The sequence below is a fragment of the Chiroxiphia lanceolata genome, chromosome 1 (assembly GCF_009829145.1).
Source record: "Chiroxiphia lanceolata isolate bChiLan1 chromosome 1, bChiLan1.pri, whole genome shotgun sequence".
Taxonomy (NCBI): Eukaryota; Metazoa; Chordata; class Aves; order Passeriformes; family Pipridae; genus Chiroxiphia; species Chiroxiphia lanceolata.
The window spans coordinates 7366633-7438721 of record NC_045637.1 but is presented as its reverse complement, the minus strand read 5'-3'; positions in this window follow the sequence as shown (position 1 = coordinate 7438721).

Genomic DNA, 72089 nt, shown 5'->3' with positions numbered 1-72089 from the left:
GCAGGTTGCAGACAAATTCAGACTGAGCTACCAAGAGGCAACCATGACTCATTCTCTTCCTTATAAAAAGGTGTGGAGGAGAAAGAGACAGAAACTACGTCTTTGTGAAACAATCTAGATTGACTTTTTGGGTATTCAAGTAGTTCCTGTGGGCTTTTCTGTCTAATCAGATGGAAGATGTTTTCATGCTGAGATCTTCCCTTCTCTCAGAAGACCTAGAGAGAAGCTCCCTTCCCATGCTTACATCTCCAGATACTGCTTTTCTAGGTGATCACATATGCACCATCAAATAGTGATTGCTGGTAGTGTGCACCAACCATACACTCCTACAGATGTTGTGACCTTGACACCAAAAGAAGATGTTGGCTTACCATGTTCTTAATCTGATTGCAAACTATCCTGGTTTCAGTGGCCTGGCAGGAAATTTGCAGCAATACCTAGAATTTCAGTTCAAAATTAGAAAGATCCTGCAAATAATTCAATTTTCGTGGAATGCTTAGTTCTGTATTTAAAGTTCAATTACATCAAATGAGGAGAAATTTTTCCTTCATTAAAAACAGAACAAAATTTTTGGTTTATAGTTCAACCAGCTATTAATATTAAAACATTATTAAAGCAACCCTGTGCTCCACAGACATACAATTAAATGTCCCCAGAATGTAATATCAAGGAGAGCAAGTATTATTGATTAATTTCATTATACAGGTTACAGTATTCACTTTGGAGAATCACTCAATACTAGTTATCAAAATATATGCAGAGGACAGGTAAAGGTTACGAAACTCTCTGGAGAACACAGCTAACAAAGTGAACTCTCAGTTATGAGTTCTGTGCATGACTTAGTATTTCTAATAATGTAAATATGTGCATATTAGAAGCCCTGTTGATCATCAAGAGCTACATTTCAAGTCAGAAATAACAGAGGCAGTAAGACAAAACCAGAAAATAATAGCCCATTAATCTGGGGAGCAGAACTGAACTGCAAAGCTTGGTGTCCATTTGAAAGTCACTGGTAGAACAGAGTTTTATTCTACCCTTGTAGTAGCTACGGAGTGGAGGAGAAGAAAAAAGTAACATCTTTCTCACATGTCTGAGATTGGTACTGCAACAGGTACCACTACAAGCCCACATATTTACTATTTAACTGTATTATTATTTTTCCCAGTGTCCTTAACATCTTACACATATATGTTTTTTTTCACCAATGTACAGTAACTTCCACTACAAGCAATTCACTGGTTGTAAGGCAAATATAAAGATTATCTCTCTGAAACAAAGATGGTCTAAAACCACAGGCCATTTAATTAATCCTTCTCTGCTTCTGTTTTTCCTCTTACCAGCTTTCCTTTTCATTACAAACATTTATCTGGAATGGCTGCTTACCTCATCTTGTTCCAGCTGATCTTCCCACTACAATTGCAAACTCTAATGCCTTATAACAATACAAATGAATAATAGCTCTTACACACCAACTAAGAATTTAATATTAACTTCCATATTGGTAAAACTCCTCCTTTAACAACAAACTAATAAACAAACAAACAAAAAACATCCCTCCCCCAAAAATTTTAACATTGGTACTTAATTTTTAAAGTTTCATATTTATGAAACTGCACAGAGAAATGAGACTATCTGGAAACTTTTTTATACATAATAAAACCTTTTTTTACATGACAACTTTAGTCTATAGTATAGCAATTCCACTGAATTTACATGGACATTTGCAGTTGTTTGAGGTAACTGGGACAGTGAGGGAGGTGGACTGTGTCACCCACGTGATGAACGTGGTGGATATTCAAGTTTCCTCTTACCAGATGAAATGAGAATCCCCTTTTTCCCTCATGTGAATGTGATCAGCCAGCCACTGCAACTGTGGGCTGTTACACTTGTCCAATCACACCGACTTGCATTGCCCGTGGAGAATTAGAATTCCTTTATTTATTGCTAAAGAGGAAAGGTAAGGAAACACGGCCCATGAAATGGAAATGAGCACACTGAGCTCTGTCGCTGTGGTGACCACCTGTGTCTGGCAGGCTTGCAGGTTCATTTAGCTGGTGGAAACACATGATGCCCTGGATTACAGGAGGGGAGAAGATGGAAACTTAAGCCTGCCTGAATCCTGTAAAATTACTTTTCTTCATGATGTGACAGCTTTGTCATTTTTACAGTGACTTACAGGTGATAACAAACACCCTCTACGGGGAGGCTGGTCTAACTCTCCTATTGATTTTTCCCGGTCCTGTGTGCTTGTTTAAAAAGAAAAATGTTGCTCAAAACTGAGTGTGATAATCTTAAATATGTTATTTACTTTTTGAAAGGTGAGCTGGATTATGATTAATATGGTAAATAGCTCTAACCTAATAGAGTCAATGTTTCTTTATATCTCACAGTGGTCCAGTCCTGGTGCAGAGAAGAAAGTAACAGTCAAGCCTGAATTAAGCACTCTCAGCTTCCATGTTTGTGCAAGGGATTTTGATTCATTTACTTATATCTATAGGTAGGCCCCCATTCAATCACAGGAGCTAATGCCATCCAGCTGCATAGATGGGGATGAAAAACTCAGCTGTCTGCCAGGTACAACCTCCTTTCTGATTTCTCCTGCCCCTTTCTGGGGTCAGTCTTATCACTGACTCCCTCAAACACCCTTCCCTTTTGGTGATCAGATGGGAAACATAGTTCGTGTTTTCATCTGAGTGTATCAGACACACTTTTTGCAGTCCAGCACTGGAAAACCATGAAGTTCCTCTGTTGTTTTCACTGAAGGCTGTGACAAGCAGGGACCTCATGACACCAGCCTAGCCCAGGAGGAAGGGTACAGGTGAACCATTGCCACCCTATACCAATCTCTGAACCTCTCTCCTCTTCATTCCTTCTTCTTTCCCTTTTTAACCAAAGTCACACCCCACCAGCGCACCAAGACCCTCAGCAACTCCCTCAGGAGTCACCTTAGGACACTGGATACCCATCAAATAGCTCTTACCTCCCTCCACTGACAGTGGGGGATCATTCATCGTGAGCCTGCAGAAGATGCAGCTTCTCCTTGGTGGATGAGGCAAGATCGCAACCTGTCTGTCCTGCCCTTCTTTGCTGGCTCTCAGAAGGGTCTCCAAGGCCCCCATGAGCCATGAACCTGTTGGAGGTTGGAGGTTTGTGTGGTGTCTTCCCTGTAGAATTTACAAGAACAGAAGTTCTTCTTGTTATTGATCAGCAACAGCTCAATACAAAAGTGTTTTAGGCAGCAGAGCTTTACTGGAACCACAGTTGCTTCTGGTGCTGCTGACTCCCAAAGACAGAGCACTGCTCATTACACTCTTCCTGAGCTCATCTTCCTTTCTCCTAAGATCACAGTGTACATTTGTCATGTTGTACAGGAGCCTACAAACACCAGGGCTTGCTTTGATTTTCCTCTTGGCATCCCAGCTGGGCAGTGATATGTCGTCTTGTCATGCTGAACTACCACTTTGTTTTGATATTTTTTTACAGAGTGACACAATATTTCCCAACATGTTACCTGAAATTGGAGCTGGGCCTAAATGGGTGCAAAAAAACATTGTTAAAAATTTCTTGTTAAAATGGAAAAGTAAATGAAAATAAAAAATTACATTGAATAAACCATTATATGTTAGTTCTCATAAGGGAATTTATCTACAATGTGGTTTGATTTTAAGTTACAATTTTAAACTAGTGGTAACTTTTTACACTGTCAAAATATAAAGAGTTACCTACTAAAGTTAATTTAATAAACCATCTGCCCAGAATGGTAACATTTCTACCATGTTCAGTATAGGATTGGAAAGAGAACTCGGTCAATCTAAAAGACCATTCAGTATTATTTTTTCTTACTGATGCTAGGAGGAAATTCTGGAGTGTTTTGTGAATTCGTACCAGAAATATTTGACTCTTCAGTCAGAACTCATTCTGAGGAAGGAAGCAAGCACAATTAAGTTAGTAAGACACCAGTGACACTGTGATGAAGTCATGAAGAATAATGAAAATCCAAAATAACTCATGATTACTGGTCAACCTTCCAGACAACTGTGATTAAAAACATCAGTTGCAGTGGTTTTTTCTGTTTGTTTGTTATCTCACTTTTTTGCTTTAAAAGGAATAAAATATACATCAAAAAGGTACCAATAAAAAAAATGGAACTGAGGAATATTTTAAGTAATTGAGTATTCGTTTAGTAAGTGTTTCTATGGACGGAGAATCCGTACCATCCCCCTTCCATATGGATTATCTGGTGCTTAAATTATAGTTGAGGTTCACCATTCCTTGGGGACGACATTAACTTGGGTCTTTCTTTATGTATTTCAACAAAACATGAAGAAATTTGGCAGTTTAAATTTAGCTTCCTTCCACCAATCTGAGGAGTAGAGGAATTTCATCCACTTCCCTATTCTGTCTTTTCTTGCCCCAGTGAGTCTCCCATCTTGCAAGCATTTACCTTTTGACCTATCTGCTCTTTTATCTCACACATCTTCAAAGAAAAAAAGGAAAAAGGAAAATAAAATATAAACAAAGCTGAAAAAGCCCTATTTGCCTTTTCAACTTCTTCCCCTTGTCCCCCTCCTCCTCTTGTTAACATCACTGCCTACAATTATTGTCTTAAATGATTTGCTACAGATAATCTCACTGTTCTATTGGGTTTTCAGTTCCTAAACAATGTTCAAATTTAAGTCTTCCTCTTTCCCACATTAAAGGCTTTTGCAGACATTCTGACATTCCTGCCCAGGTTTTGATCAGCTCTTGTTTTCATGAGCAAGATACGTTGCTGTCACCACATCATGTACAAGCTGGCCCTCCTCATCTCGGTGTAAGTCACTGCTGTCAGGAGTGATCTCCCAGGCTGCTGCTTTGACCACATCATTCCACTGTGACGTCTTTCTGCACTTCCCTGAGGATTCTCTTTTCTTATTACAAGAAAGCCAAAACAAAGCACCTATTTGCCTTAACTGAACCAACTGAACTGAACTGAACTGTCTACCCAGCCTCATTCAATCAATATCACAATGTCAGCTCCTGCCTCTGCTCCACCCACGATCTGCCAGCTTCCACTACTTACCCTCTCCTTTTCTGCCATGTATTTCCCATAATAAATTGCAAAATTCATGACCTCATTCTCCTAAAATACCCTTAAAATCTATCCTCATCATGAACCCTACAAAAAACTTAACATTATGCAGACATTCCCTCTGCAACCTGAACTTTTACCTTTGTTTTCTTGGTTTTCCTACCTTTACCCAGATGTTCAGTGTCAGCTCCACTGGGAGCAGTTTTGGGATAGAGCCTACATTTGCCACCTTGTTGGAAAGCCTACATTTGCCACCTTGTTGAAATTCTCAGAGTGTGAGAATTTTTTTTCCTCAAGTGTCCCAAGTGTAACCTGATATGGTTTTGCAGTTTATATTTTAAAATATTTTGTTGTATTGTTTTAATCTCAGAACACTTCGTTTTAAACTTGATAGACTATAAAAACCCACAGTGGCCCCAAAGACTGTTCTAGATGTCTAACAGAGAAGCCCCACATGTGTGTTTCTCTTGGACTCTTCTTGAAGCTCAGTGGTGCTTTCCCTACCATGGCTCCTACCGTTGTGAGAAACTGCCCTGTCAAAACTCACAAGTCTTTTTCTTTTGATCTTCATTGTCTCCGTTATCAGATCCCATTCAGCCAGTGCCTTTTCTTCTTATCCCTTCCTTGTTTGCCTGAGTGACTCATCTGTTGTATCCCTTCTGGCATTTAACTTTGGAGTTGTCTGGGCAGGGACTCTGTTGTTGTGATTTAGCTTTATAGCATTTGGTCCTAAGGGACTCAGATCCCCAGTGATGATCTTTCAGCATTCCTGCTTTCCCAGTGATTCTCTCTCATATAACAGGCAGCTCAGGAAGTACCTGAAAATGTATTAAACATGCAGCAAAATGACATATTCCAAAAGAACCCGATTTAAGACTAAATCTTTGTTTTTATTGTATAAATTTTTGTTGAACAGGTCAAGTTAAGGACAAAGCGTCAGCCTAAATTTACCATCTTTGGTTATCTTATGTCACAGTATTCATCTTTTTTTTATGCCGCCTACCTAGACATGTAACAAATAAAGATAATTTCATTCTTCTTAGAAGAATTTTTACTGCTTTATTTTTAAGAATGACCTTATTGCTAATGAAGAGACAGATAGAGAGGCAGTTCAGGAGCCTGGAATACTTTGTTCCGGAGTTTATCAAGCATGGTGTGTCTGTCATTGATAGTGGACAAGCCAATGCAAAAGGAACAAAGCAACTGCTCCTGATGATTTCTTCAGAGAGATATGTCTGAGGGTACATGAACTTCTGTACCTGCTTGGTAATTACTGAGAGAATTGATGAGGAGCAATTGGTAAGGAAGGATAAGGCATGAAACTTTTCATTTGTGATACAAATGCAGATAGGGAAAGCATTGGGATAGAAGATATGGGTGCATGATGTTCAGCTTTGTGTTCTTGATACTGAGAGGCTTGGACACAGGCATGGAGTTTTGCTTCAAGGAAAGGGAGTGAGAGTGCAGAATATGGAGGGTTAATTCATCTTACATGTGTAAATTGTCCAGAACAGAGCTCAGAATGAACCTACAGCTATGGCAGTACCCAGACAAGTCAGTTCTGAGAAACCCTTGTTTATGTGCAATCTTCTTACAGACCATGCCACAAGCTGACTGGTGAGTTTAAGATGGTTTGTCCCCCTCCATGTGCTGGCTTCACCGTGATTCTTGTCTCTACCTTGCACAAGAGATAATGCTGTTACACAAGAATTTAGGAAACAACTACTAATCCACCCCTGTACCAGGAAGATGGCATTACAATAATTTCAGAAAGGTAAACAAGAAGAGGGATAGCTGTCACTGGGGAATTTTAAGGCAATTTGTCATGAAAGCTGAGTCTCATTCCTGCAGGAGGTGGTTCTGCAGAAGTGCCACAAGACTTCAAATAAGACTGTGCCAGCTGAAATATTTAACACTAAGCAGCTTTTGAAATAAAAAGAACTAAGGAAAAAGGTATACTGAAAGAAACACCATGAAGACACACAAAAAAGATAGCTATTTTTATAAATCCTTAGGGGTATGTGAAACAGGAAATTTCATATAATGGGATTTTTCAGTGTCAAAACCAAAATGGAACGAAATAACTATGCACTGTCCAAAATTACCTCTTCCATCTTGGGTTTTATTGTCTTTGAAAGCCTTTTCTAAATAACAATTTTGAGATCATAGTGTTTCCTCCCTCTAAATCAGAGTTACATACAAAAGTTTGTTCTGCAATTGTTCCCTTCAGCCCCAGCACTGTATCTGTGTATCCTCTAATAACTGTGTCATCGTGCAGTAGCTGAAGTACATTGAAATGAAAGTAAGACAAAGGGTTGGTTAGAGAAATTTGCATCAAGATTTTCCGTGTCCCCCAGGTCATCATCTGTGTGCTTGGTGACAAGTGCAATGATTGCACCAGAAATGCATCACTTGCTATTTGGTGCCTGAAACGTTGGCAGGGAATTTTCCTCTTTGTCTTTAAGGATTAGTCAGAATAGTGGAATTTCTAGAAAAGGATGAATCTTCATAAGACGAAGTAAGGGGTTGTTTCCCATGTTATTACTTTTATGAGTGGAAAATAGAAGTAATAATAATAATTTTTGCACAATAAAACTATAGTCAATTATACAAGATGTGGCTCCTTTATAAAAAGGTTCATATGAACCCTCTACAAAAACAAAACAAAACCAAATCCCACTCCAAACAAAACAGAAGAAAAAACCAATGTATTTTGAAATAATTATTCTGGAGTCAAGTGACATAACCTGCTGAACTGATGCCTGAAGATGTCAGTTTAGTATGAAAAGTGACACAGTCCATAAAAAGAAGTGTCACAATCAAATTTTTCTGCTCTGTAGATAGGCACATTCAAATTTGTTCAACAAGATACAGTACAGGAGGTCCTGCAAAGCAGAACTTCTTTGCAATTTCCATGGATTGATGATTTAAAAAGCTATCTAGTTTTCCAACTAGATATGTAATCAGAATAGAAATGCACTGGAATTTTTTTTATTCATGCTACACTGGATTTATCTCACCATAAAGACACTTTGCAACGCCCTTTTCTCAGGATCAGTGCTGAAATGTCATTCTAGATAATGCTTTGCCTAAGAAAGGGCATATGCTATGAAACGTGAAGTTGGCTCTCCTACCAGTTAAAAGAATAAGCCTTCACGGAGGATAAAATAATAAAGGATACAAAACTACACATTTTTGTCTTTTGTCTGTAGCGGCTTTTGCTGCGTGGGTGTGAAGGAGGGGTGGGAAAAGCTGTTTTAAATTAATTAATTAAACATAAAGGAAATGGACATGCTGGCTGCAGCTGTGAGTCAAGGATGTCATGTATGGGATCGCCTACCAACCTCAGTTCCTACCCATAGTGCATTTTGAGAACTATTGCCTTATAATGCCTAAGATCATAGAATCATAGAATGGTTTAGGTTGGAAGGGACCTTAAAAATTTCTTAGTTCCAGGCCCCCTGCCATAGGTAAGGACGCCTTCCACTAGAACAGGTTGCTTAAAGATGGTAAATTGTAATTGCTGCTACTGATTGGAGAAAGATTGTAGCAGCAAATTTTGCTAAAATAACAACAATGATAATATTCCTTTTTTTTGGCCTTATCTTACCCTTACCTGCTTACCTGTCTTACTTGCATCTATTATTTAAGTGAAGGATTGATATCAACAAATATAACAAAAGTACTGCAAATTCGTATCTGGACAGTCCTACATCAGTTTAAAATCAAACTTATTTCACATTAAGGCAGGTAGGGATAGAACCTAGTGAGATGCTAAAGCTGCTGTTTTGCAGTACACAGACAGCTCAATGTAAGTACACACAAATTCAGGACTGTCAGATTATAGGTGTAGCGAGAGACAATCGTGCCTGTCAGGTAAGGTTTGCTGCCCTTTTAGCTAAGATGTGTAACTCACTCTGCGAAACCTCTTAGACTGTTACAAGGCAGGATAAACAAACAAAAAAACAATCAATCAAACAAATCAATCACTTCCCCACCCCCTTTCCTGGTTTAGTCCAAACCTCTTTTCCCCCAGAGGGTGGTCGGTCACTGGAAGAGGCTCCCCAGGGAAGTGGTCACAGCACCAAGCCTGGCAGAGTTCAAAAAGAGTTTGGACAATGCTCTCAGACAACTGGTGTGACTCTTGCGGTGTACTGTGCAGGGCCAGGAGCTGGACTCAATAATCCTGATGGATATCTTCCAACTCAGCATATTCCTTGATTCTGTGATTCTAAGAGATATTGCATAGCAATGGATGTCCCATGTTTTGAATTGAGGAATCTGGGTAGGGAAATCGGTCACCTAAGGTCTGATATTTTGAAATTTTGTTTTACTGCTTCTCAGAGGAGAAATCACTGTTAAAAACCCCTGACTGTGGAACTGTGGAAACCCTTGAGAACCTGGGAGCATAGTGGTCTGCTAGCCATCAGACAGGGAGTTTTGGATCTTGAGGATCCTTGAAGCAGCTCTGTGCTCCGATCTGATCTTGCCCTGTCTAGCAGGTGAGCTGTCAAGAAACGGGGAATAATCAGAAACTTTGGTAACCTGGTGGACAAGCAAGTGGGCTGAAAGGTTTGAATTAGACAACCTGATAGGGTACATATAAGAAGCCTAGAAAACTAACCATCGCCTCAGAATTGCACAATTCTGGCTAATTCCCAGATTCTGATAAGAAAGAAAACTTCAGCCTAGACTGAACTCTAGTCTAGACTTCTACAGAAAGAAAAACTAAAAAAAAAAAAAAAAAAAAAGGAATTACTCTCTTTTTGTCCAGACATTGCCAAAGAAATAATATTAAGTACCACTATTGCTCAGACTGGTGTCCTTGGCCTTAATGGAATAAAGAATTCATTGGCTTTAATGGAATTAAGTTCAGACTCATCTTCAGTTTTCCAATTTCTATTTACTGATGTATCACCCACAGGAATTGCTAAAATGTTGCTAAGAGGTAGATTAGCAGAAGGGAAATGGAGACACAAAAGATGAGATCCCATATGGGTGAGCTTGACTCACCAGAATACATAATCAAGTGTTTATCTGCATTTGCTGGCTACAGAGCTGTTCCTAAGTCTTTAAGATGTTCACCTAGGTCCTGATTAATCAAGGCAATCAATGAAAATTAATCAATTAATCTATCAGATTTTTATCAATGGTGATATTAATAGAAAAGAGGAATTGAAGGCACAAGCCATACCAACATGATTCTAATTTGTCCATAGATATGTTTTAAACATCCTGTCCCTGAGAAGATGCAAGAAATATCACCACTTCTTATTATATACAAACTCTGGAAAGAGGGCTTTTGTCCTTCGCCCAAGATATAATTATGGCTCTTTATTGACCATGAAGTTTTACAGCCTTTGTACCTTTTCCCCCTTGCTTTTGCATGCAGATTACAGCAAACCTCAAGGGCGTGTTGTCAGATCAAATGCAGGCAGTAGAATTTCTTTTCCTTTAATTATAGGACAATATTTACGTATGCAATAACATAATAGAAGATAACAGTGCTCAATTCTGCACACCTGATTTTGAAGAAAAAAGGGATGCCAGCACAAGTTGGTACTCTTTACAGTTTTATGGACACTGTCTGCAGGTGGCCCCACCTCTGCTGGTAACTACATTCAACTTTGATGATTGTCCACATTCTCCATGTATAAGATTAATTAATTATCCCACAGAAGGTTCCTGTTTTCTTTAATTTGGTAATGCGTCCATCTGTCAATGCAGACTTTCTCTGAAATCCTCTGCATCTGTGAACTGTCCATTTTCATATAACCTTTTTTAACTGTGCTTCATCCATCACCTTGTATTTTACTTCAGATACACATCAAGATCTATATCTTCCTTTTCTTCCCTTTTTTACTTCTCTTTTTTTTTTCTTTTTGTTTGATACTTTTAATCACTTATGTATTCCTTAGGTTTCCAAGATTTCTCAGAATCCCTAGATATTCAAATTGCTCAACCATTGTAAAAGAATATGTTTGTATGTACATAATTATGTAACACTTCTATAATTACTTACAAATATTATATATCTAATTACAACAATGTTGTTGGTATTTATCAAACTTGTTTAATGTAATTTTCTCATATCTCTTTGGGCTTCAAATTGGCATGAGTCAAAGTGATCTCCTTATCCCTTTCTTTTATCTGGAGAAAAGGTCTCTGGTAGAATTTGCTGCCTTGCTTTACCTCCCCCTGCACAGGGAGAGGCTGAGGAGAATGAGGGTCTGTTGATGGAGCCTCTGCACAGTGGTATCCGGGCTTCCATCTGCTCAAGGTTGTTGCTAAGGAACGTCTGCTGCAAACAACAGCAGTGCCTTCCCCCACCTGCTCCCACACCGGCTCCAAAGGCTTTGCTCTCTCTCCTTGACTCCACAGACTGGGAAGCACCAGATGCTGCAGGATTGTGTGGAAGATTTTCTCTCACTTACACCCCCTCCCCAAGCACTCCTTAAACTCTTCAGAACTGAAGCACCTGCTGGCACCCCAGAGCCAGCCTTCCATCCTGTTCCCTCCCCACCATGGTAACATCAGTCGTTACAGGGATTTTTCCTTGGGCTCACTTCCTCGCCTACTTTTCCATGAGGTGGTGAACCACATCAGGCCTTCAGACCCAAATGGTTTGAGCATGGATTTACAGTGAAAGAGTAAGAATTCATGTAACAAGTTCCCTCCCCTGTGCAAATGCATGAACTATTCCCTTACAAGAGCTGTGACTTGGATCTCATAATTCATGTATGCTTGGAGGGAAATGAAAAAGCGTGTGTCAGACTATCCTCATACTTTAATAATTACTCTGTTTGAATTAATTATACCCCTTTTCGTATTTTTTGAAAGGTCTGTGGCTGATGGTGTGAGATCTGATTTTATAAGAACAGAAGAGCTGACCACTCATGTGATTATGAAATGATATACAGTTGAGCAAAGATTCTTTATCTCTACTGAGAGCTAAGAAAAAGTTCATAGGCAGAGCACCCTACTATGAATAATCTTCTTATATCTAATGCCAGCCAGCCATGCAGACTTAAAGATAAGTGCAGATGAACTAAGACAGGCTGAAGTTATTAAATGTAATGGAAATGGACTTTAAACTTGGCAAATCAAAATTTTGCATTAATTTTTTTCTTCAATACACTTAAATTGCCACCATAGCAGTTCCATCTTCCTCATCAAATCAGTTAAGTGGGAAGTGAAGTGATACAAGTTCTGATCTATCAAGGAATCACAGCCTCCGAGAAGAAACAATTGAAATATGGAAATAGCTGTTGCAAAGGCAGACCTTGTTCCAGGGGGAAGTGGAGGCTTTTATTCTTTAGAAATTCTTCTGAAAGGAGGGTTGTATCTCCAGTGAATACAGTGTTACCCACCATATTCTGATATTTCTTTCCATTTTGGATCCTCCAGGCCATTTTATTCCCCACTTTGGGCAGTGCAAAAAGTGACCTGGGGCCTCCATCAGCTGGGAGAGGAAGAGGTTTGAAGGAAACATGATCTATATTGGAGCTGTTGTGAGAAAATTCCCAGAGGTGATGATGTTTAATGCAGCCCATTTTATGGGTGGTACTGCTGGCTTGGAGGGAATGGGAAGCCTGGGGAGCTACCTCTGAGGTATTCTGGGAAAGCTATGGCACAGCATGGACTCTGTCTGCAAAGACTGTGGCTGGAGAGCCTGCCAGGTCTCTAGTTGCTCCGCTGGCCAGGGCTAGGAAGGCTGCAGCCCTCTTCTGGAGTTGGTCTTTGAAGGCAAGATCTTGTCCAGAGACTCACAGCTCCTGAGCAGCACAACGTGGAGTGTGGGGAAATGAGATATCTGTGGTTAGGATGGATAATTCCCTCCTGATCTCATACCTATATATAACTATGAAAATATTTTTTTTTTTGTACCTCAGCAGTGACAAAAGAAACCAAATCAAACCAAACCACACAAGACACAATGTGTTTCCATCCAAGCATGAACCAATAATGTGCGAATTGCAACACTTCAAAATCAAATTGTCATGGGAGATACTACACTGGAGTCATCAAAAAGGTTGTAGTTTTTTTTCTTTCATTTTCATTTAATTTTCATTAGTTTTTAATAATACCTCTGTTAAAAATCACCCCTATAAGCATAGCAGTGCAAATTTAAATTATTGTTGAAATCAGCAAAATTATCTGAAAGCTTTGACCTTCTGTAAAAATGCTTCTCTATTTAAAATCAATTTGGTCTCATCTGTGCTGTCCAGAGTCATGATTCCATGAACAATAAAGTGTGTGAATAGCTTGCCTCTGGTTACTGTCCTCATGAGTCAGATGTCCTTATATATTAGCAGGTTTGGGGGCTATAAACACTGTGATTCTTCTCTTAATTGAATCAATGGGAGTTCTGCTAGTAATTTCCATGGGAATTGGTTTTTCTAAGGAAATGTTTCATATTTTTAGGGCATCTCCAAGTTTGCATGAGGACTCTTTTCATCTTGGCTAAAAGTTGAGCCCAACTTTACACTAGACAGTTTAAACAAGTCACCTCTTGTTAAAATATCAGTCTAGGTGGATGGTGAGGATTATTTGAGCATTCCAGCTCACACCCAAACCAAACTAGGGCTGTGACTTTTGTCTCTAGTTGTTCTGATCCCTCTTCCACTGTTGCAGAGATACAAAACAAAGTAATTCCGTATTAAGGCTGCCAACTCCTTATTCCCTATCCCTTACTAAATCCCCCTAATATTCATACTAAGGAACTGATTATAGGGTGTGCTGATGGTTGGTGGCTTTTCCCCCCTTTTTTTACCATCTGTCTGCTGTGAATACATCTGAAATCTCTGGCTTCCACCAGCTAAAATGTCCTCAGCAACCCAATTTTTTTTCTCTTCTAATTATCCTTTTAATTTGCTTCTGCTCAGCTCTCACACCTACTCTCCCCTAACCAGATTGTTTATATATTTCCAAAGAGCTTCTGAAAATTGCTTATTCTGCTCTTTTCACCCTTTCCCTGCTCCTCGTTCCAGAAATTGCTCTCTTGTCCCCTCCCTTGCTGTGATCATGCAGGAGTGAATGTGGATCACAACATTCCCAACTGCTTCTGACAAATTACCCCATGGAGAAATAATCTGTGATATTAAGAATATTTTCCTGTTACTCAGACCTTTCTGTTCTGCATTAGCAAGAGGGACAGACTTCAGTGATTACAAAGAGGTTTGGTACAAACCAATAATACTTTATTTCTGGAGAGCGATACTTCATCCAGTGATGTCACCAAGATACACAAGCAGCTACTAAATGAGATTTGACTCAAAACATGCCTGTTCAGTAATATTTGAGTGTCTGGAAAAGTGCAGCCGGGAAATGAATCACAGGGCAGATCCTGGGAACAGTATATCAGTGAAAGATTTAGGGATTAAACAGCCAATCTTCTTCCCAGCCTAGGGGCTTGACCTGGGCATGGATGCAGAGAATTAGCAAAAGGTCTAAGTGGGAATGAGGTATCTAGCTCCAAAATTGCATTCCCACAACTTGTTTTTGGCGTCATTCAAGACTGGTGACATTTATCCACATGTCCTGGGTCTTCAAATTTCCTCGACCTCAGCACACCCTGCTCTGAGCCCCCACCTCTTGTCTAAATGTAATCACTGGAACAGGAACAAGGCAACACGAGGCCGATGACTCCTGAGGAGCTCAGTACAGTGTTCAGATCTTACCTAACATACAGTGACAGAACTGGGTTCCTCAAGAAGCTGTTGCTGGTGGTTTTATATAATAACCAACTTCATAAACACATTTGTAGATATCTATAAAAAACCTTTGTTGTCATGTCTGCATATGAGTTTCTGTGCATTTCATGTAACGTACATAAAACACAATACATGTGAGGTATTCATAACAAATTCTATATTAAAAATACACTTTCAATTGTATAAAAAGAACCACATTTATATAATAATATATGCTTTATGTAATATTGTTGTGGTTTAACCCAGTTGGCAACTAGTCACCACACAGCCTCTTGCTGCAGTCCTCACCCCTCCCTGTGGGAAGGAAGAGAGCATCAGAAGAGTAAAAGTGAGAAAAATGGTGGGTTGAGATAAGGACACATTAATAAGTAAAGCAAAAGCCACTCACAAGAGCAAAGCAAAACAAAGAATTCATTCACCACTTCCCTTGTTCAGGAGGGTGTTCAGCCATCTCCAGGAAAGCAGCTCTCTGTCACTCATAACAGTTACTTGGGAAGACAAAAACCATCACTCCAAATTATATAGTCATAAGAACACTGAGTCCAACCATTAACCCAGCATTACCAAGTCCATCAGTAGAGCATGTCCCCAAGTATCACATGTCTTTTAAATACCTCCAGGGATGGTGATTCCACCACTTTCCTGGCATTTCAAGAACAATGACAAGTATCTTGGCAATGAGATCAGTCAGGTCTCAGCACCCTAATTTGTGTATCTTGTGATCCCATGGTCTTGAACACTTTCAGTTGACTTAAGTAATCCCTACCCATGTCTTCCTCTGGAGAGGTCAGTGCTGCTTTTCCATACATACAGTCTGCAAGTGGGATCAGGAGGCCAGAGAACAGACATTTTGAGGAAATGTCGTGGAGTAGAAATGGAACTTTGCCTTTCAAGTCCATCCACCTCACATCCACGTACTTCATTTTAACAAGTATTCAAATTATTTCAGTTCAGAGATATTTCATAGAATCGTAGAATCATTAAGGTTGAAAAAGACCCCTAAGATCATCAAGTCCAACCATCAACCAAACAGCACCACCACATTCACCACTAAACTATGTCAAGTGCCATATCCATATGTTTTTTGAACACTTGCCTGGACAGCATGTTCTGATGCTTGACAACCCTTTCCACAAACAAATAGTTCTTAATATCTAATCCAAATCTCCCATGAGGCCATTTCTTCTCATCTTGTTGCTTGTTACCTGGTAGAAGAGTCTGGCACCCTCCTCACTACAGTCTTCTTTCAGGATTGACATTGAATCGTGTCTATATAAGCTGCTGCAGTGGCTTGTGGGAAGAGTAGTCCAGAGCTTTCCTCTCTTCCTCAGGCTTGTGTCTTCATCTGTATTTCCTTTTCCTCGAGGCACCATGGTTTCCTTGACAGCTAAATTGTCCCCAGGATTCATATGTCACTTTTTTTTGAGCAGGAAGTTTTACTGTTTGAAAATCAAAACAGCTTTGGTTTAGTTTTTCTAAAAAAAAAAGATAAATTCAAAACCAAACAAAACCCCCCCAAAAATACGCAGAAAGGACATAACTTTTCCAAACAGTTTTCTTTCATCAAACCCCAAACAAATTAATAGAAGCAGAGCAAATCTCAGTGGTGATATTTCCACTGTCCATTATGTCCAAGCTCAAGGATTTTCTATGAGGTTAGATTTGCTCCTGTGAAAATGGAACAGTGCAACAGAGGCCTTGGTTAACCAACAAAGGCCACAGGAATTCTTGCAATGGACAGGGTGACAGACTGGCCTAAGCCAAGGAATGGAGGAAAAGAAGAAAGCCCCCAGACCTGAATCTCTTTCATAAACAATGAAAGGCAGCTGAGGGAGAGAGGTGGGCAAGATGCCAACTCAATAGTGATGCAGATTTTATTATAGTGCAGCTGCTGACCCTGAATCCTCCTGCCAGCCAGGGATGCTGTAGTATTGAGTACACAGTTAGGTTTTCAGTGGAGCAAGGACCCTGACTGCACAGCTGATCAAATGAACCATCAATCAAGTGACTCACATTGTGTACTTAAACCTCCTGCTCAAAGTCAGGTTATAATTCATATAGCTGAACACCTCCCAGAGCAGCTGCCTTACACTTAAGGCAAGAACTGCAAAAGGTAGTAAAGCAGCTGAAAAATTAAATCACCAGTTACTAATAATAAACATCAGAGCTCCTCCTGAGCTCCTCCAAATGGGCATCTTATAAAACCATAGAAAAGAGAGGATTACCTTTATAGCAATGCAAGGAGGAACATTAAAAGATTACTGGAGTAGGAAATTGCTAACCATGCAGAGTGGGCAGTGAACATGGCTTTAAAGGGACAGGACTAGTCAGGTGTGAAAGACAGGCATTGTTTCCTTGTGTGATTCTGCACCAACTAAATGCACTGGGTCTGTCTGGATTCAAGATGGAGCTTGATTTAGTTGCCTACAAACAGGTTTCTAGTGCCACCTGAGATGGCTTGAGGTGTCTGAATAACTGCACTAGGAAGTCTGAAATGAGACTGTCAATTCACAGATTGACAGTCTTCAATACCAGATGCTAAAAGCCAGACTGGGAGACTATAGGATATCTCAAATGGCACTGTCATGGTCAGACACAGTAATATCTATAGTACAGATTGCTCAGGTTAGCTCAGGTGATTCCTTCCCCTTTCTATAGTAGTCTGTGACTAGCAGAGAGGAAACCTTTAATACAACACTACTCTTGTGCATAGATCATTTGCTGCTACGTTACTTTAAGCAAATTTAGTCTAATGGAATAGGGAAGGAAATTACAGTAGTGTTGCAATTTGGATTCTGGAGAGTGATTCATGTCTGGGGCACAGACTTTGCATGTAAGTCACTGCAGTGTTTCTGTGTTCACCTCCTGTGCACAAAATGGGCATAACTGCATTTTCTCTACTTTATGAAAGTGACCTGAAGTAGGATGTGTTAAACAGAGGAGGAGCTCTGATGCCCAAATAGAAGGTATTGCCATAGAGATGGGACTGATGCACAGTAATAGCATGGTTATTGTCAGGTCTGCTGTGTAAGGGTCTTAAATGGAATACAGCTATTATGAATAATCATATAACTAATATTCAGACAGCTCTCTAATGGTGTATTCATCAGGAACAAGGAAATAATGGCTTACTGGAAACAGCCTTTTATTTTATTAGAAGACAAAGGCCCTAAACGGTTTCTCCAGAGATCTCTGTTTTCCAAGTTGCAAATCTTGTTTTGCTGAAGCTGATGTGCTAAAGCACCTCAAAAAACATGAACAGACTGCTCTAGGGCATCTGAAAAGGTAGCAGAAGCTATTTCTTAGCCGCTCTTTAGAGGGGCATCCTGATGTAGATTGGGCTAGTGGAAGAAAGCAGAAGACTTTGGTTTTGTGTCCCTAAGAATGTGCATAAAGGCAGAATTAGATATCAGGATGCTGATTTTAATTGTTATATATATATATATATATATTTTAACTCAAATTTACAGAAGTTGTTCATCTGCTGGCAGTTTTGCCAGCACAGTACAGAACTGAAGTGTCAGAGTGTAAGTCGGACCTCATAAAATGGTTCTAACTGCTCCCTCCTAGGAGCATATGACTTTGTGACTTTCTAAACCTGAAGCTGCTCTGGAAGATGATCAAACAGATCTTCCTTCCTCATAGGACTCCTCTGTAGAAGATGTACATCTACAGAAGATGTAGAGGGGAAGACTTAGGATTGGGTCCATCCTTAAGATCCCATGTCATAAAATCATAGAATCATTTAGATTGGAAAAGACCTTTAAGATAATTGAGTCCAACCATTATCCCAGCACTGCCAAGCCCACCACTAAACTGCATTCCTCAGTGACACATCTACACATCTTTCAGATATCTCCAGGGACGGTGACCCCACCACTGCCCTGGGCACTCTGTTCCTAAGCTTGACAACCCTTCTGGGTGAAGAAATTTTTCCTTATATCCAATATAACCATTCCCTTGCACAGCTTGAGGCTGTTTCCTCTCACCTTTGGAACATGAAGGATGTTTGGAAAATCCTTTTTTTGGTTCTCTGTTCAGTCACAGATTTTCTTTATGTTTCATGAGAACAGCAGACCATTAGAACCAGGAGCTGGAAGACACTGCACTTCACAGATGGCTTTTACCTTGTCTGGCCAGAGACCCTACTACTGTGCAACGCCCCAGAACTTCCTGTGTGATCTCAGTGATATCCTTTTCAGCTATTCTGCAATACCTGATGCCTGTATTCTTATGGTAGCACTGGGGAAATGCATAAATAAATACATAGTAAAGAGAGAAAAGAAAGTTGCTTTCTTGGAGACTTTTACTCAAGGGAAAACAAGACGAAGATTTTGGTGGCTCAGGTAGCATCATATTCTGCTTCTATACAAGAGAGGTGTAATATATCAGGACTGCATATCTATTTAAAATTATGACAGCTATCGCTTCCAAAATTAAGTTGGCTTTTAAGTATTGGGGGTCATATCAAATCCCATCACTATGTCAACACTGGATGGCCAACTGTCATGAAATATTGAAAGCTGGTAAAAAAAGAGAACTTATCAAAATTGGCAGTCAGTAAAATTGATGGAGAAAAGAAAATGCATGTTAGTAAAGGCTTTATGATAGTTTAAGACAAAGAAAAAGAGAAATTTTTTTCCACTTATTCTGGTCTCAGTTCCTAAGCTTAATGCATATTTTAACATGTAATTTTGACTTATTGGGTTTTTAATAGTTTGTACAATAGATTCGGCACAAACCAGCTATTCAGTGTATTGTTGTAAAGACAGGTGGGAGTCCAAAATTGCTTTTAGAACATGTTTTTCTGGTATGGAGAAGCATTTTTAATGTGCTATCTGTATTTATTGTGCTTTTATTGTCTGAAGTTTTATTAAGAAAAAAGTTGGGAAAGTGAAAAACAAAATGCAAATTTTCTCTCTATTAAATGGGTTTGTTGTTGATGTTTGGTTCTCTAGGCCAGGATCTTTTCTTTTGCTTCTGTGAGTAGATCAAAAAAACTCAATGGAGAAGCACAGATGTAAAGTTAGTGCAAATCCTTTCTGTCCATTGTTTTGTGCTGATCCTACCTCTCACCACCGTTTCTTATAAGAACCCCAAGAACGTAAAGTAAAATCTAAAAGCTGTACAGCAATAATTATATTTCGCTTTTGCATACTGCTTTCTTTAAGGTTCTCTCTGCTACAGTCTCCATTTAATGACAGGATAGATCTTATAGAGAGACAAAAGGATTTTTTTAGACATGTCTAGAAGATCTGAGAGTAAAATTTCTATGGAAAGTGCACTGATCATTCATCTCTTGCTATTAAGAATAGCAGGTCATTTTTGAAAAGGATTTTGTCTCCCAAATGTCAGTGCTAAGAAGCCCTTCAGCCCTTCCTTTCCTTCATAGGAAAAGCTTTTTTGGCTATCAAAATTAGGTAGCAGCATTCCTAGAAGGATGCAATTCAAAATTCAAGGCAGGTGAAATGTGGACAGCTACATCTCTACTAACAAACTGGCTGTGGGGAGAGGTTGCACATTGCAGATTATGTGGCTAAACTCCCTTCTCCAAAGCAAAGTCTGCATCCAAACTGCTACTTGGGTTGCACTGTTGCCTGGGCCAGCCTGACCTTTGTCTATGAAAGGGGAGGACAGTATGCAGAGAAATAAAAGTATGTGTTACAAATCATGCTAAGGCCCCAGTCCAATGCTGTTCTGGTCCTTTTTATTTCATTAATGAGGATATAGCCCAAGAGACAGATTGGGAATTAAAAGCACAAATGGGGGTAAGATGATTCAAATTTCATCTACTCTACCAAAATGTCAAGAAACCTACTGAGCACTGACCAGGCATCTCATGCATAAATAGTGAAAAACTAGGAACTATTTTCAGCTAATGGAGAACTTTCACTTTCATTCCCAGCAAAAGACCCTGTGGGAAGATGAGGATATATTGGGTAAAGAAGAAAAGTTTAGTACTTGTAGTCTGAAGCCTCTCCACCATGAGGAATGCTGCAGCGTGTAAGAAGAACAGGGCAATGCCAGGCTTAGAGCAAATATAGATCCTCTGGTCCAGCTATGTTGTAGTAATCTAGGCATCCCAGATCAAAGGCAGACCTGCTGTAAATCCTTGGAAGTAGCAAAAGTCTGTTACTCACACAGCAAAAATTAGAGAAGACAGAATAATAGAGTCAGAGAATGGTTTGAGTTAGAAAGGACCTTAAAGATCATCTAGTTCCAACCCCTTGCCATGGACAGGGACAATTCTCACTGACCAGGTTACTCAGAGCCCCATTCAATGTGTCCTTGAACACATATAGGAATGAGGAGTCCACAGCCTCTCTGGGAAACATGCTCAGAGGAATAAAATAATGTATTCAAAATCTAATCCCAAGTCACTAGCAGAATAAGGAAAATAATTCTGAGCTCCTGCTTCCAGATGATCATGTTGCTTGCTAGCTTTATGCATAGCAATAGCATGCTGTTAGATGGAGATCAAATCTCAGTGTGAAACAAAAGCTTCTGAAAGTACCATTTTTCTTTTGTTGTCCAGGCAGGGGCCAAGCTGCTACAACTTGGAAAGGAAAAGCTTAAAATAATCCCCAAATCACATTTTCAGAAATCTCCATACTTCCACCTGTGCCAGAGAGATTACAGATATGTCTCCTAGAGAAACTGAAATTTGGCTTATGGTTAACCTATCAGCCTATTGCAGTTATAGGTCAGTTTTACTCATCTTTTTTAGTACCTATGTTGTGCTGGCTTACATCTAAGTTGAAACAACTTCACTTAGCTCTTAACTCTTTTGGATAGTCTAAGAAATATGTGTTTCTTTTTCTCTAAGCCTTATCCCACCTGCCTGTGTAACTACAGATTTTCTGTGTATGTGCTGTCTTAGTTTTCAAAAAGCATTGTCTTTTGCTCTGATGATGAAGCCATCAGGGAAGGTGAGCTCACAGATAGCCTCAGGTGGGATATTCTTGAGTCTTCGTGTATACAGACCTAAAAAAATCTTTTCAAACTCAATCTACTTTCCTGTCAGTTGCAGCATTCCCCCCTACCCCTAGCTCTCAACCTCAGTGTCCGAATTTCTCCCTCACTGATTGCATCAGTCTTTTTTCCTTCTGTTGTTATTGTTGCTGTCGTTGTTACCCTTGTTATTTGGGAAAGTGTTCTGCAGCTCAGTTAAGCATCCTGAAGCCAAAGAAAAATGTGTTAGAAAGTCACAACAACGGGGAGGGATTCAGTGGGGACATGTGCTGACAATCCTGTTGGGTCAGCAGCCCATGGCATTGACAGCCTGATAGTCCCAAGACTTAGAAAATTGCAATACTGGAAAGCTGACAACTGCTGCTGCCAGAAATTGGAGGGTCACTTGTGACAGCAAATAGCTCCTGATCAGTTAAGGTAAAAAGCTGAGCCTGGAAGGTTGTGGATACCTTTACCTGCTTCTCTGTAAGATGCAAATTGAAAATGATCAGACCACAGATGGGCTGGCCTGCTTTTTTTTTCTGAGCCCACATCTGCAGTGCTGTACCCAGCACTGGATTCCCCTTTGCAAGAAAGGCATTGCCAAATGCAGGGACATCATCAAAGTACCACCAAGGGGACTGAGCCTGAGGCACTTACCCAGTAAGCAGAGGCTGAGGGAGCCCAGAGAGGCTGTGAAATCTCACCTTGGTCAGTTAAAAAATCAGGTGAATGAGGTGTTGTGCAACCTCATTTTAGCCTACCTCTCTTTGAGCAAGGTTTTGAATGACGGGGCCTCCAGAGTTCATTTCCGACAGTAATTATCCTATGGTTCTGTCCATCAGGAGGAATTGTTATTCCAGAGTTCTGATAAAAACTCTGGCCACTGATGTGTTTTATACTTTTATGCAAAGTTAAAAAAACAAAAAAGAGTTGAGAAGAGTTAGTGGTTAAAGCTACTGATCAGTTAGTGGAAACCATTAACAAACAAATGTTCTATGGACAACAAAAGAGACAAAAATTTGCCAAGCTTAAGCAAAAATACAACGTTATTAATTCTTTTGAAAGAATATAAGACTTTCAGAGGGCTCAAATTATCAAATGTCGATGAAGAAATAAGTTCATTGAAAACTTTTCAAAATCATTATAGTGGTGGGGTTTTTTTATTTCTTTGAAGTTTAAAATGTGAACTCTGACTTAGAATTCAGGTATTCAGTCTTCAGAGAGAAACTTTTTCAGTTCCATTTTTTCCATCTGCCTCTAATATATAATGGCTGAAACAACCTGTGATACTATGAAATAAAAGAAAAATTTCTTTAAGTCACATTCTGTGACAACAGAGCGTTTGCAGGGATCTCTGGAGCAGGCAGCACCGAAACCTCTTAGGGTCGTACTGTGTGAACTGGTAGAGCAAGAACACACCCAGTGGAGCCATGCCCTTCCCTACTGCCAAAAAGTAAAGTTGTCTCTTTGTTCCAGTATTGATTGCAGCCATTTGTTATATTCTGAATCTCCAACCTTAGAGTGAAATTTGTCAGGTTTATCCTCTGCCAGAAAGTCACCTTCAAAGCCAGTTCATCTATTTTTTTGTACAAAATACATATTAGGTTAGAAACCTGCATCCCTTTTAACCATCCTCTCTTCCTTCCACCATCATTTATTTCTATCCAAATGTTTTTATTTAATCTGCATGTGTGGCCAATTGAATAACTCTTAGATTGAAGTTGGACTCTTTTTGTTTACATTTTATTGTCCTTCCTCCATTAAGTTAAGGACAACCTGATTCTATTTATGCTGCCTCTGAGCTTTTCCTTTCCAGTTCTTGCTGAAATACACTTCTGATCCCTGCATGGCAATTGGGGTAGTTTAGATTCCAGAACAGATTGCTCCCAGCAGAGTCCTAAAAAAACCTCAGGGTCCAGCTATTAGTAACATCCATCACTTTTTCGTGAGGTGGCATATGCAGGACCTCAGCTAATCCATGGGACAGATTACTTTGTAATGGCTGGACACAGACTGCAGATGGGTCTGCCTTTAATAACAGATGCAAATAGGATCACTTTTGCAGTTTGCAATAAAATGTCTATTACAGAACACTACAGCACCTACTTTTTTGGTATGGTTGGCATGACCGTGTCCCCTTCCTGTGCAGGGACATCAGGGTCTCTTTAAGACTGCCTCTGGATGTGCTCTAAAATCCCACACCAGCTGTTCCATCTGGAGAGACAGGTCAAAAAGACATGCAGTTAGATAAGTAGCATCTCAGGACTTTAGAGGGCAAGTCCAACTTGAGAAACAGTCATTGGACTGAGAATGCTTCACAAAAGTCTCCTGCCTTTGCAGTCTTCAAGATAACTTTGGAGTCAGACCAAGTACTCACCCCAATAGCCAGTCAAATCCTGACAGTGACCTGGTACCAGAACTGCATACAAAAAAAAAGAGAGCAAAAGTCTTTCCACGTGGGATTCAGCAAGCCATTAAAAAGAAGAAGGACCTGCCTTCCTCAGGGTGCACTAGCTGATCTGATGAAAAGCTGCATGAAGCATGAACTGAGAATGCAGGAGCTGTCTTGCTGGTTTTTCTTACTTTGGATGGTGAACTATATTATCTTTAAAGTCCCTTCCAACCCAAACCATCCCATGATTCTACAAACAAAGAATGCCCAGCTGCAGGCCCAGCTGTCTGTAAGAGTAGCTCATCTCTGTTTGCTCATCTTGGGCATCTGGGGTGTGTGTGTGTGTACAGGTCTGTAGAGAAAGGCAGAAGGAGAACAGCTGAAATGCTGGTAGAAATTAGAGAGGTGGTGTATAAGGGGTATTAGCTACACTGACACTGGGATCTAAAGCAAGGTCAGACCAAAAGGTCAGTACTGTTTCTGAAGATGTTAAGTAGCTTCTGGCACAAGTGGCTGCTCCTGCAGATGCTTCTTGTCTCCTATCTTTGCTGAAAAGAGAAACGATGCAGTAAAGAACAATTCTTTCCTGCAGTAAGAGAAATAGCTCTACTAAAGAAAATAGGGACATGCTGCCATTCAGATTGCCTAATGATATAAGATAATGTTTAAATTCAGATCAGTGATCCTTGGTCTGAATCAGGCAGAAAAAAGGCAGAAAAAAGTGAGCAGCCAAATCATTTACATACCAGTCAGTGAAGCAGATCTAACAGAGAGTTTTGAAGCTGGTTTTAACCATCTCTACTGTGAGTTGCCACCTTCCAACAGTGAGGCTTGACCGGTGGTTTGCTGACTCTGAAGGAGCAGCACTGTGTCCCCATCCACTGATCCAAAGCTCTTACCCTGATGTAGTGAAATGAGGATGGGACCAACACTTTTTTTTGGTGAACTGTTTTATGTAAAGTGCTTATCCCTGCATACTTCTGGAACATCTGAAGTCACTGTGGTTACTCCCTTTACTATACAATTTTGTGATAAAGTATTAAGTTATACAAAACATCGTAAAAAAAAACCACTGCAGACTGGACTCTTGCTGAGGGGTTATAGTGCAGAGCCATGACCTTCCCTTACTTGGAATCACTGCAGACCATCCCATGAGGCAGTCTGATTTTCGACTTTACTTTGAAGGATTTCTTGGAAGCACAGGCTTTTCGTTTTTGTTCTGCTTGTATGTTATTAACCAAAAAAATCCATGGAGGAAATCAATGTGAATTAAGAATGTTAACTCCCAGTTATTATAAAGGGAATGAAGACAATACAGTGAGCTGGGTAGCTTAATTGTATATCTTTCAGAGTGTTTGAAAAATATGGGTTTACTTGCTATACTTATTGCCTTTATTATCCAGTACAATTTGTAGTCAGAAATATATGAGTCAATTAAGATTTTGAAGAAAAGTTTTCTTTTCTTTTCCAAATGAAAGTATCATATATCATGCGATATCAACTCCAGTGTTAGACTTGCAGAAATTTACTGCGCCATGTCCCTGCAGTGAAAATTTGCAGATAGATTAATGTTCCTTTAGCTGGCATTAAATCAATTTCATACATATGCTCGTATTTTCACCAGTGACATTCTGCAATAGCTGATGTTTTGTAGGAGCTGTAAAGAAAAAAATCAGCAGATTTTGTTCAAGCTTCATATATATATATATGTAGGCTTCATATATATATATGTATATATATGTATATACAGGTGCAGAAGATACTTCATGCTTCACTTGCTATAAAAAGTCTTGAGTTTTCAAAGTTGGCCAACTTGTTTCATGTTTTTCATGGCATATACACTGCTTATTATCTGTACACCTTCATATAGTTGAGAAACATCTAGAGTTACATATATCTAATCTGATAGAATTGACATTTTCTTTTTTCCCCCAGTTTATTGAAAATGTTCTTGTTATGAAACTTACACTTCAGCAATTGACATATGGGGATAAAACTGTCACATCTTCCTACCTAATGCTAACCACGCTGTAGATGATTTAATCCTGGCTAGTTCTCATGAAGACAACAGCACCCTCCATGACAAGACATGCAAACAGCCCAAGGAGATTCTGCATGTCTGTGGGAGTTTGCCTCATGACCAGGGCATAGCAATCTCCTGGGCAGGACTCCAAAAAGGTAATTTTTTTCTTGAGTGCTCCTTCTGAAGAAAGGACATTGAGGAGAGCAGGATGCAGCTTACTCGGGGCGTTGTTGTGGAGCAACCACTGCAGCCCTGGGGACAAAAACAGTCTCAATCATCCAGGGCTTAAGGAGTGGACTGTGCAGCAGTGACATCCCTGTGTCATCACCATGATATCACTGGTAAACAAGCCACTGGAATTTTCTCTTCCCTGTTACCTTGCGGCAGGTAAAAGCATACCAGCTGCTTTGGTCATCAACTGCTATAACTGCCCCTCTTGTGTTGAACTGGTGTCTCACCTGCTGCTTCATATGACTCCAGGGAATACAAATTTTCAGGGAAAAGAACATTTCTGTGTGGGAATTTCACCTAGAGGGTCTGATCTGAAAAATAAAACCTCATTTTATCTCACAGTAGTAAGGGAGGAATAAGTTTAATGGGTGGAGAAACTGCTGCAAGTGAAAGGAGAACCAAGCCCAAGATTTGTAAGTAGCTTTACTGTAAATTTGCAATTGAGGAATTTACTGGGATTTAAGGATTTACAGGCATTCAAGTACAGGTATATTCTGTGCTGAGACACACTAGCATGCAGAGATAATGTTGCAAAGACAGATTAAATATATGGATATCTCTAGATATGCCCAGGGAAAAATTATTCCTTTACCAGCATTACTGAGGTGTACTGAGGGACCTGTGAGGGACTGCGAGGTGGAGTGGCAGTCAATGAAAAGTGCTGATCCTGAAAGCCACCCTCAAGGTGCAAGTGAGCTGATCTAGCCCTTTTTTTGTGTGATCTCTATTCTGTAGTATCTCATCACCTCATAGGCATCACCAGCTCTCAGTGAGATAGGAAACACTCGTATTTTACAGAGAAGGGAACAGAAATATAGGGAAGACTACCAGAAAAAACCTTGATTGGCATTAATATCCAGGGCTCCAGGTGATTAGCCACAGCCTTGAGGTGTTTTGACTTTGCTTATATATCTAAATTTTATGGCAGAAGAACTCTAACTCAGGCAAGCAGCTCTTCCTGCACAGGGAAAATTGCTGTGTAAGTTTTCCTTAGGATGCTGCTCAATGCTGATTAGTTACCTGTGATGTTTTTGTGTTATTAAGGTCATGCATAAAGTCTGTCACTAACCTGGGTAACAAACTGGAGCTGCCTGAATGCCTGTTTTGCGTGTGAATTTCTATCTTTCTATGTATTTTTAGCTATGTTGTTTTTTCTCAGATCAAACTGTGTTCCTAAGTGGCATCCAGAAACAGCACCATCCTCCAGTTTTCTTTAAAGGAGGGATTCAGTTTAATCCTCTATAAGGTTTTATATGTCTTTCGTCATTATTTCTTAGCCCTTTGTCCTGTTATCATGAATACTTTTTGGCAGCACAATATAGAGATGACATCTAAATAGTGGAAAGAGAAAAGGTTTGGGTTTTTTTCTGACATGGGAGGCAGCAAAATTATAAATTGATATAAATTAATGGGTCACAAAGAAACCAACTCATTAAGCATTTATTATTGCAAGTTGCTTGAATGGCTCACTCTCAGCTTTGGTAAGCTGTGCTGAGTTTAAAGAGAGGCCTTTTACATGTGTTTTCATTATGGAAAATCAAAAGGACTACCAAAAGAGGCATCATGAGTGCAGTTCCTTTTTAATACACATATCATGGAGGGTTTTTTCCCCCTTTCCCTGATTATTATATAGTTTTCAATGCAGGGCAAACTATGCACTAGACGCATCAAAAATGAGAAGCTGACTTCAAAAATCCTCAGATATATGACAGGCTTGGAAGAGAGATGATTGTTAAATATCTTCCAGCCTTGTGCATGTAACAGTCAGTGCATTGGTTCATACACCTCCACCTGCTCCATTTTTCTTAGGAACAATGTCACAGTTTTCACATAGGTGACTGTCTCTCTAAACCTAGAGATAAGCTGCACTAAATTTTTTTTTTTCCTAAACTTCTGATTTGGAATATGTGCAATGTGTTATATCTGTTGATTCTTTAACTCTGTTGTGCTTTGATTTTTCTTAATATAAGTTATAGGATATATATGGTATAGGAAAATAAAGTTTGAGCATTATAGTAGTTTTAGGCTTTTGTCTTGAAGTGTTCAATTTTTTATTTTCTGTGCTACTCCTTGGGTTTTTTTTCTTTATATATCCACATACATGCATACCCATACACATGCCTCTCTACCATCTCGATTGCCTACCCTGATTTTTTTAAAACTACTTTAAAAAATTTCTGACTATTCTCTGTGTCATATGTAATTTAATACATTATTTATAACCACAGTAAAATGAACAATCACACAGTGATTCTGTGTGCATGGTTTGAAGCAATTTTCATAAATAAGAATTTAATAAAAAACAGGTTTCATTTTTTACACTCTAATTAAAAATTAAGAGGAAACAATATAAAAGAAGAGCAATAAAAATAGAACAAGATCTTCTCTAAATTGCATAAACTAACCTGATTGGATTCACTGGATTTACTTTAATTTAAAAAGTGTGTAAGGGAGGAAAGCAGAGCTCGGAATAACTGTTTCTGAAGTGGTGAGCTGCTGCAATAACAGGGCAGCAATTAAAGACTGCCTCTAGCGTGCTTTTTGAAGGAGCTCATATGCCTTTGCTCACTCTCTCAGAGTGTTACCTGCCATTAAACACAAAACTTCAGGTTTATCAAAACAGCCAACAGATCAGCAGAGAGCAGGGAAACATTTGCCACTCTGGAATTACCACAGCTCAGACGACCAATAATGGTGGGTTGTGGTGCCTTGGCCATGGTGGCCACTCATCCTTTGCTGCATCATTGAGGTCCTTGTTAGATACTTCCCTACCTCTGCCCTGCACTGTTGTGTGACCTGTATCGGGGGCTGGGACAATGTGATCCATCAAGGATTCATTCTCACCCTCAGGAGACAATTGTGTCTGAAGTGCCATGGTGCACACTTGCTATCAAAGCTCAAATTCTAGTTCTTGCTGAGGGGGACTTCTCATAAGCATTGTGGAATATGCACAAGGAACTGGAATAATATATTGGAGTGGGGAAATCCTTATCCCCACTATGGGAAAGGCTCTGAAAACGGCCACCGAACTATTCTCAGCTTTTCCTCTTCAGTTGCTCTTGCCTTGTGCTGTGTCCAGCTCTGGGTCCCAACGCAAGAAATCTCTTGGATCAAGTCCAGAGGAGGCCATGACGATGATCAGAGGGGTGGAGCACCTCTCCTTTGAAGACAGGCTGAGAGAGTTGGGGTTGTTGAGCCTGGAGGAGAGAAGGCTCTGGGTAGAACTTATAGCACCTTCCAATACCTAAAGTGGGCAACAAGAGAGATGGAGAGGGACTTTGGACAAGGGCAGGGAGAGATAGGACTAGAGCAATGGCTTTAAGCTAAAGCAAGGTAGATTTAGATTAGGTACAAGGAAGAAATTCTTCACTGTGAGGGTGGTGAGGCACTGGCACAGGTTGCCCAGATAAGTTGTGGATGCTCCATCCCTGTAAGTGTTCAAGGCTAGGCAGGATGAGGTTCTGAGCAAGCTGATCTAGTGGAAGGTGTCCCTGCCACAGCAGGGAGTTTGGACTAGATGATCTTTAAGGTCTCTTCCAACCCAAATCATTCCATGATTCTGTGATTCTATGAGATGAGAGGCTGGATGGGGCACAGACACATGGTCCTTGAAAATAAATGTTGTGCCTCAGTTGGGCCTGTTCAGTATTTAGGCCTCTTTAACAAAACACAACCCAAAATTAATTCCTATGCTTCCTCTAAAACAAAATATATTTTGGGGCGTTTTCAGAGAAGAAGACTGTCCCTGTGGTATTCAATTGCAAAACTCCAACTGACTTTTCTGGAACCAGGTTTTCACGTCTGAGTTTCCAAAAAGCTTAAATCAGGGTACTTGGAATTGGAAGCACAGTCAAAAACATGGGCTTTTCCTCATTATGGTGGGCTTTAAAAGGGACATGACATTCTACTGCCAGACACACAAGCCCTGACAGCATGGTAACTTTCATAGAATAATCTGGGTTGGAACTGATCTTTAAAGGTCTTCAAGTCCCCCGTCCCCCTTGGGCTGGTCATCTACTCCAACCTTCAGCCACTTGCAGGGCAGCGGGACATGTTAAAAAATTAAAAAATGGGAGAACATGGGGGCTTTTTTTGTACACGTGACAGTAAAATGAGTGCTATTTGTCACTGCAGCATGTCATGATGCAGACAGTGCTGTTGGAGTGGAGGTACAATTTAGGTGAAATTAAAAAAATCCTTGAAGTATTTTTCCATCACGTTGTTGCATGAGAAAAGCATAACCAAAGTATCCCAAATCCAAAACTTATTTTCACCTCAAAAACTGTCTGGTGTTGAATGATTTTGGACATATCAGAGGAAACCAAGGTTCACTGCTTCTCTGGAAGGAACAGATGAGTTTAAAATGATGTTTGGATCCAATCTCTGTACCATAGAAAACACCTTACAAGTCAGTTTGACTTGACTGAATCTGAAAGGATTACTTGTATGTCTGGAATTTCCATTTGTCCAGTTCAGAGAAAAATCTTTCCCCAGTGCGAGTAAAACCCCACAATTTTCACACTTTGGAGGAAAATGTATAACAAGGAGGGGACTGGCTATGTCACGTTTTAAAACTATGGTATTCCTTATGGGACGGCACATCACATATGGAAGTGAAACACTTTTGATCTGCTAAATGCTTAAAAGTGAGTCTTTGTCCTGAGGGAGAGAAGGAAGTCTCTCATAAATTAAAATGTTCTCATTTGGATTCTTAAATAGTTTCTCAGTGGGAAAAAAATAAAATTAGAAACTTTTAGTGTAAAAATAGGGGGGGAGCTATGAAACTGCTTTCTTTTTTGGAACAACGAGAAAGGCTCACCATGTTTTCGTGGCAATCATTCAAGGACATTGCAAATATTACCTAGATGTCGAAATTCTGCATGTGAAAGGGGCAGGGAGGGTTTGAACTGATGCAATGAAGTATCACAGAGGGAGCCTGGGGCCCATGTAGCTCAGAGTGACTGGCAACTTGGAGGTTATGTGAAAGCTCTACTACCATTAAGGCTGAGAGGCTAAACCCCTTCTGAGAAAGTCATTGAAGTCACTTATTCTCTTAATGCTTTTGCAAACGGTGCTCATAACTTTGCAAGATGACTTTACCTGGATAAGAAATGGAGAAAGCCAGAGACTGGATGCAACATAAAGGTTTTTTCTCAGTTAATTATTGTTAAAATGGAGGGATATAATAAGGAAGTCAGAATATAACCCTCCAAAGAGCACATTTGTTTATGCTTTGTGTACTCACATGTACTGACATTTATTATTTTCTGTTGCAAGCAAGCAATAATAATCCTGTGTCTGGCTTCATAAAGTGTATGGATTTGCAAATATGTCTGTATCAATATATAGCCTTGCACAGTCGGCTGGCATTTGTTTGCATCTATCTGTATTTCTGCAGAGCTAATCTCAGCTCCTAACCAATATAAACCTGTCAGATTGTCTGTTATGCTAGGAGACCATTTATATTTCCACTTGTGCATAGTTAAATCATTGTTTGCAAAGCAGCTCCTTAAGTCCAACTCATTCATGTGTGTGTGTGCATTTCTATCTTTGTTTAGTTCAGCCAATACTGTCTTCAAAACTGCCCAAGAAAATTTGGGTGCTCAGCGTCAGAGCTCTTCCATCACTAAACTCTTTCAGTGCAGACATTGAGAAGTCAAGAGATGAAGTTTCTTGTTTGTTAAAGTCCCAATGCGTTGTGCCTTGTGCTGACTTGGAGAGAGTTTTTACTAAAGCCTTGTGAGACTAGGAAAGGGGGCTAAAATCTAGTCTGATTATATCAGAATTGATTAAATGTGCTTTAATCCTCGTTCTCTGATGACAGACTTTTAAATGAATTTAGTTTCCCTGCACTACAGTTTAAGACAAAGTTCAAGAAGTTTTAGCAAATAAAGCCACAGAATTACAGTCTTTCTCTGACTCCTAAATGTGAAAAAGCATGATATGAGAAAAAAAAAGATAGATACCATCAAAGTCATTATTTTGACAATTTTATCACAGCGCAAACAACTGCTCAGGTTACTGAGTATTCACTGATCTGTATTTCTCTCCTTTTTTGCATTCTTCAATTTAGGTCACCCTTTCAAAGCAAAGCTAGTAATTTTTCTCAGAGGTAGAGCACTATTTAATTTGCCTTTTCACAAGCTACTCAAGGTGTTTTATTGTTGTCTGGAATATGACAATAGAATCCTCCTTTAGCAAAAAATAAATTTTCTTCTAGAATAAACTCCAAATTCTCAAGATCTATTCAGAAAGGAAAAAAAAATAGAAAATGGAAAGGTTTGAACCTCAACAAGCAAAGACATGCAACTTTGCTGCCTATAAAGTATACGCCAGTGAAGGTTTCAAATGTGTGCAAGATTGTCCTCCTTCTCAATGTAATATTTATGTAAAATGAAAGCTGTCATACCCATCATTGTGTCTGTCAAGTGTAGGCTTAGTGACTCTCCTGCAGAGGTGAGGTGGCAGCAAATGTCTGAGACTGGAGGTGCAGGCAATTACATCCAGCAAGTGGAAACATAGCAAACCTTTAAAAGTGTGTTTCTCCCACCTATAAAACAATCTTTCTTTTGCTTATTGGATGACTTTAACACACACCAAACACTAATCTGCCTTAAACCCAAGGATTTTTTCCATTAATCCAGCTGTCAGTGAATAGAGTCCTAGTGTTGCTTAAGGAGTAGTTTGTGAGCAGCTTCTTTCCTTCTTTTTTTGTATGAAGTGGTTTGGATTTGCCCCTACTAAGACAGGAGTGATGAGTCATGGGAGAGTAGGTCCCCGTGAGATACAGGTCCTTTTTCATTTTAAAGATAAGCATAGATACCATTTGCTCCCCTTACAGAATGACTGATAGTACATAATTTATTGACCTGTTTGGCCCAACGAATATCCCTGATTGCACTGGGCACAGCCCAAGCATCTCTGCTTATCCTTCAACAAGAAAATGCTGGGACACAGAGAGTTGGGTTGCTTTTTCCTCCATGGAGAGCTCTGTCCTATTACAGCTAAATTTGAAAAGCTTCAGCCCTGACAACAGCAGATGAAACATGTTGGTCCTGGCATGATGTATCTTCCCCATAATCATGTGTGCATGTGTATGTCCTATTAGCTGTAATAAGGGTTATGTATTGAGAGCAGATGCTCTTTAACCAATAACTGTCTCATACTATTATGTCTACATTTATTTAAAAGCTGTTGTCTACTCATATGATGTGAGCATTAGAGTGCAGATTTCCGCAACCAACCATTGAGAAAATTGTCAGCGCTGCTGATCATCAGAGTAGAAGGATAAATTTTAGATCCGTAAGGCTGACCTTTTTTTTCTGAAGCCGACTTCACTGGTGTCAAACAAAGCTTTGAACCACAAAAGATGAGTACTGCCCTTACAACAAAACTGCAGTTCAAAATCCTCTTGGATATAAGAAGATGCACCTCGATGTTAGATGTGCATTTGGACTGGCTTGTGCATGGGTGGGTTTTTGACCAGAGTTAATAAAAAGGCAGAGGTTGGAGAAAGAAAAAGAAAAATAATCTGTGACAAGTTTGCTCTTGGGGTGACTGTGTAATTTGGTGTGAGCTGGGTTTGCTCACTTTGCCATGTCGGTGTCATGAAGTATTGCACTGCTCACTTTCCAGTTCAGGTCAGTCAGGGCAACAGGTTACAAAAACCTCTGTGAGAACTCAGGGGAAAGTAAAGGGAAATGCTGTGTTTCATAAAAAAAAAAAAAAAAAAGAAAAGGCAAAGAAAGAAAGAGACATAGAAGGGAGAGTGTGGGTGAAGAAAACCAATAAGAAAACACATTTACTGTGCAAAGGCAGCTCAGTATGGGGAGCTGAAGTGAGTCAGGGGAAAGTAGTGGTTTTGTTATCACACACATTTTTCATCTCAGTTCTCATCTGTCCCTACACACAAAAGCAAATGGATAGGCTCTGTCTACATAGCACAGGATTTCATATTTCTCCTTGAGCAATGGCCGCACATCTAAAAACTCAGTTCTGCCCTAGGATCTGTCTCTTTTGGAGGTTCATGCCTTCTCTTCTTAAGCCTGTGGACCTCCTTGATCTGCTGAAGGCAGAAGGAGCTAGATCTTTTTAAAAGCTACTTCTGAATAATTACATCCTCTCCCCCTACACCACACAAAGTCTCATGAAGCAGAACACTCTTCTGACATATAACCCAGAGTATATCCTCAAGCTCACTTTGAAAACTGCCCTTATTGCTGGTTCTTCACTGGTAGGTAATGAGGCTTCAGGTAATGTCAGCTAATGTAGAATAGAGAGCTGTCTTTGAGTTCTTTACCATGGAGTCATGAGTTTTTTTCCCTACTCCAGAAGGCAAATGAATAGTGAGATGTCAAGACTGCAACTTCCAAAATTCCCCGTTTTATGTATTTACTTGAATACACAAAACTTATTAACCAGGCAGAAAACCTCAACACTGAATTTCTAATTAGGAGGCACTGAGAAATCCGGGTCCTTGTTTCCACTGAGGTAACAGCATAATTGTATGGGCATATTCACACATTGCTTGGGCCCCCCTCAGTGCTATGTGAGTGGAGTGGCAGGCCTTAGAGGACTCCTTGGGGCAGCTCAATTAGGATTTATTATTGCCTACCCAATGCACAGGACTCCAACACGGTACTTCTGTTTCACAGACAAATTCCTTTTTCTCTCTAAGGTGACTGTGAGATAGCTTTGAGGGGGAGCTCAGTCTATATGAATCTTTAAGAAAATACCTTAATATATTGTTCAGCCTCTGGCTTTATAGCAATTCAAAATAATTTAGTGACAGTTGTCAGTAAAAATTCGTATTTATCCATGCAGTTCCTTAATGTCGGTTCAAATGCATGGTTGAGTTAGACCCATACATATTTAAGCAGATAGTTTTAATCCTGGGGCTGGATTCTTTTTGCATAAAACATTATTTTTTCTGAATATATATAATGTGCTGTGGAGGGTAAGTACCTGTCAGTGTTTAAATCTACTGAACACTCCAGAGCAACAGCAAAAATGACCTTACTAGCTGGGTCTTCAGATGAGGAAGGAGTGTTGCTCTGATGTTTCTGTCTGGTGTTTCAACCTTGCAGGGCCATTTTTTGCAGCACAGATGTCTGAGCAGCCTCCCAAAGGCAGAGGTGAGCAATTCCACAGAGGAAGCAAGTCAGTCATTTAAGAGATGAAGAGTTGTTGAAATCACAGTACTTCTGTCTGCTTTGCTAACCCAAACCCAGACTTAACAGATGGGTCCTAAGGTCTGTTTCATGACCTCCCATGCTGTCACTGAGATCAGAAATCCCCGCTGCAATTACTACTAAGTTCCCTTGTCCTCATCTGTTAGGAACGTTGACTCCCTGGGGAGAACATGGAAGTCAAGGAACTGACTAAGGTTGATATTGTGGCACTGACCCCACAGGATGGACCCAAAGTATTACTCTTTATTTTGGTGTGGATTTTTTTTTAAGTGGTCTTTTCTGGTCCTTCCCAGCTTAAAACCATTAGCACAGTAGCAACTTGCTTAAAGAAAAGCCAATTTTAACAAAAAAGAAAAAAGGAAAGGGAGGAGATAGGTCACTTAGCTATGAAACAATCAGTAAACTGTGCAAAATTCAGAGTGCTTCGAGCCCCAGAAAGTTTCCAGCAGCAGCCCCTGGCCTAAGGATGAGTGGCTTTGTCTCCGCTTCTGCAATTGCAGTCTTTGCTTTGGTTACATTATTCCTCCTCAGCCTGACTATGTTTTTCTATATTTCCCCTGTCTATTTCCTGAAGAGGCAATTGCTGTGAATGGTGGAGAAGGTTGAGTGCCTAACTGAAATAAAGGAAAATTAGTTTTTAAGGAGAGTAAATTGGATAGAATAGGACCCGTAAGGATAACAAGCTGGCGATAATTCAGTGTAGTCTTCCTGTTCTGCTCCTGTTTATTAAATATTCTTATTGACTTCTGCTTCTCAGTACTCTATGTTCTAGTGTACTAAATTACAGTAACTGAATATTCTGTCTACATATGCTGACTGGTCATTTGAGAGATGAGTGCACTTAGGACAGAAATGTTTTCCTTTAGTCCTTACATCCTTGAAATGCCTATTATAAAATGTACATCTGTGAGAAGGCACTTCTCCCTGCCAAATGAGATTTAATGCTGAAAAAGCTACAGAGCTAAATAAAATAATAAACTTTAAGGAGGAACCTTTTTTTTTTTTAACACACATTTCTTTTTTCTAGCCACTACTAAAATTGTGAGTAGGATTTAATGCCTCCATACCCATATTCTGCCTCCAATAAAAGAAGCCCTAATACACAAATGTTCCAGAAAGCCTATTTTCCCCTTGTTGTGACCTAAAAATATTGATGGAGATTCTCGAACTTTATAAATTTTGGTCTCTGTTGCTTGGAGAACAAGATGCTCAGAATGTAAGAGTCTTTGGCAAAGAAGGGTAAATTATACTGGGCCAAGGAATGCTCTCAAGTACAACCATGCATTTAGCTGTAAGGTTTAACTGTTATTATTTTCTCTAGAATAGTTTTGACAAATACATCTAAAACTCCTTTGGATGATGCCTGGATGTGAAAAGGGGAATAATATAAGCCAGTGACTGCTCTCAGTAGACACCACAGATGAGACAATCCTGTTTTTGTGCGAGAAGTTTTGCACCATGGTTTTGTTGTCAGACAACAGGTCTTGGTCAATTTTCTTTACTGTTGCAACTTTCTTCCCTTTTCAGAAGAAGGGGGTAGGGAGAAATGCCAGTTCTCTCCCTTCCCTAACTAACTCCATCCCTGGAAGTGTTCAAGGCCAGGTTATATGGGGCTCTGAGCAACCAGGTCTAGTGGAAGGTGTCTCTGCCCATGGCAGGAGGGGTGGGAACTGGATGGTCTTTAGGTCCCTTTCAACACAAGCCATATTATGATTCTATTCTATTATTGGGCTGCACAATCCTATTCCCATTAATACTGTTTTCTTTGGCTAAAAAAAGAAAAAAAATTTACTTTTTACTGTACAGTGGCAGAATTTAACTGCCTTTCCACCCAGTGTGCCCTGTTCCTGGGAGACAGGGCATTTGTTAGGAGGTTACAGCTCTGAGGCCTCTCCTCCTGATGAAAAAGTTGAAACCAAATCTTGCAAGGCCCAGCCAGATATGTGACCATTAGGAGATTTTACAACAGTGTGGAATTTTGTTATTCTGTAGTTTATTTATTTTTTTAGTATCATTCATCTGATATGTTGGTTATGCTCGGAGAACTTTTTTTACAGTAAACTGCCAGAGGAGAAAAATGAGGGGGTGAATGCCTAATTTCCAAATCCCAGTAAAGCTTGTTGGTTAATCAGATGTTGAAATGCTCAACAAACTACACAGCAAAAGAGAAGTGCTCCTCCATTTGCTCAGAGATAGAACTTTCAGGCTTGTGAGATATTTGTGACTGAAAATAGTCACATTTATGAACTTCAAGTGCCTCCAAATGCAGATGGAAGAAGTACATTACTTTAGGACCATATTTAAAATTATAATGTATAAATATAAGTTCTATCCTTCAATGCTCTCATGTTGTAGGACTGCCTTAATTTCCTGTATTAGTGATTGAGATTTGTCCTTGCTTCCACTGCAAGACCATTCTTTGTCTTCCATTTCTGAACTAAATATGTGCTTTATCTTGCTTAGCTGTCCCTGAAGCAGAGGCTAAGCCTGCAATCCAAAAGGGGATTCAACATCCTCAAATTCAACATGCATTGAGTGATTTGGAGACAGCTGTTCAGTAAACATTCAGTTTGCTGTCATTGATCTCTCTTTTCCATTTTTAGTCTTTTAATCCAAATACAACACTCTCCCATTGAATCGGACCCCGGAGCCCCACACTTCTCACAAAAGCGAGGAGAATTTCCCTGCCTTAGAAAACCATAAAGCATATACAGTCTTACTGGGGAGGAAGATATTTTTCTCAATAGGAGGTAGAATCATAGGATCATAATGGCTTGGATTGGAAGGGACCTTAAAAGATCAATTAGTTCTAACGCACCCCACTGGCAGGGACACCTTCCACTAGACCAGGTTGCTCAAAGCTCCATCCAGGCTGGCCTTGAACACTTAGAGGGATGGGGCATCCACAGCTTCTCTGGGCAACCTGTTGCAGTGCCTCACCACCCTCACAGTAAAGAGTTTCTTCCTAACATCCAATCTAAATCCACCCTCTTTCAGCTTAAAGCCATTAAGTTATTCAAGTAGTTGCCATTAAAGACAAGTAGTTAGTTTGTTAGACTTGGGATTTTTCTCAGCCTTCCCAGCTTAAAGTATCCCTCAGCTCCATATAGTAGTCTTCAGACAGAAGAGTAGATGCCAGGTCCTATGTTTGCCTGAGAAGAGCCAAGGTGAATCATGAAGCAAACCTGTCAGGCTCAGGTCTTTCACAAGTGGGAATTGACACCATGGAATTAAGGTACCTATTTTATCATTCTGTCATGGGAGAAGAAAGGAAATTAAGAGAATAGAAGTGATCTGGGTGACAATAATCATTTAGACACAGCAGATTTCATCCCTGAGTTTTTCAGGATTTCAAGACTAGTTTTAACTTGTTTCCTTCTTGTGAGTCACAGAGACTGGACCTGGGAGAACTCTTCTGAGTCATCCTCTCAAGTCTGCTATTGCAGAAAACCTCACCATCTGACCTCCAATGTAAAAAACTCTGAGCAGACCCAAAGATATGTAGGCACTTTCTAAAGTTTTGATTTCCCTTATAAGACTCAAATTTCTTGAAAAAAAATCGTACATAGTTGACCTTTGTTTAAATTGAACTACATGACCTCCATATATCCCCTTTCCTCAAGTATTCTTTATATGGGATTCCATTGAGTTTTCACATCTCATGATCCTTCACAGGCAGAATTGAAAATTTGATAAGACCATTGCTTTTGCTAACCCCCATTAACAGCTGTTATTTTTGTTATACCATGTTAATTTCTCTGAGGTGCTTCAGCTTCCTGTGTTTATACCTCAAAATGGTTCAAAGCAGAAGTTCTACAGAGATGCCAGCAGTTGGAGCAGAAAGAATCAAGGGGTAGTAAAAATCTGTTCAGCAAGACGATTGGGAAGCAAAAATCACTTTTTGTTTCCTTTATTACCAATACAGCTGTTTCTTCGTCTTATGTTAATTACTAAAATGGAAATCTCCAGAGCATGGGGAATAAGTAGAAATATTTCTATCGACTTTAGTATATTCTTGACTTTGGCACATTGTGGATCTGCACAGGAGGAAAGAAGCATGTATGCAGGCAGGAGCACATCCCTTCACCAAGTCTACTAACGGTTTGTTTAATGCCACACTGCAGGCCAGTTGATGTCTGTGCGTTCTTGTCCCCCTGCTGAGGCAGAAGCCAGGCCAACAAGGCACAACAGAGGTTAAATACTTGTCTTTCGCATGTTGGCTCTGAGAGGCACCGTGGCCACAGGGTAGAGCACACTGAAGAATATTCTGCTTAATAGATCATGACTCATGATCTAATAAGTAGCATATCTGACCAGGGCTTCGAAATTTCTATCCCTTTTCCTGTGCCTGTTCTCCACCTGTTTTCCAATGAGGAAGGTGGGTTATTCTTACTGTCCTGGTCCAACTCTTGGTTTTGAAACTTTTTCCGCATTGGCAAGAGAAACGAGGATGAAGAGCAAAGATCAGTTTAGTTGTGTGAGTCAGTCAGACCTCTATTTGTGCTGGAGAATTATTTTATGAGACTCCTTGCCCGGGATTATTACCTTAGACTTGGCCACTGTGAGCAAGCACATGTGCCCATTGTTTTGCAGATACCACGGGAAACCCACCTCCAAGTCCACTCCTAGGTCTGTATAACAAACAATACGTTGCTCCCAGAATATGGACTGGGGTGAAACTGGAGCCTTTCCTATTCTTGTTATGTATTACTCATGTGGTGAGGTTGATTTGTGCAGACCTTTGAAAAGTCCTCTCTGTAGATGCCATTGCTTAATTAACAAACTGAATACAGTGATAGATGAAGTAGGGAGAGCAAAGCAAGGACTGCTGCATAGCAAAGCCTTGACACAAGTCAGCAGGGTACAGCTATCTGCACAGCAGAAGTCCTTCAAAGACTGGCAGCATTTGGACTAGGATTTCTAGGAAATAAAGCTTTATCCCTCAACTCTCGCTCTGTGTTTCCTCAACAACTCAAGGCAGTGCACTTATTTCTTAATCAAGATACAGTAACTTAAGTAGCTATCGTGGAAAGATGTGGGTGGAAAAGATCCTCTCTTGAATTTTTACTTCAACATTTTCTCCGTTAAAGCAAGTAACACCAAATATTATATTTCAATGTCATTATTAATGTAGTGATACTGATGTGATTACAGTTCACTGCGAACCAAAGAAAGACTCTTAGTGAGATTGTTATCTGATAGAGCAGTAACCTGTTCCTGACAGCTGCTGAAGGAATGAAGACAATAAAAGACAAGGGTGACATTTCTCCTTGTACAACTTCCTAAATACCAGGAACTAGCATTTTGGGTACTTCTCTGTCTGAACTCTGCATCTGTATAATTATTATTATTGCTTTGGATGGACTTTGTTTGCAAGAATCTGTCAAATCACATTTTGACTTTTCTGGAATTGTGTTTCAATGAGTTCCACTATGTCCTTGTGCTCTATATGAAAGTATAAATCCTTTTTAAGTTTGCTAAATTCCTGCCTCATTATTTCACTTTTCATAGAATTGTAGAATCATTAAGTTTGGAAAAGACCTCTAAGATCATCCAGTCCAACCTTTGGCTGATCACCCCCTTGTCGATAAATCAAAGCACTAAGTGCCACGTCCAGTCATTTCTTGAACACTTCCAGGGATGGTGACTCCACCACATCCCTGGGCAGCCCATCCCAATGCTTAACCTCCCTTTCAGTGAGAAAATTCTTCTTAATGTCCAAACTTAACCTCCTGTGGTGCAGCTTAAGGGCATTTCCTCTTGCTCTGTTGTTAGTTGCCTGGAAGAAGAGGCTGACACCCTTTTGGTTACAACCCCCTTTCAGGCAGTTGTAGAGAGTGATGAGGTCTCTCCCCTGAGCCGCCTTCTCTACAGGCTAAACACTCCCAGTTCCCTCAGTCTCTCCTCATAGGACTTATGTTTCTACTCCCTCTTATTCTTAGGTTGTGAGAAAAAATACAGGGCCACTGACTTTTTTTCTCCAGAATTTTCAAAATATATATACTTCACTATTGTGTATCCCCCTCATCTTCTGTTTTCCAGACAAACAATTCTTCTGTTTAATATCTGTCCATATAGAAGATGTTCAATCTCTTTATTAATTTTTCTCTTTTTGCATTTCTTCTAGCTCTAGTGGATCATTTTTGTGATGTAGGGATGAGAATTGATACAGTATGTAAGATAAAGAAATAATAAGATTTTATAGATTAGAATGAAAGTGTTTTCTGGTTTGTTCTCTGTGCCTTCTCCTGTATCTCCTCCTGAATGTCAGTCTCTTCTCCACAATAATAAGTGATAGGATGAGAGGGAATGACCTCAAATTGTGCCAGAAAAGGTTTAGATTGAATATCAGAAAAAAATTTCTTCACTGAAAAGTTTGTCAGTCATTGGAACAGTCTGTCCAGGGAAGTGGTGGAATCACCATTTCTGGACATATTTAAAAGACATGTAGATGGGGTACTTGGAGACATGGTAGTGACTTTGTAGTGCTGGGTTAACAGTTGCACTTGATGATCTTAGAGTTTTTTTCCAACCTAAATGATTCTATGACTTTGTTACACCTGACTTTCTGAGGATTGAGGAGGCATTTTCAAGATGTGAGTCTGTTATAAAGAAACTGTTCAATTTGCAGAAATAAAAGGATCTCTCATAAAGTTTTGTATAAAGGCAGAGGTGGGATAGACAGTGGTAACAGAATATAGATCAAAGGGTGGGTGATGAGGTCTAACTAGATTGACTCTTTCTTGGAATTGAGAAGAGGTTTATGGTTGAGAGGACTGAGGTCACCACTGAGTACAGTTCCACGGTGAATCTCACATTCCTTAGGTGTGGACATCTCTAAGAAAACCCCAATATTAGAGACGTGTAGGATGGTTAAGAGAGAATCTCCTACTAAGCAAGATGCAGCACCGTTATCTCAGTTGTATATGGGAAACAAAAAATAGTTTAAAGAATAAATAACGTTTAAAAATGGAGAAAAAAACTCCAAACCCAGGACTTTTCTTTCAAAATGGTTATGTTCCAGAAAGTTGTTTGCCTGCAGGTTATGGCTAATGTTGGAGTGAAGCTCATGGCACCTGTTCAAGACACCAGGACAGAGGGTGTTGTTCAGAGAGGGATGAAGCTGTCCTTTATCAATAACTCCAGCAAATTCAGGATAAACAAGCTTATCCCATCTGTGCTGCATCCTGTCATTGCCCAAATAATGCTGGAAGGAAAATCCTACGCCCCACTAACTTCCTGCTCTTGACATATGAAACACCAAGAGATTGAAGGCAGCACATGGTTGAAAGAAAAGAAATGAGGTAATAGCCAAACATAGCACAGCTCTCCCATCTTGCTGACTCCTCCAGAAATGACAGGATAGATGGACCTGAGAGTGGCTTTCCTGAAAACCTTTATGGTGTGAATTTTAGGTATGTTTTGATCTGGTTATATAGCAAGAGGAAACAGAATGGTGGATGGGGCTTTTTGCTTCCCATTTCCAGAACTCCCCACTGATGAACAAAATCAACACATCATTTTACAAGTAGTGGACCTAGGATGCCACGGTGAGGAAAGTCAGCCTTGTGCTTCTTATGGTGTTTTTTATGAAAGCAAACCAGATCCTGGGCTGCATCAAAAGCAGTGTGGCCAGCAGGTTGAGGGAGTGGATTCTCCCCTTCCATTCTGCTCCACTCCACCTGGATTTCTGTGCACAGTTCTGGTACCCCCAACACAAAAAGGACATGAAACTGTTAAACCAAGTCCAGAGGAGGCCACAAAGTTGATAAGAGGACTGAAGCACTTCCCCCATGAAGACAGGCTGAGGAAGTTGGAGCTGCTCAGCCTGGAAAAGAGAAGGTTGCGTGGAGACCTCAAAGCAACCTTCCAGTGTCTGAAGGGGCCTACGGAAAAGCCAGAGAGAGACTCTTCATGAGGACCTGTAGTGTTAGGACAAGGAGTAATGGGTACAAACTGAAAGAAAGGGAAATTAGGTTAGATATTAGGAAGAAATTCTTCACTGTGGGGGTGGTGAGACACTGGAACAGGTTGCCCAGGGATGTTGTGGATGCCCCAGCTCTGGCAGTGTTCAGAGCCAGGTTGGATAAGGTCTTGAGCAACCTGGTCTACTGGGAAGTGTCCCTGCCTATGGCAGGAGTGCTTGGGACTCGATGATCCTTAAAGTCCCTTCCAAACCTTAAGGTTCTATGATTCTATGATTCTGTGATCATGCAAGTTGAGCATTCCAGTTCTGAGTGAGAAAGAGAGAGACAGACAACTGATATTTGTGGACCTGAATAAGCTAGTCATGGATTAGTAACAACAACTGCAATGGAAGAGGACTGCGTTACAGCAAGTGTGAGGAATAGCCATGTCTTATTCCTGCCGCCATCATTAGAAGTCTGCTTACTGACTCCATTGACCTCTGCTCTTGCTGAAGACAAACTATTATAAAGGTGTAGTTACTGCATTTCCCCTTGCACTCTAAAGCACTTGTTTTTCGAGGTTTTGGCAAGATTGAGGTAAAACCTGATTTCTACAAGTTGTTGTACTGGCACCATTTGGTGTTGTGATGAAACACTGTTATGTTTTTCACAAAGGAAGGAAAAAGTGCTCTGTAGCCTAGCATTTGAATCCATACCCATGTAGGTAAGCCCTTTGCCAGTCTCTCTGGAGCAGAGACAGGCATCTCAGATGCACCATATTGCAGGTTATCCCTCACTGAATTCCTCAATCTTTCTTTTGCCAGCAAAAAAAATCTGGACATCTGGGAAAGATGTTTCTTCATGCAATTGGAGGTAAAAGCAGCACATTCTCATGAAAAGTCATCCTTTTCAACTCCTACCTCCTAATAATCTTCAGCTCCCACAGCCTCACTGGTGAGCAGAGGTTGTGCAGACCCTCACATGACCAAAGCAAGGTACCTAATGTATACAGCCAGGTTTGGCACAGAAGACTGATCTCTCTGGATGAACAGCAATAAACTCACCAGCCTTTTGCACTCCTGTGCCTGGTCACAAGATGAGCAGTTCACTGCACTGCTGATCAGGAGCACCCACAACAGGAAACTGTTTTGGCCCATTCTTCATTCCCCAGACCCATAGCTAATGATGTACATCCTACCCAGAGGAAAGTGGTGTTTCAGAATTACGTAGAGTGCCTGGCTAGTGCCTGGTTAACAGGGAGAGGCTCACGCTGAAGCCCCTGTGCAGTAATTCCCCCACATGAGAAAAGCATCCAAACTAAGAGGGGCATTGGATGTGAGGTCTCATACTCCCCTGAAAGACTTGAGTTTTAAAAATAACACCTCTTCTCTTTTCTGAGAAACATCTTGGCATATGCACGTAAGCAGCTGCAGTCTCAAGGCTGTGGCTCCAGAGCTACTCACCCCACCTCCAGTTGTGTCCCCAGTGGGAGATAATTGCCTGATGAAGCCTAAGGATGATTGAAGCTTAAAATCACATAAGGTCCAGGGCAGAGAGAGATTTAAGAGTCCTCTCCTCAGAATTTCCTACTCCTGCCTCAGCTTGGAGGATAGCTTTGGGGAATCAGTTTTTAATCTCTCTCTAGTCACTGTACAGGACACTCAGGTGCTTAATTCTGTGTGGTAATTTGGCTGAGAGCCTGCTAAAACCTAGATGTTGGGAAACTGCCCTTCTTGCTTTTCTCTGGCATGTCTTTTACAGCCTCTCCTCATTTTAGTGTCACAGCAACTGATGATCTTTGATTATCTATGTCCTGAAATAAAGAATCCTCATTTTGAAGGAAAAAGTATTGTCAAACAGAGCTGCTGAGGACTGAGGAGCCTAGTGGTGTGGCAAAATCATCCAGTGAAAGGAAATACCCAGCCAACAGTTCCCTTCTTTTACCTCCTCTCTCTGGCATTCAATCTTAATAGCAAGGGGCATTGAGTCCTGTTAAACATGAGGAACCCCTCTGTATTAAAGAAAGTTAAGTTCTGGTCTCCTAAGCCAAAGTGTGACTTTTCTGCATCTAATTATACACTTGTTTGCATCAGTGTAACTGTGTATCTTGATGGTAGTGGGGCTGTATGTGGGTAATGTGGTCATAAGTGACTGAGTCAGGCCCGGATTTTTTAAAATCTTCTCAATGGATAAACAAGAACAGCAACAGCAACAAAATTCGCCCACCTTAGAAGTGTCAGTTCTGATCGACGTGTTCAGATTTAGGTCTTACATGGCATCAGGTAACCCTTATTGAAGTAATCAGGGCTATTGCAAGCAAAATGTAGAATACAGGGATAATATGGCGTCATGGTTTGAGATAGCCCCAAAATCCAATTTCCTAGCTCCATTCCCCCTCCCACATCTCAGCCCTTGCGAGAGGTCCTGGGTTCAAATCCCGGACGAGCCCCCAGCTGGGGCTGGGGGGGGGGGGGTGCAGAGGCCCCCCAGAGGGCTTCTGCCCTCTCCTTGTGGCTTTCACAACATGGTCACTTCTCCTATTCCCCAAAACTACAACTCTTCTTTTCCGGTCTGGTTGTGGTATGTTTACATTTCGCAGGAGCGCCCATTGGACAAAACTTCAAAACTTCCAGGGGTTTCCACCCCTTGGGGTTTTACCATTTTCTTAGCCTCTGGGGGAAAACAAGATTCAAACCACTACGTATGGTTAATAGCAATATTAATAATATAGTAATCACAATATTGTAAGAAATGTGGATAGAGCCTTTCCCAAATCTTCGTTCGCGAAGCCATGATGAATCACAATAACAGCATTAATAGAGTCTACAGTTTTAGTAAGGGACAAATAAACCTCAAGAAAACACAGAATTTAAGGCAAAGGAAACTCTACCCTACATTTTGTTGTTGGTATATCACTGTAGGAGGTGGTAAGTCTGGCTTTAAAGTGCCTGGAAATATAGAAAAGAACATACATCAGAATCTGCCCTCATTAAAAACCATGTTACTTCTCTGACTTCAGCAAAAGCAGAATATTGGCTTCTAAAAGCAGATTTTAGCCTCACAGATGACTCTGATCATATACTTATACAGTGCTATAAATTGCTAATGGGCTTGTGGATTCTGTGAAGCAGGAAGGAATTGGTTGGAAAAGTGCTGTTTTCAAAAGAGCTTCTAAAAGAGGAGAGAAGGGAACATAATCAGAATTCCTGCAGAAATCCAAGGTCACAGGGTGGGAGCAGAACTTTGGAGAAGGAAATCAGAGGAGAATGAAAAGTTAGAAGAGTAAGAAGTGGTGGCAGGCAGAGAAAAGGTTAAAATGATGGTGGAAATGAAAAGGATTTCACAAAATCGTGTGGCAAGAACTTCAGATAACCCTTGTTCTCTGGCTAAGCCACTTTACCTGTGGTCCCCTTCATGATGCTTAGCTGGGACCATCTCTCTATTTGTACAAATTCCACCACAATAGGGACCTGCTCTCTGTTCTCTGATATCTTCAGGCATCGGCATCACACAACTAATTAACAGCAGTAATAAATGCTACTATATTGCCTCTTAACCCTCAGCATTTATTTTTCTGTGAGCTGCATTAAAAAGAACAAAAAAATTAAAAACAAAGGAAAGATTAATAATCCTCAGTCAGAGCGAACCTCCGAAGAGATGACACCATCTGGGTGATTAGTACTTGTTTCATTTGCACGTTGAACTCAGTACTCTTCCAGCACCAATTATTGCATAGCCTTTCCTTATACCATGACTTCTGGGGCTGTGTGTGGGATATAAATAGCTAGACTAATGACATGCTGCATGTTGCTCAGGAGACCTCATGTTAGTTTACAGCATTTCTCTGATTATTACTTTTTTAATAGAGAGAAGATAAAATACTGGTCTCACAAGCGCGACATGAGAGCCTTAATTTGTTCGCATTTTTCTCAGAGCCTGTGCATGATGAAATATTTATATATTCCTTTCTGACTGCAGCATTTGGAATGTACTGGGTTGTTTATTGTTGTTAGTATTGTCAGTTAAGGACTGATGGGGAAAGAATATTTGGTAGCAGGATATCCATGTCAAGTGTAAAAATGGATTTAGCCAAGGCAAACATAACTAAGGATTGGTGCTAAGGGCCTGACCTGTCCTTTAGAGGTAGAGAATTTAATAATGTGTCAATTGGTGAAACATTTGTCGGTGAAGTTGCAGAGTCAAACACTGATTTTAACACTGAAAGGCAGGGTAAAAGGTCATTAAAATGGTTGGTAATGCCAACGAAAATAATGAGGTTTGTCATCTTGTGGGGGTGTAACACAAACTATCTAGAATGTCCAAGAGCGAAAACAAAGCCACAGCTTTTTGGATGCTGTCTGAGATACAGACACTGCTGATCAGATGCCCATCCTTGGCTAATCTAAATCTAAATGTGACCTGGTGACATATTATCCAACTAAAGATTTCACCCCAATGTGTTCCTTTCTAGCTGTAAATTTACAATGTGCAGAAATCAGTAACCGATGATAAGCACAGTGAGCCTTGGTGTGGCATTTCCACTGCTGTGGTGACATTTTGGTGGATTAACTCATCCCCCTTGGGGTGAGCTAATAAGCATTGATTGTTATTCACCCCTTGTTTGTATCGCGACTAGTGAAGACTTCTTTCTTTCTATATGAAGCGTGGGTTTAATAAAGATTTTAAGAACAGTGTCATGCCATGTAAACAAATGTATAGTCAGGCTTAAAGACCAGACTTGTAATCAGAAGAAGATTTAACACCATTTCTGCTGCTGATTTTTGCTGTTATTCCCTTGCTAGACTGTTTTCTGCCCAACTCAGCGCTCACTCTCTGCTCAGATCTCAGTCCAGTGCCTCTCTGCTGCATGTCTGCAAGTCTCTGCAAATATACATTTAAACTAGTGAGAACAGCACAGTCTTGAAAATCTACGTTTCTGACTTATAGCCAGAAACTTCCAGTCCATCCTTGCTTTGTTATTGCTCACAAGTAGTGGGAACCTTGGAAGGACAGACTGATACTCTGTAGGATACCTGCCTGAAGAGGTCTGCAAGAGAATCTGAAATACAGCTGAACACTGTGCTCTGGAGACACACACAGAACTAAATAGGTGCTAGGGAAAAAAAGCAAAAGGCAGTTCACAAATTTTGAACTGCTGAATATTAGGGTAGGATTTTAGCTGTCCATCTTGCATGATTCATCAGTCTTCAAATTATCCAAACCCTACCCTGAAAATTTAAGCCTACTGAAAGAAGGGTTTTAGCTATCTTTTGTAGTTTACAGACACTCAGAAGGTTGCTGCCCTGTTCGAAATATATAATTGAACATGTTATTGGAGAGGTCTGGGTTAAGATGGGTGGGAATTTAGGGAGTCCATGGGGACTGAAAATACTCCATTGAAGCATTAAAAGTAAAGGTGATATGCTCCTCTTCCCCATCCACTCTGCTGTCTCCCCACTGACCTTGCTCTGTCAGCTATGAAAATGAAAGGACAATCACCATTTTCTGCTCTCCTCGGGGTTTCCACTCCTTTATCGCCACTCGAGCCTTCACATCGATGAAGTCCAAGGACCAAGAAGTGAGGGGAGGAGATAGAAGTCTCCTTACCACCTTCTCTTAACTTTTTGTGCACCCATGCAGTGCCAGCTGCAACTCTGGCCCTCTGTGATTCATAAACTATCCAATTCTTTTTTTTTTAAAAACGCTTTTTTAAATCAAAGAATTCTGTTTCATTGCCTCCTGCTGCATGAAGGTCAAAGCCTAGTGGTGCATACTTCACTGATTCTTTATAACAGTACCCTCTTCAAGATCGGTTTCATTTGCCATGTGTCAATGCTTTCCACTCCTGTCTTCATATAATTACAGGAAGGTGACATGAACAACCACTCTTCACCTTTGGGAATGTCTGAAACTATCTCTGGATGTCTACAGGTAATTAAGATTTGAGCTTGCTGCTCATGTAAAAGGCTTTCTCTGTTTTGACTATATTTTTTTTCATAAGAAGTCTTATGTTTCCTGGCTTAGATTTTAGAGCTGGGCATGGAAAAAATCAGTGCATTAGAAAAGCTGAATACATCAGATACAATGGATTGGAGTATAAATGCTTCCATTTCTTTTTCACAGTTTAGTTTGGCCTCTAACAAAAGACAAACTAAGAATCAAACCCACAAAAAATAACTAATATTAGAAAGGAACTGAAATAAATAACTTAAATTAAGGAGAATTGTATGTACTACTACCTGCAGAGTGTACTCAGGGGCAAAAGGCAGATCATTATAATATTATCTCTCTATTCAGAATAGAGGATTTTATGGATTTCATAATGTGTATAAAAAGCCACGCAGAATCATAGAACAACAGAGAGGTTTGAGTTGGAAGGGACGCTAAAGACCACCTAGTTCCAAACCCCCTTCTATGGGCAGAGACACCTTCCACTAGACCAGGTTGCTCAGAGCCCCATCAAACCCAGCCTTGAACGCTTCCAGGGATGGGGCAGCCACAAATTCTCTGGACAGCCTGGTCCAGTGTCTTATCCCCCTCATAGTAAAGATTTTTTTTTTTTCCTGGTAATCTAAATCTACCCTTTTCCTGTTTAAAATCCATAACCTTTGTCCTGTCCTCTTATGTGAGAATATGGCAAAACTTTCATTGGTTTAATGAGTGAAAACTAGGGCCTTGGGGAAAAAAAATCTCACTCTTATATGTAGGTTTGTTGCCTGTGATTATTATATTTCAAATAATATGCAAATCTGGGTGCTATGTCATGACATACATGTTAAAATGTTTACTGTAATAAACATTATAATGCATAGTTTACATTACAATTGCATACCCTCATAATAATAAAATACATATGATAAAATGCAATAAAAATATAGTACATGTAAAGGATTATAATACATCACAATACATACTGGAACATATGTAACACAATCCCATGGTAGACTTCATGATTTTTCAAAAGATTTCTTTTCTATTTGCCATCACGTGAATGTATGATCAGGAGTTGATGGGAATGTAGGGTAAGAGATAAGAGTTGATGATGTTTTTAGTAAAATGTATTAAATTTTAGCAGGAGAAAATTTGAACATCATGACCAAATATCAAGAAAATATTGCAATGTATCTTTGGAGCTACACAAAACAGGAAATGTCCCTTTTCCCTAACTTGCTAATACCATCTGCCTGAATGTCTTTGGCAGGAGAAGAGCTTTTGAAGGAAAGTGCTGGGACATTTAAGACTAGATTGGATAAAACCCAAGTAAAAATTCTGTATCGAAAATTTGATGGACTGAAACATTTAAAAGGCCTTTTTGTTCTCTATGTGGTATTTAGTGGCTTTGGATATGAGCTTAATATTTAATGCTGAAATATTTTGAAAAGTGTCATAGAAACAGTGTTGCCTTCACATCTTACTGCTCAACACAGGATAGCAAAATAGCCAGCTCAGTGCAGTGATGCTTTCTCAGGATCTCATTCTTTCTCTTCACACTAAGTAAGACCCCTGACACTGAGCAGGGAGGAGGAGCAGCCCCACTAGCTGTGCTTGTACCTGTATTTCAAGCCCAGTCTGGGCCAAGTGGAGGTTTTTGACCCCACAATGCTCCTGACCAGCCATTGATGTTTCCTAATGGTGAGAGAAGCTTCCAGAGGAATGGAAACCTCCAGAAGAAGAAGAGTTACAGATTCGGTAGGAGGAAGAGTGAGGAAATGAAGGATTTGATGTCAGGGAATTTATGTAAATAAGACACTAAAAATTCACATTATATGCAAAGTGGGACTTTGCATGGTATGTAGAGTGTCTCCAGTTTTCTCATCTTACTGCACTGACAGCTGTGAGAGAGAAAGAAGGAGCATGGCCAGTCAGGTGTATTCACTGACTTGCACATTCAATTCCGGGCAGGACCTGCTTGTACACACAAGACTTGGCTACAGATAATGCTGTCACTCTTCAATCAAGTGTCATGTTTCTGTTAATCTTGCAAACAGCCAATATCAAGACACCCAGGAATCCTGCCCTCCAATATTTTATGTATATGTTTCTTAAGCACACTGTAAATACTGGAAGGAAGAGCTAAGGGATTCTTAAATAGCAGGTGTAATTTTTTTCTGAAGGAGCAGGCAAATAATTTCTTAAATTTTATGGTCACCAATATTGACATTTTCTTGAAAAATCTGAGATGTTGAATATGTAACACTAATCTGTGCTGGAGAGCAATTTTGTTTGTTGCTGTCTTCAAGAACTAGGCAGGACAAGGAAGGCTCCCCTTCCACTTTCAGTGTGCCATGGCTGTGTCATCCAGTCCGAGAGACTGGAGTAGTGAATAGAATTGTGAGCTGCAGTAATTTCTCTTAAACTAATTGTTTTACTACTGATTGTTGCCAGCGATTGGCACAGCACATGCCCAGTCACTCACAGCAACCTACACACTTGGATCAGACCAACAAACCTTCAATACAATGCAGTTTTTTGTTAATTTTCCTATTTGGAAGCATTTTCTTTGTTTGTTTTGTATTTTTTGTGGGTTTTTTTCCCCTCCATAATATTCAAATTCCTTCACTATTCACAAAAAATATGATTGATTCCTTCTTTTTTTTTACTGAAGATATTATTATTTACCCCAGAGACAAGATTTCTTGAGCACTGAAATAATGCTTAAGAGTGAAGCAAGATTTAGTGGCTGTTGGGTACTGCACATCTTCCTTAGCTTCAGTGCTGAGACAGTTAACAAAGAGGGCTAGAGAATCCAGCAACAAGATTCCTCTGACTTGGGATAGAATCTCTTAGAGTGCATCAATGTTGACCAAATTTCTGCAGTCAGTTCTGCAGGTTTACTACTGACTTCAGTGGGATTTGGGCTAAGTAATGGCAAAGCACGATGGTACCTCCCACTCACAGGGCAGTGAGGCTGTTACTGAATTTTATATGAAAGACACTGTCAGGAATAGTGAGACAGAGCCCACATGTTCCTCATCCAGCAGCTCATTCCATGTAGCTCGGTAAACAACCCTCAGCTGGTAACAGATGCTCTTTGAGTCTCTCGAAGTGGCATTTTTGAGGTGCTCCAGCCTGATGCTTTTCAAGATGTTTGCTCTTAATCAGTGGCACCTGCCTGTTCCAAAGATTGGAGGTTTTGAAACAGGAGCCCATTCTGTTTTCACAGTAAAAACAAGTGTACAATAACATGGTGAGCTGCTTACATGCCAGCTGAATGCTGAGAAGAAAGAATTGAGACCCAAGGATCCAGTAGAAATCAGAGGCTCAATCAGAAATGGTTTTGGAGCTGTCCTGACCCAAACAACAATTAGAGAATACTGAAATTAAAAGATGTTAAGAGAAGTGTCCATCACTACTGATGAATACAGCTAACCTGCGTTTAGAATTCAATTTCATTGAATTCTAAATTATTTTCAAAGCATTGCACTTCTCCCTACAGTTCTTTTCTTTGCCCCCTCTTCCTACTGCTTTCATCTTTTTCATGTGTGTATGGTTGGCAAAAAAAGGAGGAGGGTGGAGAATAGCTAATGCTGAGGACTAGAAAGTATCTGGTAGGGAAAAAGATTTTTCAGATCTGAAGTTACCCAGAGGCTTTCAGCACAGGATTTACCACAACTGCCTTTACCCTTCAGAATGCTAGAGAACTAGAATAGTGCAGGAGTCACAGCCCTTCTTTGAAAAACTTTGTAATGTCTCTTTTGTCTCTAGATGCTTCAGTTTTTACTCTGATAGTTTAACACATGTGGTGGTGCACAGATCAAAACCCTAAGAAGAAAACGTTTTTTCCAGATAAATTCTCAACAAACATTGGTGAACCTTATTTTGTATTAGAGAAAGAATAAGAGGTTCTCAAAAGAAGAAATGGGTAAAATCCTAGACATCAGTGATTCTAACATTTCAATTTCCCAACACTTTTGTGTTGGCAGTGCTTGCTGATATCTGAGTGTTACTCCTTGATTTAATTTCTTACTAAGAATACCTGGTAATAGGAGAGACCTAATAGGAAACATATAAAAGCCCAAAAGCCAAACCCAAAACCACCCCTTGACATCCAACCTCTGCACAACAAATGGAGCTAATCATTTAAGAGACTGATTTTAAAGAAGCTACATATTAAAGAGAAAGAGTTCATTATGTGTCTGTAAGAAATATTAAGTATCCGTGACCCAGGAGAAGAAAAAAAGAAATTGAATTTGACATCTGAGTGAAAAGCCTTGGAATAAAAACAATTAGGGCATTAATGTAAAAGGATTCAGCATTTTTTAATGTAATTGACCTTTGAAGCCCTATCAATCTATTTTGCTCTTTTTTTTTTTTTTTTTTTTTAAATTGCAAAGGATCTCTAAGAGCCCATTTGGGAACACGACAATTTAGAAAATGGAAAATGCATTCCTTAGCCTGACTTTAGCGCAGTCACAGCCTCCCAGCATTATCCATGGGATAACACTTCAATACTCGTGTTTTTATGATTCCCAAACTCAGACAGTTACATCCCCAGATACCGTCTAGGAACCCTGGGTGTTTGTGCATCATTATGCTGTCTGCTTCACTCTTTCCCACCCCCAAATTGGATTAGGTCCATCATCCTTAAAGGCAGGGGATAGAATATGAATCATCCCTTGTACTAACTTTGAGAAAACCGTTAAGTGCTGTAGAGTTTCAGATGCAGCTTTTAATATATCCATCAGATCATCCTCAGACGCAGCCTGATGTAATGGTTTCCATGGACAGTAAGTGTGATAATGAAACTGTAGATAATGAATAACAAGATCCTAGCAGGATGTTACAATAATAGAGGGTTTGGGCAGGCACTGTCAATCCCGGTGACACCTATTTATAATGCTTCATTGGTGTAAATGTAGCAAAGTCTAAGGTAGGAAACAAGTCCTTGATGCCTTCTCTGACAGTTTCTTAGTGCACTTCAGTGTTAGTGTATAACTTAATGCATTTTGTCATCAAAAGGATTGGATTCAATTTTTTATGAGAGACTTACTGGGACAAATAAAATATTGTTGGTTCCAGATATTATTCCAAGTTTTGGGCAAGATTTGTCCTCTAGAAAGTAGCCAGTCTATGGCTTGAAAGTGAACAGGACTTCACCGTAGTGGAAAGGGACTTCAAAGTCAGAAGGGCAAATTGTTACTTAAGAAATACCAGGAGAGATTGATATTGCCAAGGGATCCCAGCAGAAGTCAAGGACTCATTTCTCTCCTTTTGTTGATGAGTATTTGCTGCAGGGGCAGAGCAGCCTCCACTTTTTCCTCTGGAGCATTTCCATTCAGACTTGTAATTATGCAGATTTCATTCAAGCTAATTACAAATAGAAGTTTCTAATATCTTTATTAACATTTTCTATTAGTCCACCACCCATACTGTTTTTTGCTCAGCCATCTTTCACGTTGACCCTTTTGTTCAAGGTGATGGCTCCTCTTGTTACAGAGCCAAGTGTCCATTTCGCATTTTAATATTCCAGGTGTACTGTACAGGAGAGAGACAGCCCAGTCACCTTTACATGAGCTCATTTGAATGTTTGGGACAGCATAGTGTAATGCACTGCATAAAGCACAAACCCTACTTGCTGTATATCTTTTTTCATCTATTAAATCTCCAATTAATTTAGTTAGGTTTGAACTACCTTCTATATTTGTTTCGGTGTGTAAGACACCAAATTTCTCACATCATCTGGCCATGTACAATGGGTCGAATTCTGTCTTTGACACTGTTTGGAGTCAACAAGGTTGGAGCCTGTAGAGCTTAGTGAAAAGCTAGGCTGAGCAACAAAGCCTGGTGGGACAGGGTGTAGCAGAAGTGAAACTATAGTGTTATGAAGAATTAAGGTTTACTGGACATTCGAAGGTCTGTGAGTGACTTTGGGTGGCCTGTGAGGACATCTAGGGGAACAGCCAAAGAACTGATGTCTGTTTTGGAACTGAAAACCTTGTCTGGAAGATTCTGTTCCATAGATGGTCCAAGTCAGAAACTGTTAATAAGACTGTTGATTGAAATTAGGTCTGAGAAGTGAAGGTGTTAAATCTCTTTGCACTGACGGAGAAAAAAATTGCCAGTAATTCTTTAAACCTTTCATTGACCAAGAAAATAATGAGTTGTTATATATATTTGAGAGAAAGATATATATTGGGACAATGACTTTTTGCACAGGCAAATAGTGATAGGAAAAGGGGAAATGGTTTTAACTAAAGGAGGAGAGATTTAGATTAGACATAGGAAGAAATTCTTTACTGTGAGAATGGTGAAATACAGGAACAGGTTGCCCAGAGAGTCTGTGGGTGTCCAATCCCTGGAATTATTGGATGGGGCTTTCAGCAACCTGGTCTAGTGGAAGGTGACCCTGCCCATGGCAGAGTGGTTGGGACTAGGTGATCTTTAAGATCCCTTCCAACCCAAACTATTCTATGGTTCTATGAACCACCTAGAAAAGGAAGTGAGGTGGTTACTTCACCTTTTCTTATTTAAAATCTAATTTCATTATAAATACATGATGGCAGTATGTCAATATTTAGGAAATGTTGCTATGAATACATGCAGTGCATTAGACTGCACCAGAGTGTCCTGGAGAAATCACTGAAAGCATTGCATCTTGAGACCACAACTTGCAAGCCATTCCAACCATAGCCCTTCACAATATGTTAAAAAGACAGAAGTAGTAATGAGGGAGAAGAAAATATGGTTCAGTGAGGTCTTTAGCCTAATTTCTAAACAATAAAAACAAGAACCTTGTTCTAATATGAGACAGAAGAACAGGAACTCAATCAGATAGTGACTGTTTCCTTAAAGAAGAAAAAAAGAAAAAGAAGGATAAAAAAAAGAATTAATTTCCTTCCAGGAAAATGACAAATTGTTTCAGTACACTTGATATGAATAATTCACAAATAACCTTATTCACATAAGTGAAAGGATTCATATTGTGCAATCCTATTCATACAGGCAATGGAGCCATTTTAGCTGAAAGTAATTAGCTAAGGGTATTTTGGAAGTCTGTATCAGTGCCAAAGAATAAATCTGAATCACGTGAACCCTGATCTAGTTCCTTAAGTTCAGGAAAATATCTTTTCTTTCTTTGAAGCTGATCCTTTCCTCATATTGTAGTGGTCAAAGGTGATGATTATTTTTCCAAGTAAGAAAGAAGATATTTAACAATGGTAGAAATGTTTGCATCTACTTTCTATATCTGATGAATATAAATGCTTTTTAAAAAACTGAAATCTCTGATGACTGACTGTATTTCAAAATAAGATTTTTTGGATTCTCTGGGAGAGTTTTTACTTGTATCCACATAACAGAAAATAGATTTTAGCAGGATAGTGTTGGAACTCAAAGACAATGCGTAAATATTTTGGTATGTTAAAACCCTATGGAACAATTATACCAAAGGAACTCATGTTATTTGTGAGTCTCACTGTTCTTCTCTTTCCACAGTTTTGAAATCATACATAACATATTTTCAGGCAAAAATATATCCAACCAAGTAAACTCCCCAGAAATTTGGGAATGAAAGAAATAAAACCTCAAAGACTATAAAAGTAAAAATACATGTGGTATGCTGACTCACAAGATTCACAACAGGCTTATGGAGAAAGTAGCGTAGATTTTATACTTTTGTCAATTTATACAATATTTTAATGTGTTTTTAACATGAATTATCTATGAAATTATGCCATCACAGATAATAATTCAAACAAACTCTCTGGATAAAACAAGAAAAAGTGTTATATCAATGAAAAAGGACATATTTTTAATATATAGGTGTACTAATAGTTCATTTTAAACAAGGATATAAACTTCTGTGTTCATGGAACTGATTTTACTGACTATAAACAATATGTCTTAAAGACAAAAACTCTCCCTGAATTGTCAGAGAATATACATTATGTATAGGTAGTTGCACCCCCACAGGTCTCATGGCCATTTGCTGCTGTGTGAATTGAGTGTCTCCACGATCCAGACAACTTACATAAGTTCTTTTAAACTGCAGCAATGAAATTATTCATAATGACAAAGAAGGGAACTGACCCAGTTTATTTGAAATGAGATTCCCCTCCTTCCCCCCAGCAATAGCTGACACCGGCAAGATTCACTTCAAACTGGGGTTAAGGAAATTCTTTAAAACAGAAGAACAAACTTACAGAAATAACCGCTGCAAATGGGAAACAGCCATTTGTAAGCAAATGGCAAGCTTGTTTTTTTTTGAAAGCTGATGTTCTGAAGCTGATTGCACTCCTTGGTTATTTATATCTAAATGCCTCCACTCTTTAAATAGTGTCCATTTATATTTCAAGTGGCCTACATACTCAGTGTTGGTGTTACACGGCTGCTCCACATGTATCATAATTGAATTACTGGAACAAAGTCCAGGCAGGAGCTGTGGCTTCTGATGCTACATAGTTATTGTAGCCTAGTAAGGTCAGCAGAGATTAATTGTGAAATCACACTGCTCCCTTTGTGGAGGAATATGCTGCAGATGACCAGAACAAAGTACCATCCCATATCACTTTTCAAAGACGTGACTGTTTTAGTCTCCTGCACTTCTTATTTTGTCCAAGTGAATCATGGAATTATAGAATCACAGAATGTTTTGGGATGGAAGGGATCTTCAGGATTTTCTATTTCCAGTGCTCCCTGCCATGGCCAGGGACACCTTCCACTAGACGCAGTTTCTCAGAGCCCCATCCAACCCAGCCTTCCTGGGGTGGGGCATCCACAGCTTCTCTGGGCAACCTGTGCAAGTGCTTCACAAGCTCAGAGTAAATGAGTCCTGATATCTGATCTAAATCTACCATCTTAAAGCCATTTAAAAAAGCAAAGGTGTGTTGTCTAGTACAACACTGGCTGGTGCCAACTCAGGAGCACAGGAGTCGGGAAATGGCAATTTCCCAGTCTCTCTTGATGATCTCCAGGTTGCAAGAGCTTGCTGGGAAAAAAAGATCAGCACTTGAGAGAAGTTTTTTTTACTCTTTTTCCTCAGGTTAGAAAAAGCACCCTTTGAAATCCTTGGTATGCAGCTCTGTGGAGGAAGGAACCAGGAGCCTGGGATGTGGTTAGCCCATGGTTAAAAGACTCACTGGTAACAGGGAAAATGTTCAACTGTGACAGAGAATCAAGGTTTCCTTCAGCTTCAGAGATCACAGAGGGCCTGATCATCAGTATATTGGATACTGTAAAGTAGGTTTTCTCTCACTGGGAATTTTACCCTGAACACAAAAAATCTTTTCTGATTAAAATTCAGTTGAGACATTTCGTCATGAAGTGGTTTGGTTAAGAGGGAACAGCATATTCTAAGCAGAACAATTTCATTAAAAAGACCTAGCCAGATCTCTGCTTGCAACCTTTACAAAAATAGCTCCAAAACAGGCAGATGTGGGATCATCTGTTTCCTCCATCCCCTGCTGTGTCCTCTTTCTAAAAAGTTACAGTTCAGTATAGTACAGTAGTCCCTCACTGCCAGTCCTACATTCAGGATATCATTCAATTTGAATAACTTACAGCGTTTGAATTTTCATTTCCAATCTAGAAATTATAAGGAGTGCTTTTGTTACCTCTGCTCCGCTAGAAATACTCTTTCTAAGGCAGCTCCAAGAAGAATATCTGGTGTATCCACAGTTTTTCCAGATAGTTGCCTTTCTTTGCCCAGTCTGGTCTCCCAATTCATATTATTCTCTTTCACTTTCACAAGTTTTACTCAATCAGTTTGTTTTCCTGTTGTTTCAACTCAAAGGATATATATTTCTTAAGTTACATAAATTTTCTTAATGATCATCTTGTTTGAGAACAAATATCAGCCTGTGTCTTACTCAGAGGTAACCAAGTTGTGGATTTAATTTTTTTTTTTTTTTTTTAATTAGGGTGGTAGGAGGTTGTTTCACTGGCAGATACAATCTGTACCTTTTCCTTCTCCACAGATTATCTTCATGGCCATATGCATGGCTCTAATGTGTGTATGGTATATACATCCATTCTGATAAATGAGTAGGCACTGCAACCCAAAATAGGGCATCTCACAATTTGAATGGCATTCTCATGGAAAACAGGGCAAAAGAAAATCAACCAGATGGAAAATTTCCCATTTGGAAAATATAGTTTATTTGATTGATGTCACATTTTTAACTTCAGTAAAGTTTATACCAGCTACTGAGGGAGATATGTAAAAAGATAATAACACATATTTGTGTAGGGCATGTATTATTCCAGACTAGTAAAGTCAGCAGAGATTAATTGTGAAATAAGACTGCTCCATTTGAGGAGGAATATACAAGAATAAAGAAGGAGATTTTGTGAAAGTTTAACAGAGGCTGATCACGTGGCAACTTGTTGGTTCTAAAGGCTGCCCAGAAATTGAATTTGTAAGGGCTAAGAGATAAGGCCATGTTTCTGTAGCTTGTAAGTGCAGGTGACACACCTCTCAATTGGCAGGTCTGGGAGTCCCCAAGCTCTGTAGTGAATAATGTGTGACATGAATTGCCACTAAGATATAGCAGAAAAGTGCTGAGACCACATGATGGAGTCTCCTGCTGGTGCAGCTCACCCTCAAGCTAACCTTGGGGAAATGCTTTGAAATGGTAGCTCAATAATAAGGAAGTCTGTTTTTGTATGTCAGTGGTGTTTCAGACAGTGACTTAGCAACATATAGAGTTGTTTCTTAGCTCAAACTTTTATATTCCACTAAGAGAGGACTACTGAGGAACACAGCATCTTCAAATGGTCAGTCATTTTTCAGCTTTATTTTTCCAAGGAGAAAGCAATTGCTATTTTTCCCTAAACCCCAGGCTCTAAAAACATCACTCTGTTGTAATGACCTAGAAAAAAATTGACTTGTTCACGTGAATTGCTGGGTCATTGTTGTCAAAGGCTCAAAAATCAGTTCTCAGTTTCCTACAGTGTTGAGAAAAGATACTGTCAAAAGCTGAAAACAAAAGCACACTAGGAAAAGAAAACAAGAAAAGCTTCAAGGTCCTTTAGAATATTTTGCATGCACCATTACATATATGTTATAATTTTCAGAATAAATATCTTAGGGCAACATCAGGCAATACAAATACTTATGCAGTTCTTTTTAAATTAATTTTTAGAAGTGATGTTATAAATTTTGACAATTTAAACAAATGAAGACAATCCCATGAATTTAAACTGATTTAATAATATCATGAATTGTACCTGTCACATATATCTTAAATATTTAGGATGCCTATAAGGAAACCTTTCCTTACAGAGAGACATAAGATCAGATTTTTACATCTATCAAGGGTTTGTTTAAGTTGGCTCAAAGAGTATAGGAGGAGCTGAACAGAGCTGTTCACACTATCTTACCATATTACTATCCAAAAGGCAAGTATGGTTCCTTAAGGATTTACTGTATCCTGGTTTGTTCAAGATTGGAAATCTAACAAGGAAGTAGAATATGCATCAAAAAGTCGTGAAATCCCTTGCAAAACCTGAAATAGGCAGGTAAGGATTCTACATTCCAACTTTTCCTTATTTCTCATTTTGGGAAGACTGATTTAATTTAAATTATTTGCATGGAGTCATAAGTGTGGGAAGTTGGTGCAAGAAAAATTTTTAAGGAATTTATAAACCAAAGAAAATCTAAATTCCAAATTTAAAGTATTCTATGAACTATCAACGTTTTTGAAGCCAAATCAGGTTCTGACTAATATTTTTTACTCTATGTGTTACACAACAGGATTTGTTTGTACTGTGACTCTCTCCCAGTGACAAACATGCGCTTTTTGTGTTCACACGCACAATTTGTCCCCTTTTGCTTACGCAGTGGACTCTTGACAGCATAATCCTTTGATGACCAGGTTGCACTCCAGGTTTTCTCAATCCCTTCTGCCTCCAAGGGTCCACGAAAACAAATTGAGATGCTTTACACAGCTGTTATTTACGGACGCCATTGCAACTCAAGATAAGGAATAAGGAAGAGGTCAGGCAATCGTGACACTTCCCTTCATCTTCTCAAATCCTTTGTCCGCACTTTTGTTCATCTTCCCCATCTCCCCTGCCCCTGTGACATTTCTCTGTCTCGTTGCTTGGTAACCTCGCAGCACTGCTGTGCATGCCAGCATCAACTGCTCCCCGCTCCCCCTTCCACTTGCTCAAAACACCCAGACACATCCTAAAATCAGATGAGATTTCCTTCTCTCTGCTTCTGACAGACAAATCAAATTCAGACGAAATGTGGAAAGCTTTGTCAGAGGGTAAATTCTCAATTAAGAAAAAGAAATAGAGGAAGGTGCACATACAGAAACAGTTGATTAACATCACGGGACTTCTATATATCAATTATTTCAGATAGCCAATGAAAACCCAGCTACCATGAAAAAGATGAAAAAGGTTAAAAGAAGAAAACAAACCAAACCAAAAGAAAAAACGAAACAAAAGAAAAAGGAGGGAAAAAAGGAAAAGAAAGATGGAGAGAGAGAGGGAGAGGGAGAAAGAAATTATTACTTGCATAACACCAGTGGCTAAAAATCCAGATGGAAATGAAGCCGTAATCACTTAGCTGTTATAAAATAAAAATAAAGCAGATCTTATCTGGAGAGGCAGCAGTCTAAAAAGATTGACTGAATGTTTTAAGCCTCGGGATGTCATTTTGCTACAGGACACAATATTTCCCCATCCTTTTTTTCAAAATAAATTGGCAGCTTCTGTTAGATCTTGTATTTGCTGTTAGTGCTCAAATTATTATAGAAAATTATAGATTAGTATATTTATTTTGAGATAGCTTTAAAAATGCATATTGAAGAGGAAAATGGCAGGATTGAGACACCAGCAGGTGGAAGTGAGATTTTAAGTCTCTGAGGAACTTGAGTATTGAAATTCAACATTTAATAGAGTGGGGTGCTTTGAGATATCAGTCAAATCCAGACTTGAGGAAAACATAGTTTTGAACTGAGCTGTGCCCTGCAGTGGGGGTTTGGAGCTGGCTGAAACCAGCAGTGTCCAGCACAGGACACTGTGCCTCTTCCTACACAGGCCAGTTCTGCAGAGCCTCCCTGCCAGCACCTAGGTTTGGACATTGGAGACACTGACCTACAGGAGACCAATGCCTAAAGGCAGAGGAGGTTGAGCAAGGATGCTTTACATAGCATTAGACACCTATATCTCTGCAGCTAAATTGTACCTCTAGAGATAGATCTATTTTCACTGTAAGACTACTGAATTTTGGCACAGGTGTATACAATTCTGCACACTCTGTCAAGGAATGCCTGCTCTCATTGCAGTCAGGAGATATCTGGTAAAGGAAGACCATCTTTCAGATGGCCAGCAAGTAGAACTTATTTTCGATAAGCTGAGTTGCAGTCAGTGCCCTGTTGGCTGTACTGGGTACAGGCTTGGCTCAGGAATATCTCAAAAGCTTTAGGCCATCCTCCCTCTCCTCCAGATATCTCACAGATTCAGAATCATAGAATGCTCTGAGTTGGAATGGACCCAGACATGTCTGCAAAATGGCCTGGGTCTCTTGCACGCAATTTGTCCCCATTGTCAACTCCATGGAGATGCCTTGAATGATCCACAGGGTTCTAGGTAGTACCATATATGTGCTTGTAAACCCAGATTGTCTTGATGTCTAATGGGAGCTCAGACATCTAGCACAAATGCAGGCATTACATACAGAAGCCCAAGTTCAAGTGAATCAATCTGGAGAAGAGTAACACCTCACTTTTGGTCTGTTTCTTAAGGACTTTTTCCTCAGAACCTGCATTCTGTGAATTGCATTTGTACAGTGAAATTGTAGGGACACTTGAAATCTTAGACTTAATGTAGAGAGTAAGAAGACACACTGCAGGACTTCTGGGGCATAAATTTGTTAGAATTCAGTAGTAATTTAGTAGTAAATGAAGAGCAGAATGACTGATGTCCCAGTAATGACAATGAAATCTCTGTAGTGGGACGGATCTGTGTGCGTATATATGTATATTTTATATATATATATATACAAACACACACATATACACACACCATTTACATTCTTTGAAGTGCAAACCAAAAGCAAGACCTATATTCCTCTTACATTCAACAGATCTTACAGTTTGCTCCCAGCACTTCCATGCTGCTGCTCAGCCACCTCAAAAGAAGACGATGAGAGCTCTTGGGGATTGTCAGTGAGTGAAAGACCAACTTATTTAAATTTCCTTCCTTGGTCAGTAAGGATTGTTTCTTTCTTGCCCTCATAATTTCCTTATACTTCACAAACTGGTTTTAGAATAATTTATCCTTTTTTTACCTCCACTGCCCTCCTTCTTCCTTTATTTTGTGAAAAAACACACACATGGAAACACAAAAGGTGGTCTGATTTTTATTTTTCATAAAATAAGAAAAAAAAACAACCAAGGGAGAGGACAAACAACATGCTTTTTGTAGTTTTTTGATTAAAAGCATTGACAGCAGCTTCACCTGAGGAAAGTTGTATTTTACAGAGCACCTGTCTAAACACCATATGTTTAGAGGCTTTCCTTCTAAGATTCTGTATTCTTCTAAAAAAGATGCTTTGATTGTTTCAAACTGTTGCTATAACTCATGACACTAATTCTAGCTGGCATCATGTGAATGTCATAAAAGGTGAGGAGGGATAAAAATATGCAAGATTGTAAAAACAATTCCCTTTCCTTCAAAGAAATTGATAAATTCATACCTCATCAGTTATTCTTCTCTGGGATTTTTGGCCTGAGTAGAAAAGATCGCCTTTTAGGAACATATGGGTGAGTCAAACTGCAATAGGAAGAAAGCTCGTCTCAGTAATTTAGTTTCAATTGCTCATTTACATTAATAAAAAAAATACTGTAAACAATGAAGAGTTGTTTTTTTTAGCAGTGCACCAGAATAGCTGTAGATGTCTGCATGAATATACAATGGGGTCTGTCTGACATATCTCATTTATGCTTTTATTATTTTGCAAGGAACAGTGCAAGTTCTATTAGATTCTTCTGCATTAACTTAATGGGGAAAAACAAAATCCCAACATCTTCCTTCCCCAACAAAATCTGATGTGTAAGGATAAAGTCACTCTGACTGCAGACTGCGATGGGATAAGAATAAATTGCAGCACATATTACTCTCCCAAGTTTCCTGCCATATTTAACAAGTTTCATACTGACAAAAGCAAGCATTAATATGGGATGACAATCTGATGGGAAAAAAATCGTACAGCCACAAATGACATCATGAGTATCTCTGTTCCCTGAAACTCTGATAAAATTTTTCATCTGAAGTCTTTTCCTATTATCAGTGTAACAAAATGGATTCTAGTCACCAAACTAATTCTACAATAAAATCCTGAACAATAAAACCAAATATTTCTCTTCTTGTTAATCCAGTTTACTTGGATTTACTTGAAAAATGGAAGCAAAAAGTAAACTTGTGATATTTCTGGAAGATTTTTTAAAACTAAGTAGAAGTTAATTGCTTTATTCTGTATGTCCTGAGAATGGCATAAAATTATGCTTTTAAAGACAAGACTTGTTGCTTCTAAACTCTAAGCAGACATAAAAAACAGCTGTATTGTTTTAGAAAACTGCCTGTTTAGTCCTCTGTTTTGTTTTCAACCACATCTGAAAGTGGATGCATAGGAGCAAGTATGAGCAGAGCAAGCATGAGCAGAGTAAGCAATTGTGATGCCTCTATTTAGCCTATATATACGTTAATCCCTAATTGATATTTTTTTTAACCCGTGTCCTATGGATATTCCATAATATAGGGTGACATGATTTATATACTTTCCCCAGTATATAAAGCTGGGGAAAGAAGGAAATGGGAGTGACATATTTGGAGTTAGTGTTTGCCTTTTCTAGTTCCCATTACACGTGATAGGGTCTGGCTTTCCTGGAGATGACAGAACACCTGTCTGCCCATGGGAAGTGGTGAATGGATTCCCTGTTTTGCTTTGCTTGTGAATGTGGTTTTTGCTTTACCTTTCAACCTGTCTTTGTCTCAATCCATGAGTTCTCTCACTTTTACCTTTCTGGTTCTCTCCTCCACCTCACTGCAGGGGAGGAGTGAGCAGCTGGGTGATGTCTTGCTGTTGGCTGGGGTTAAACCACAACAATCACTCAAGACTCTGCCAGACATGGTGTGTCCTCCCATGTGAGACAATTCTTGACTGTGGTGGAAATTTCACAGGACAGGCTGCTGGAGGATATTTTTACTGTTGTTGGGGATATATGCAACTGATAACCCCACCATGGGATAGCCCATCTAGTCTTCTCCTCATGCAAATTTGCTTACCCAGTTTTCCCTTTTTGAGAGGTAGTACTAAAATATCAATAAAACTGGTCTGACAATTTTCCAATCATCCTTGAATCTGTAAAAGCTCGTGATTCCCAGATGCACTCAGATTAAGGATGTGTCAGCTACATCCAAATTCCTAGCAGTCATGTCTCTATAATAAATAAGCATAGTCTTTTTTATTTTTTCCCTGTGAAGGAAGAGACTAATAAGGTAAGAAATTGCATGTTATCTCCCTTGTCCATTTTTCTTTTCTTTTTTTTTTTTTACTTTCTTGAATTCACGTGCTGAATTTTATGCATTTTCAAATTTAATCCAGGCTGTAAATTTAAGATTATATCTTTCAAGCATTCACTGTGGTCTTTTGAAGTAGAAAAAACCCAGATACTGCTACATGTTCTTTAAATAACTTATCTCAGATTATTCATATTTCCTTAATATCTTCTTCAGTGAATAAAAGAACTATTAAAGTGAGTTTGCTATAACTGAATGTTACTTTAATTTGTATTTTTCTTCCTTCTGCAAGGTGTACTCCATAGTTCCTCTATGATTGCCTCTTTATCTATTTGCATGAAAGAAAATAATGGAAAAACAGAAGGCATAAAGAATTTTTAGGTCTAAGATACCAAATTTGCTGCACAAAAAGGTACATTTCATAGATGCAAAAAGATATATTAGAGTACAATAGAATCACAGTGATTTATGATATGCTACCACTGGGTTGAATTCACAGTGTCAGGGTACTGATTTTTAGTATAATTCTTGAAGCAAACATAAGTGAAAAAAGAACTTTTACCCGTTTATTAGAAAAAAGAACATAATGACAATAAAGTTAGGCCTGCTTCTAGTAAATAAAAGTAGCTATTCTGGAAAGTTATTTTCTGTGTTTAGGTGCAAACACTAGTTCTGATTCCTGAGTCCCTTTCCCATGGCCACCACCATTGCATTGTGATAAACGCCATTCATCACAAAGTCATTCTTCCCTTCTCTTCATCAAAAGCCAATTTTGAGCTTTTCTAGGTAATGCAGCTGTTACATTGTACACTGTGATCACCCTTAGGGAAGGCAGCATTTGCCAACTACTGTCACAAGACAGTAGTTAAAATATTTTTTCTATATTTGGAAGAGGAAATTGGGTATTTCTAGTAAAGTAGAGGTACTGTAGGCTTTCTGGTGTGACTGCTGCATTGACAGGAGGATTCTAAAAATGGGCTTTATGTCCCGTTGTGTTCAATACCTTAATCAAAGACATAGACAGTGGGATTGAGCTCACCCTCAGCAAGTTTGCTGATGACACCAAGCTGTGTGGTGGTCAACAAGCTGGAAGGAAAGGATGCCGTCCGGAGGGACCTGGACAGGCTTGAGAAGAGTGCCCATGGGAACCTCACGAGTAAGGTCCTGTACCTGGGTCAGGGCAACATCTGGTATGAAATATAGGCTGGGTAATGAAGGGATTGACAGCTGTCCTGCTGAGAAGGACTTCAGAATATGAGTGGATGAAAGGCTGGACATGAGAGGCATGGAAAACTGCACCTGCAGCCCAGAAAGCCAACCCTATCCTGGGCTGCATCAAAGGAGGTGTGGGCAGCAGGTAGAGGGAGGTGATTCTGTCCCTCTGCTCCACTCCCCAGCTGGAGTGCCGAATCCGGCTCTGGATTCCTCAGCATAATAAAGACATCGACCTGTTGAAGCAAGTCCAGGACTAGTCCACAAAAATTATCAGAGTCTGAAAACAGACTGAGTGAGTTGGGGTTGTTCAGCTTGGGGAAGAGAAGATTCCAGGGAGAGCTCCATGTGGCCTTTCAATGTTGAAAAGGGGGGGTATAAGAAAGATGGGGACAACCATTTTAAGAGGGCCTGTTGTGAAAGGACAAGGGATAACAGTTTTAAACTAAGAGAAGGTAGATTCAGACTAGATATAAGAAAGACATTTTTTTACAATGCCCATGGTAAGACACTGGCACAGGTTGCCCAGAGAGGTGGGCCCCATCCCTGGAAACATTCAAGGTCAGACTAGACAAGACTCTGAAAACCTGATCTACTTGCAAATGTCCCTGCTCATTGCAGTGGGGTTTGACTAGATGACCTTTAACATTCATTTCCAACCCAAACCATACTGTGATTTTATCTGCATAATTAAAACCTCACCTGACATTAGTCAGCAGAACTACATTGCCTCTGGAACATAACAGACATTGGATATAAGAACTTGACTCTCATAATTTTTTTTTTAATTTCTTTTAATTAGACTTTTTTCATCTTTCAACTTCTCTTTTCTTCCCACATACATATGCTTCCCCTACATGAAAAAAAACCCAACCCTCATACATTCTAGCCATATTTCCAGTATTCGGCTGGTTTTAAAGTTAAGCAAAACATGTTCAGCCAGCCTTGTTGCCAGACACTACTCCCCTCCTCCTCGCCAAAGTAATGACTTTCTATTTCAACAACTCATTCCTGACTACAAAACCAGATGGATTGCTCTCTACTACGAGTGCACATATTCTTGATCAGAAAGTAGCAATCATTGAATACATCATGTACAGTGACACCAGGGAGGGAATTGTTCTTCATTCTGCCCAGTGAAGCATGTTGAAACACCTGTTTCCGATCCTGGAAATGCTTGCAATTACTGCCAAAGAAGTTAGTGCTGAAACAGCACCATTAAGCCAAGTTATTCTGCTTGGCCACCACTTGAAAAAGAAAACTTCCAAGGCAATTCCAAACCTCAGCTGGTCCCAAGGATGTTACACCTTTTGCTGGCTATACAGAACTTTTCTTATCAGTGAAAAAGTCTGTTCTTTGAGGAAAAGGAAAGCAGAAAGGGAAACTTTCTAGTTTATCAAAACTTTCTATTATGGCAAAAAGTATCCTTTGCTGGGTAAGGTTCACAGAAAGTACCAGAAGTGAATCTGAGAATTGGTGTATTTGAAGTGAATAATGTGAGCCCCATTCCTTTCTGGTGGAAGGAACCTGAGCCACAGTAACAAATGGGATTCAGAAAGCTTTGTTAATGCAGGCTTGTGCATCTTGTGTTTTATTGCATATATTAACTAACTGTCCATTATTTAGCTCAAATGAACTTGTGTATTTCATCAGATAAGTTCTACTCCCCACAGTGACTGAATGAGAAACACATTGTATGTAGAGTGTATAAAAAACTCACACTGAACATTTACTGTTGAGATGAGATCATTACCTCTGCCACTTAATGTGCTTTCCTCATGAATGGCTGAAAAGGAAAGATTGGTGATACTTGGCCTTGCAGAATTTCACTAGCTCTAGCACTGACATTAAAACTGTGCAATAAAACTAACTGTATTTTTGGTCTGTTGATTTAAGGTGGAATATAAAAGGAAAAGAAAATTCAATTGATTTAAAATTATACAATTCAACTTTTCCTGTGGAAAATTGGACTCCTTTGCAGTGGATTGAAATTTATACTATAAATCAAATCAATTTGTTTGTCCTTTGCTTTTAATAAAATTTAACTTGTTTGTAGTCAAATATTTATATTATTTCAAAGCTAATGTACTACTAAATTTGCAATTTTGTGTTGAATCAATTAAATCAGTTTTATTTAAAAAAGTCTAAAACCTAGTTAACCTTAGGTTTTCAATACATTGTTTTTTCATGACATTAGTATATACAAATGGAGTAAAGCAATGAAGTACTTTCTCTGTCTAGAGAACACATTCTGCCTTAAAAAGTTATCTCTGGGCTTTCGTACATAGGGTTGTTTATTTTTATACTGAAAATAACTACTTCTGATCTGAGTTCTGTGAACAATGATAATTTGGGATCCCAGGTTTCAGGAGCTACAGGCAGGTGCTGGTGTTGCATGGGGACCACTATATAAAGGCATAAATTAGTTGTTTAGAAATATCAGTTGCACAACTGGGCCTACTTAGAACTTTTCTGATGAATTATCAAAGTGTTTTGATAATTTTTATGGTATTGTAAGAGAATAAAACATAGCTGTCACAAGCAACTGCAAGAAACTCGAAACAAAAATCAAAAAGATAGAGTATCAGGAAATATTTTTTTGTGTCTGAAATCAATAAACTAGTGACTCTTCTACTAGAAACAATGTGTGTGTCTTGTCAAAGAAAACAGTATGTCAGAATTAATCATAGCCTGATTGTGATTATCTTAAACTTTTGACTATTTCTCATCATGTGATTGTTTCTTGACTATTGCTCAAATCTTCCCTGGAGAGCTCACAGCATAAATAGGCCAAAACAGAAGTATCTTCCACTCATTTTGCAAATTGCACTTTGATGAGAAACTGAAATCCCATATGCCTTACTTTCTGTGAGGCAACAAATGCATAGTTAGTTTAAAGAATGCTGAAACTATTCCTTAATCACAGGTCAAAATCACATAAATCTTAAAGCAATATGCCAAATGACATTGGTATGGTATGTAACTTTGATTTAGCTGTGTTGATTGCACTGATAGAGTAAAGCAAACAAAGGCAACAAAGGGAAATAAAGAAATCCCTAAAACCTCCTAACTAGTAAACTCACAGGAAGTAAATAAGAAGCAAAGTAGTAAAACAGGGAGTTTCACCACATCTCACTAGGAACTCAACTATTAGAAGTATCACTTCATATGAAGAGTTCATGAGAAAATTTTTTACAAATCCATTCAAAATGTGTGTGGATGTGGCACCTGGGGACATGGCTTAGTGGTGAATGGGATGGGGCTGAGATAACAGTTGGATTCAATTGTCTTAGAGGTCTTTTCCAGCCTAAATGATTCTATGATTCATAGTACATCTAGTCTGTATATCAGGGCTTAGTTTCCAGCCATGAAATCTATTGTCTTGTGCAATGATCTTGGAAGAAATGTGATGGAAAAGCTGTTGCTTAAAATATAGACTAACTAACTGATCAACAAGGTCTCTGTCCCATATCTATCTTATCTTATTATAATTATAATAATTAATATAATATATTCTTCTCTTGTTATAATTATAGCTTTCTTTCCATTTTGCTCCCTCTTTCTCCTTTTCTTTGATAGATATTTGAAGTATATAAATATGTAGATTCATAGTGGATACATGAAATAAATCCCACAGTCAGACAGAGGAAAATGCTCCTATTTTACTACTATGCTTTTATTACTATGCTTTGTAAACAGCTGAGACACAGAAAGGCAAAGATATCTCAGTTTGCAAGGTTGCAAGGGGATGAAATCATAAGGAACTTCCCTTTTTTTTTTTTTTATTAAATCCTTTGCAAGAGTTTTTTCAAAATGGAGACTGTAAGCGAGAAAAAAAGAGACATCATGGGAAATACAACAGTGTTCAGTGGCCAAACTCTTCTTCCTTGACCATTCCCTAAATCATCATGTCTAATACAGTCATCTATCAGCAAGCATGGAAGTGTGGTGGGTGCTTTGCTACCAGGAATAAGATGAGAAATGAAGTGGACTGGTTGAAAATTGCAACTGCCAATAGTATGGACATTTCTGATTTATGCTTTTGTCACTCATGAGGCAGAGTTGTGAAGAGCCAGGCTCAGCATGTCTATCGAACAGGTCCTTGTTATCAGCTGTTGGCAGTCAATGGTCATTGATGTAGGAGTTCTCAGAAATGCTGAGCATGGTATTGACCGACCACTTCTGCTGATGAACTGACCTTCGCCTTAAGTGTCAGCCAGTTCAATAGTCAAAATGAACCTGGTTCCACCAAGTCTCTTATTAATATAGAACAATTGTCTGATTAATATTTTTTTTCAAACTGTGAAAGACTGTCAGTGCATAGAAAACTGAAGACTTTGTTATAATGATTGCAGAATCCCAGAAGAGAAGGGGTTAATGTGTATGTCTCAAACAATGATAGTCAACCAAGGATTGTTGGTAATAACAGACAAGAATTGTTGGTAATAAACAAGGGTTGTCGGTAGTAATATGCTGTGGGAAAGAACAAGGTGTGGCTGGAGAAGGGGCCATGCAGAGGTAGGGCAGCACTTTTCCACGACAAACATCCTTGTTGCACTTCCTGAAGATAAGCAGAACATAGCCAGAACAAGCCCAGGAATGAGGTTAAAAAGTAGGCATGGACTGTAGGGGTGGATCAAGACATCCCAAAGTCCCACAAGCCTTCCAACCCATTTCCAGAAAGTCTGAAAGAACAGATTTTGACTGAGAACTGATTTGCATAGGAAGTAGGAAATTCTTCAGGGCAGGGAAACCCCATCTACAAAAATGCACCTCCACCAAGCCCATGGGTGTACCCCAGGATCCCGGACATTCCATTGGCTGAACTGATGCTGGAACCAGGACTGGTGATCTCTTTTTCTCTCTCTCTTTTATTCCTTCCTTCCCTCCCTCCCTCCCCTCCTTCCTTCCTTCCTTCCTTCCTT